Below are 72,089 nucleotides of genomic sequence, written 5' to 3' on the forward strand. Positions count from 1 at the left end.
TTCGTTGGACTGCACTTGTGCACTAACAATGACAATAAAATGACAAAAAAAGTTGATTTGATTTTGATTTGATTTGATTTGAAAATGATATTCCATTGTAACGTGGTATTGCATTGCAAATGACTTTTATGTAGCAAATATATATTCCGTCCTAATAATCTATTGCCTTGCAAATTAGGATTATATTGCAAAGTGATATTCCATTACAATGTGCTATTGCATTGCAAATAATTATTATTTTATAACGGGATTTTCCATTGCAATGTTCTACTGCTTGCCAATGACTTTATTTTCCAAAATGATATTCCATTGCAATGTGCTATTGCATTTCAAATGAAAATTATATTGCTAAGTGATATTCCATTGCAATGTGCTATTGCATTGCAAATGACTATCATTTTGTTAAGTGGTATTCCATTGTAATGTCCTATTGCATTGCAAATGATTGTTATATTGCAAAATGATAGTCCATTGCAATGTACTACTGCATTGAAAATGACTAGTGCATTGCAAAGTGATAAACTATCGCAATGAAATATTGCATTACAAATGACTATGATATTTTTATGTGGTGTTGTGTATGTACCTTTAAGAGAAGAACTGATTTATACTGCAATACCGGCAGTGACCACACCTGTATAAAAAGCCATAGCAGGCTTCTGTACGTCAGTCTTAAGTTTACCCTCTGTTCAGTAAATACCTGTTTCATTGTTCTCCTGCAGTCCGTGTATTATTGATACTCGGACACTACAAGTGGTGTTCCATTGTAATGTCCTATTTCATTGCAAATGATTGTTATATTGCAAAATGATAGTCCATTCTAATGTCCTGTTGCATTGATAATGACAGTTATAGTAAATTGATTATCCATTTCAATGTTCTATTGCATTACAAATGACTACGATATTGTTAAGTGGTGTTCCATTGTAATGTGCTATTTCATTGCTAATGACTGTTATATTGCAAAATGATTTTCCATTGCAATGTTCCATTGCACGGCAAATGACTATTATATTCCATTGCAAAGTGCTGTTGCATCGCAAATGATGATTTTATTGCAAGGCGATATTCCATTGCAATGTTCTATTGCATTGCAAATGACTTCGATATTTTTGAGTGGTATTCCATTGTAATATCCTACTGCATTCCTAATGATTGTTGTATTGTAAAATGAGATTCCATTACAAGGTTCTGTTGCAAGGCAAATTACAATTATATTGCAAAGTGATGTGCCAGTGCAATATGCTATTGCATTGCAAATGTCTATCATATTGCAAAGTGATATTCCATCTCTATGTTCTATTGCATTGCAAATGTCTATTACAATAAAATTGATGTTCCATTGTAATGTCTTGCTGCATTGCAAAGGATTACGTGATTGTTATGTGACGAACATAGAGCAAAGTCAGATTCCATTGCAAAGGCAGACTCCACTCCAAAGCACTATTATATTGCCAAGGGATATTCAATTGCATTGTTCTGTTGCATCGCAAATGACAATTATATTCAAAATGATGTTTCATTGCAATGTTCTGTTGCATTGCAAGCGACTATTATATTGCAAGGTGATATTACATTGCTTTCTGCTATTGCACCTCAAATGAATAATATATTACGAAGGAATATTCCATTGCAAAGTGCAATTTCATTGCAAATGACTATTGTAATGCAAAGCCTGCTTCCATTGCAAAGGAAGTTTCCTCTACAAAGCACTATTATATTGCAAAATGATATTCCATTGCAATGTTCTATTGCATTGCAAATGACTACGATATTGTTACGTGTTATTCCATTGTAATGTCCTATTGCATTGCGAATGACCGTCATATTGCAAAATGATATTCCATTGCAATGTTCTGTACCACTGCAAATGACTTTTATACTGCAAAGTGATATTCCATTGCAATGTGCTATTGAGTTGCAAATAATGATTCTATGGCTGAAATAAAGAATAGATTTGCCTTTCTAATCTCGGCTTTATTAACTTAAAAATCTGGTAGCACATCTTCAACACCCAGTCCCAACTAAAGGCTGGAAAGAACTGAATTTAAGATGGCCACCACAAATCACATGACATCAACTACCAATGAGATTACAGCATATATCCCAAGGCAGGAAACAAACAACCAATCACAATACTTCTTACTAAACATAAAGAATAATCATCACATTCACCCCCATTTTAAAAAATACTCCAACCTAAATAACCTTTACAATTTATAATTAATGATTTACAACTAAAACTATGCACAGACAAAATAAAACTATTCAACATGACAATACTAAGTGAGCAACAACAAATAATAACATTGCACATAAGTATTAAGTATCTCTCAACTAAAACAATATAATATAATATTTCAACAATTTTAAAACATTACTATCAATTTAAAAGTCCATTTTCAATCGGTCGACCGGATATCTTGTTCGTGTCGACCTTCTTAACCTTGGTGAAATTCCTTGCCCTCCCACACCAGGAGACACAGAAGTATCTCCTGCAGGAAGGCTATCCATATCCCGATTTTCAACGGTTTCCGGATTAGAAATCCCATCAGGAGGTAAACTGGGACGGTCATGAACGTCCATCGAGGGCTGACTAATAGAAGTATAATTATCTGCAGTCGGATTGGAAATATTCGTAGTATCTGCAACAGCATCCACATTATCTGAATCATGACTATTGTTAATATCCTCAGAAGAGAGCTGGCCACCACAAGGAGCCAAGTCTTTAATTGAAACGGTACTTTCTTTCCCATCTTGGAATCGAATATGAGCATATTGGGAATTTGCCTCCAACAGCTCCACCTCCTCCACTAAAGGATCATATTTTGACAATCTAAAATGGCGTCGAAGCAGCACAGGTCCCTGCATAGTACGCCATAAAGGTACCGAATATCCTGTAGTAGATCTCCGCGGATAGTTAAAGAGCCTTTCATGGGGGGTCACATTAGTAGCCGTTGAAAGCAATGATCTAATGGAATGCAGGGCGTCAGGCAGTACCATTTCCCACTGTGTATTCTTAAGGTTCCGGGATGTCAAAGCCAACATAACTGCCTTCCAGATCACCCCATTGTATCATTCGCACTGTCCATTACCCTGGGGATTATACGGGGTAGTTCTGCTAGTAGAAATTCCCCGACTCTGGAGGAATTCCTTCAACTGGGAAGACATAAAAAAACTTCCCTGATCCAAATGGATATGCGCAGGCATCCCAAAGATGACAAAAAGTTGAGTCAGACATTTGATAACTGTAGCAGCTGATACATCTGCGCAAGGAAAAGCAAAAGGGAACCTTGAAAACTCATCCACAACAGTAAATATATATCGGTTTTGAGTAGTTGAAGGAAGAGGCCCCTTGAAATCGACGCTCAAACGTTCAAAAGGAGAAGTAGCCTTTATAAGATGAGCTCGTTGAGGCTTAAAGAAATTCGGTTTACACTGAGCACAGATAGAACATGATGAAGTCATCCGCTTGACGTCTTCAACTGAAAAGGGCAAATTCTTACTGCGTACCAAGTGTATCATCCTCGTAACCCCAGGATGGCATAAGGCATTGTGAAGATTAATAAGCGTATCTCCGTGAATCACAGAACAATAAGCCCTCGACAGCGCATCAGCAGCAACATTATCCTTCCCCGGACGATAAACTATATCAAAATGGTAACATGCCAACTCAATCCTCCACCTCATTATTTTATCATTCTTAATCTTTCCAAAATGTTTGACAACAACCATAAAGGACACAGACTTTTGATCAGTTACCAACGTAAAATGTCGCCCCCGATAAATAATGTCTCCATTTACGCAGTGCTTCTACTATTGCATACGCCTCTTTCTCTATTGAAGAATGCCTTTTTTCACTATTGTTCAAGGTACGTGAGAAAAAGGCCACAGGTCTTCAATTTTGGTTCAGAGTGTGGTAAACCACTGTTTGTATTCCACTGTGTACATGCCTGGACATGCCGCGGCTGACTCCTCCCACAAGTCCTAGTATAAAGGTGACTGCTCCCCAGCCCTTTGTATTCTGGACCGGTCGACCACTCGAGGCAGACCTTCATTCTTTTGTTAATAAAAACCTTTAGTTACTCTCTTAACTCTCAGTCTTTTATGAGTAATTGATAGCGCATCAATTTTATTAACAAAATTTTTATAATGGAGAAGATCCTCACACCAGCATGCCTGGACTTAGATCACCGGGAGGCGGACTCATCCACCAAGTTTACTCACTGGCTTAAGTGTTTCGAAAAATTCCTGACCGCCTCCGCAGCAATCAAATCGGACGAGGACAAACTGGATGTCCTGACCTCCAAAGTCAACCACCGAGTGTACTCGGTCATCCAAGACGCGACCTCATACGCGGACGCTAACAAGCTCCTCAAGGACCAGTACACGCGCCCAGTGAACGAAGTGTACGCCAGGCACCTTCTGGCGAGTCGTAAACAACAACCTGGGGAATCGACCGTGGAATACCTTCTGGCACTGTCTGTGCTTGGCCGGGCCTTTGGTTGTAAGGATGTAAAGGCCGCCGTGTACACAGAGCAACTTATCCGGGATGCTTTTGTAGCGGGCCACAGATCCAATTACACCCGACAGCGACTGTTGGAGCAGAGTGACCTCGACCTCAACAAGGCCTCTGAACTCGCACTATCATTGGATGCAGCCTACCGGGGCATGGATGCCTACTTCTCTGCACCGTGGATGCCGCGGGGAATGACAGCCTGGGATACGGTAGGACCGCCTCATAGCGCCGTGCCACCCCAGCCACACCCCAGCAACGGCCTAACTACCGCAGCAGTGTCCCAAAGCCAGACAGCAGTGCCCCAAGGCCAGAAATGCTACTTCTGTGGCCAGGCAAAACACCCCAGAGTGCGCTGCCCGGCGAAAAACGCGATCTGCTCGGGCTGCGGGAAGAAGGGACACTACGCTAGCGTCTGCAGGGCCAAAGCCACCCCGAACCCCAGCAGTGCTGCGTGTGGGCCATGCGGGCCGCCATCTTGGGCCTCCCCGGCCATGTGCGAACCACCGGTACAGCAGCCATTTTGGACGCCTCCAGCCTCATGGGGATCATGGACGCCGCCATCTTGGACGACAGCCGGAATGCAGCAGGCCCCCAACACCGCCTCATCTGATACACCGACCCCTATGCTGGCATCCGTTACACTGGACCAAGCGAGACCGCACCAGCTGGCCAGTTCCACAATGGACATTAAGGTAAATGGTCACGATACAATCTGCCTTTTTGACTCTGGGAGCACGGAGAGCTTCATCCACCCCGACATGGTGCGGCATTGCTCTCTCCCAGTCCTGCCTGTGCACCAGCGGATTTCTATGGCCTCCGAGTCCCAGTCGGCGGACATCGGCGGCTACTGCGTGGTGACACTCGTAGTAGACGGGACTGTGTACGATCATTTTAAACTTCTGGTCCTGCCCGACCTCTGCGCTGCCGTCCTGCTGGGGTTAGATTTTCAGTGCCACCTTAAAAGTGTTACGATGGCGTACGGTGGACCCCTACTCCCACTCACAGTCCGCAGCCAGCAGCTTCCAAATTGCCTGCCGCGCACCAGGTGCAACCTCTCCACACTCAGAGTCACCCCCCCCCACTGTTTTCTAACCTCACCCCCGACTGTAAGCCCATCGCCACAAAGAGCAGGCGATACAGTGCCGGGGACAGGGTTTTCATTAAAACCGACGTGGAGCGGCTCCTGAAGGAAGGGATTATTGAGGGCAGCACCAGCCCCTGGCGAGCCCAGGTCATGATCGTTAAGACCAGCGGGAAGCAGTGCCTGGCCATCGACAACAGCCAGACAATAAATCGCTACACCCTGCTGGACGCCTACCCACTCCCCCGCATAGCTGATATGGTCAACCAGATCGCGCAGCATCGCGTCTTCTCGACCATTGACCTGAAATCAGCGAACCACCAGCTCCATATCCGCCCTGAGGACCGCCAGTATACTGCCTTTGAGGCAAACGGCCGCCTCTATCACTTCCTTAGGGTTCCCTTTGGCGTCACCAACGGGGTCTCCATCTTCCAAAGGGAGATGGACCGGATGGTAGATCAAAATGCGTTGCAGGCCACTTTCCCATATCGGACAATGTGACCATCTGTGGCCGTGACTTGCAGGACCATGACGCAAACCTCGAAAAATTCCTCTGCACCGCCCAAGTCCTGAACCTGACATATAACAAGGAGAAGTGCATATTCCGCACAAACCGCCTCGCCATCCTTGGCTGTGTTGTGGAACACGGAGTCATCGGCCCCGACCGGATGAGTCCCCTTATGGAACTCCCACTGCCCCACTGCCTCAAGGCCCTGAAGAGGTGCCTAGGGTTTTTCTCCTATTAAGCCCAGTGGGTCCCCTACTATGCGGACAAGGCCCATCCGCTGATCAAGTCCACCTCTTTTCCCTTGACGGCAGAGGCCCGCTTAGCCTTCCACCGTACCAAGGAGGACATTGCCAAAGCCACCATGCACGCAGCGGACGAATCCATCCCTTTCCAGGTGGAAAGCGACGCGTCCGACTTTGCCCTGGCCGCTACCCTCAATCAGGAGGGGGACCCGTGGCCTTCATTTCATGAACCGTCCAAGGCCCGGAGACCAGACACTCCGCTGTTGAGAAGGAGGCCCAGGCGATTGTGGAGGCTGTGCGTCATTGGAGGCACTACCTGGCCGGAAAACGATTTACCCTGCTCACTGACCAGCGTTCAGTTGCTTTCATGTTTAACAACAAGCAGAGGGGCAAAATCAAAAATGACAAGATCTTGAGGTGGAGAATCGAACTTTCCACCTACAATTACGAGATCTTGTACCGGCCCGGGAAGCTCAATGAACCCCCGGATGCGCTATCGCGTGGCACCTGCGCCAGCGCGCAGATCGATAGACTGCGGGCCCTTCACAATGACCTCTGCCACCCGGGGGCCACCAGGTTCTTCCACTTCATCAAGGCCCGCAACCTGCCTTACTCTATTGAGGAGGGCAGGACCATGACCAGGAACTGCCAAGTCTGCGCTGAGTGCAAACCGCACTTTTATAGACCAGACAGGGCCCACCTGATAAAAGCCACTCGCCCCTTCGAGCACCTGAGCGTTGATTTTAAAGGGCCTCTCCCCTCCTCCGACCGCAATGTGTACTTCCTCAATATTATTGATGAGTACTCCCGTTTCCCGTTCGCCATCCCCTGCCCGGACATGACCAGTGCCACGGTCATTAAATGTCTGAACGACCTCTTCACCCTGTTCGGTTTCCCCAGCTATATCCATAGCGACCGGGGCTCATCGTTTATGAGCGACGAACTCCGTCAGTACCTGCTAACTAGGGGTATTGCCACAAGCAGGACCACCAGTTCCAACCCCCGGGGGAACGGACAGGTGGAAAGAGAAAATGCGACAGTTTGGAAGGCCGCCCTGCTAGCCTTAAAGTCTAGGGGCCTTCCAACCTCCCGCTGGCAGGATGTGCTCCCCGATGCGCTCCACTCTATTCGGTCACTGCTCTGCACTGCCACTAACGCCACCCCTCATGAGAAAATGTTTGTCTTCCCAAGGAAGTCCACATCGGGGACATCGCTACCGCCATGGCTGACATCCCCAGGGCCGGTCCTACTGAGAAGACACGTGAGGACCCATAAAACGGAACCCCTGGTCGAGAGGGTCGACCTCCTCCACGCCAACCCCCAGTATGCTTACATTGCATACCCGGACGGGCGGGAGGACACAGTCTCCATAAGAGACCTTGCACCCTCGGGGGCCGCAGTAACCCACAACTCACTACCCCCCCCCCCCAACGATCCGATATCCAGCCCCAGCAGACGGCAGGCCTGGGCCCCGCAACCCGCTCGACATCTACGAGGACGACACGCCGGTGCCACAGCCTACGCAGGACTCGACGCCGGAAGCTCCACTACCCGTGCCGTCGCCACGCCGATCACAGCGGCAGACAAGACCTCCAGAGAGACTCCAATACACTAACTTTAATACACTTCACCCCGCCGGACTCAATTTTAAACAAGGGGTGAATGTGGTAAACCACTGTTTGTATTCCACTGTGTACATGCCTGGGCATGCCTCGGCTGACTCCTCCCACAAGTCCTAGTATAAAGGTGACTGCTCCCCAGCCCTTTGTATTCTGGACCGGTCGACCACTCGAGGCAGACCTTCATTCTTTTGTTAATAAAAGCCTTTAGTTACTCTCTTAACTCTCAGTCTTTTATGAGTAATTGATAGCGCATCACAGAGTAGCCCCAATTGCAAAATCAGAAGCGTCTGTCTCAATCACAAAAGGTACCTGCTCATCAATAGAATGCACAACTGCTCCAAGGATATCCTTTTTAAAATTACCAAAACACGTCCTGGCCTCCCATGATAGAGGATATGTCGTAACCCGAATAAGAGGCCGGATCTTCTGTAAAAAATTTGCAATCCAATTGGAATAGTAAGAAAACAGTCCAACAACTCGTTGCAAAGCCTTAGAATTAGTAGGACAAGGTAAATCAATCAATGGTCGCAGACGTTCTGGGTCTGGTTTAATCTTGTTTCCCGAGATAATGTACCCCAGTAGATTTACCTCAGTGGTCGAAAAGGTACACTTCTCTTTATTGAAAGTTAAACCAACTTTTTCCGCAGCTTGAAGGAATCTTTCTAAATTAGAATCATGCTCCACCCTTCATTTGCCACACACTGTGATGTCATCTAAATATGAAAAGGTGTCAGAGAGAGAGTTATCACTTATAAAAGCATCCATTGCCCGTTGAAAACAAGCAACACCATTAGTAACACCAAATGATATTCGGCAAAACTGATACAGCTTTCCACCAGCCTCAAAGGCCGGATATGGTTGATCCTTCTTAACAATAGGAATCTGATGATAAGCACTCTTTAGGTCAATAGTGCTAAAAACCTTATACTGAGATACTTTATTGATAAGCTCATCAATCTTAGGCAAAGGGTACGCATCTAATTGAGTATACCTATTAATAGTTTGGGAATAGTCTATCACCATTCGTTTCTTATGTCTCTCGTTAGTCGTGACAACTACCTATGCCCGCCAAGGCGAACAACTAGGTTCAATGATTCCTTCCAATAAGAGACGTTGAACTTCAGAATTAATAAATTCTCTATCCTGACTGCTATACCTTCTTGACTTGGTAGCAATTGGCTTACAATCCGGCATCAAATTGGAAAAAAGTGATAATGGAGAAATGGATAAAGAGGTTAATCCACAAATAGATAAAGGTGGCTTAGTCCCTCCAAATGAAAGACTGAGACTCTCGTGTAACTGAAGCACATCATGACCAATCAAAATATCTGCACAGAGATTAGGCAAAACAGATAGGCGTACATCAGTATACGTATTACCTAGAAGAATCAATTTCACAAGGCAACAACCAGCTACTTGTGAAGTGAGAGTCGGCTGAGCCATACACACCTGATAGGAAACAGGCGAAATTTTCAAATGCTTCTCCTTTGCAAACTGAAGACTTATAAAACTCTCGGTACTGCCCGTATCTATAAGGGCCTTCACTTCCAACCCATTAACTTGGGCCGTAACTAAAGCTTTGTTTAGGCCATGAGCAAATGCAGCATAAATTGATGCAATAAACGCCCTATCTAAAGGCTGAATAGTCACAGAGGAGGTAATTGAACCTGATGATTTACACACACGTGCATAATGACCTCTCTTGCTGCATTTACTACACACAGCCTCCCGAGCAGGACAATTCAGATGAGGGTGCCAGACGTTCCCACAAAAATAACACTTCTGAATCCTAGAGGCAACAGCCGCTGAAGTAGAAACTGTTTCAGAATCTAGTAAACCACTCCTATTAAGTTCACATAATTCCTTTTCATCCAGAACTGCCGAAACCACAGTCACAGGCTGATTAAAAAGAGCAAAAGAATCCGAACTTCTCTGAGCCACATCCAATGTAGAAGCTTGCTCAAAAGCACTCTTAAGATCCAAAGTCTTATTTTCTAACAACCGCTGACGAATTGATCTAGACAGTAATCCATTAATAAAAGCATCCCGTACCGATTCTTTCTTATATTCTTCAGCCGTCATGGCCTTATAAATAAAGTTAACACTAAGGCACCGAAGTGCTTGTAAATAAGTATCCAAAGATTCTCCCACCTGCTGTCTACGGGCAGATAGAAGGTGACGTGCAAATACCTCATTCTTTGGTTAAACAAAAATTTTTCCAATGTAGAAATAGCCACTTCGTAAGTTTTACAGTCCAAAATATACTTATACACATCCGGAGCAATGTAGTTGATCAGCATATTCAGCTTATTTAGAGACTCTTGATCCAACACGCCCAAAAAATTTTTAAATGTACAATACCAATGTTTCCATTTATCATCCACTCCTGCAGAATTAGGGTCAGCATTGAATCGTTCTGTTTGAAGATATCGCTCCATTCTGACATAAAGTTAATAAATTGAAATAAAGAATAGATTTGCCTATCTAATCTAGGCGTTATTAACTTAAAAATCCGGTAGCACATCTTCAACACCCAGTCCCAACTAAAGGCTGGAATGAACTGAATTTAAGATGGCCACCACAAATCACATGACATCAACTACCAATGAGATAACAGCATATATCCCAAGGCAGGAAACAAACAACCAATCACAACACTTCTTACTAAACATAAAGAATAATCACCACAAAGGCAAAGCGATTTCCATTGCAATGTTCTATTGCATTGCAAATGACTACGATATTTTAAAGGGGTATTCCATTGTAATGTCGTATTGCATTGCTAATGATTGTATATTGCAAAATGATATTCCATTGCAATGTTCTATTGCACTGCAAAAGATTATTATATTAGAAAGTGATATTCCAGTTTAAAGTGCTATTGCACTGCAAATGTCTATTACATTGCAAAGTGATATACCATCTCAATGTACTAATGCATTGCAGAAAAGATACAAAAAGCTAATTGAAAAGTGATACTTATATCTGTAGGATTACAATATAAGAGGGTGAAATGATGCCACAGCGATACAAAGCACTGGTTAGACCACAGATGCGGTACTGTGTTCAATTCTTGGCATCACAGCTTAGGAATGTAGTGTTAGGCTTAAAAAGTGAAGCGTAGATTTACCAGAAGGAGACATAGAGTCCAAGGGACAAATTACAACGGGATATTGCACAAACTCGGGTTTTTTTCCCTGGAATTTAGAAGCTTAAGTGGTGATTTGATTGAAGTATTCACGATATTAAGTGGAAATGCTAGTGTAGATAGCGAGAAGCTATTTCTGATGATTGACCTATCTGGGAGTAGGGGCCATAGCCTCAACATTAGATCCAAGCCTTTCAGGAGAGAAGTTTGCGTTACAGAAATTTGTAACACACTTCCGCAAACAGCAATTAAAGCTGGGCCAATTGTCAATTTTAAACTTGAGATTGAGAGATGTTTGTTAACCAAAGGTATTAAAGGATCTCGAGCAAAGGAATGCAAACGGATATCGATCGACGATTTAATTAAATGGCAGAAATGCTCCAGGCAGTAAAGGGCCTGCTCCTGTTGTTATAGGATCAAAGCACGACTGTAAAGTTCAATATCGCGATATGAAAGCAGCTCCCGAACAGGGACTTGAATACTGGACCCTCAGATTAAAAGTCTGAAGCTCTACCGACTGAGCAATCCGGGCTCTTGCAATCCAAAGCTCAAAAAATACTTTCATTTGCTGCAGTGCATCGTTGCATCTCCGACAAATTCAATTTACTTGTATATAATCCAGCCTGCACAGCACATTTCTGCCACAAATCCAGACTGACTGCCTCAGAACACCATCACTTCAGAAATATTAACCCACCCACAAAAGACATGCTCGTTAGCAGCGGCGTCAGCTGTGACAAGTGCCGTCCCTCAGATATCTGTATTAGATCATCAACTTTTCTCCGTATTTATGATTGACTTGGGTGGAGCAATGCAGCACTGTAGATCGTATTTTGAAGATCGCACTAAGTTAGACGGTCCGCTCGTAGTGCTGTTGGGAAATGGAGGTAACCAAATGGACAGAGACAGACACTGTAAGCCGGCAAAACAAAAGCAAATCGAGTTCACTGTACGCAAGTGTGACACCACCCACTTTGGAACAAAGTAAGATAGTTCTGATTATTTTCTAAATAATGGGAAGCTATTAACTGTTGAGGAGCAATGAGGTTTAAAAGTCCCAGTTCACAAATTATTATTAGCTTGTTGACACGGAGCAAAAGACATTTGATAAAGTCCCGCAGATGGGACATTGGGCTAAATTTGAAACGCATGTAATTGAAGGCAAATTATTGACCTCATTAGGAAATTGGTGGCACGACAGGTGACAAAGTTTACAGATGATGATCAGGTACATTAATTGGCAGAATATGACGAGTGGTGTCTCTGATTGAACACTTTTGGGAACTCAACTAATCACCGATTTCATTAACGACTTATTGATGGGATTGAGAGCCACACATCCAAGTTTGAGGATGACAAAAACGATAGGCGGCATTATAATCAGTTGAGATGGAAGCAAGAAATTTGACCAGATATTCATAGATTAAGTGAACGTGCAATTTTCTGGCAAATTGATTTAAATATTAGCAAGTGTGACGTGATCCACTACCGATCTTTAGAGGATTATTCAGAATACACTCCTTATAATGTTAAGCTGGAAACAGCTGAGATCCAAGTAGACTTGTGTCCCTGTACACATATCATTAAATGGTCATGGACAAGTACAGAAAAGATTCAAAAAGCTAATTGAAAAGTGATACTTATATCTGTCGGATTACAATATAAGAGGGTGAAATGATGCCACAGCTATACAAAGCACTGGTTAGGCCACAGCTGCGGTACTGTGTTCAATTCTTGGCATCCCAGCTTGGGAATGTATTATTAGGCTTAAAAAGTGAAGGAGACATAGAGTCCAAGGGACAAATTACAAACTCGGGTTTTTTTCCTGGAATTTAGAAGCTTCAGTGGTAATTTGATTGAAGTATTCACGATATTAAGAGGAAATGCCAGTGTAGATAGCGAGAAGCTATTTCTGAGGATTGACCCATCTGGGAGAAGGGGCCATAGCCTCAACATTAGATCCAAGCGTTTCAGGAGAGAAATTTGTGTGACAGAAATTTGTAACACACTTCTGCAAACAGCAAATAAAGCTGGGCCAGTTGTCAATTTTGAACTTGAGATTGAGAGATGTTTGTTAACCAAAGGTATTAAGGGATCTGGAGCAAAGGAATGCAAACGGATATCGATCGATGACTTAATTAAATGGCAGAAAGGCTCCAGGCATGAAATGGCCTGCTCCTGTTGTTATTTTCGTTGCTAAATGATCAAAGTGCGAATGTAAAGTTGAGTATCGCGATTTAAAACAGCGCCCGAACAGGGACTTGAACCCTGGACCCTCAGATTAAAAGTCTGATGCTCTACCGACTGAGCTATCCGGGCTCTTGCAATGCAAAGCTCACAAAAGTACTTTCATTGGCTGCAGTGCATCATTGCATCTCCGACAAATTCAATTTACTTGTCCATAATCCAACCTGTACTGCACATTTCTCCCACAAATCCAGATTGACTGCCTCAGACCAGCATCACTTCAGAAATATTAAAACACCCACAAAAGTCACGCTCGTTAGCAGCGGAGTCAGATGTGACAAGTGCCGTCCCCCAGATATCTGTATTACATCATCAACTGTTCACCGTATTTATGACTGACTTGGATGGAGCACTGTACATCATATTTTGAAGATCGCACTAAGTTAGACGGTCCGCTCGTAGTGCAGTTGGGAAATGGAGGTAACCAAATGGACAGAGACAGACACAGTAAGCCGGCCAAAACCAATGCAAATCGAGTTCAATGTACGCAAGTGTGACACCAGCCACTTTGGAACAAAGTAATATATTTCTGAGTATTTTCTCAATAATGGGAAGCTATTAACTGTTGAGGAGCAAAGAGGTTTATGAGTCCCAGTTCAAAAATTATTATTAGCTTGTAGACATGGAGCAAAGACATTTGATAAAGTCCCGCATATGGGACATTGGGCTAAATTTGAAACGCATGTAATTGAAGGCAAATTATTTACCTGGTTAGGAAATTGGTGGCACGGCAGGAGACAAAGTTTGCAGATGATGATCAGGTACATTAATTGGCAGAATATGACGAGTGGTGTCTCTGATTGATCACTTTTGGGAACTCAACTAATGACCGATTTCATTAACGACTTACTTGATGGGATTGAGAGCCACACATCCAAGTTTGAGGATGACAAATAAGATAGGCGGCATTATAATCAGTTGAGATGGAAGCAAGAAATTTGACCAGATATTCATAGATTAAGTGAATGTGCAATTTTCTGGCAAATTGATTTAAATATTAGCAAGTGTGACGTGATTCACTGCCGATCTTTATAGGAGTATTAAGAATACACTCCTTATAATGTTAAGCTGGAAACAGTTGAGAGCCTAATAGACTTGTGTCCCTGTACAAATATTATTAAATGGTCATGGACAGGTACAGAAAAGATTCAAAAAGCTAATTGAAAAGTGATACTTATATCTGTAGGATTACAATATAAGAGGGTGAAATGATGCCACAGCTGTACATAGCACTGGTTAGGCCACAGCTGCGGTACTGTGTTCAATTCTTGGCATCACAGCTTGGGAATGTATTATTAGGCTTAAAAAGTGAAGGAGACATAGAGTCCAAGGGACAAATTACAACGGGATATTGCACAAACTCGGGTTTTTTTCCTGGAATTTAGAAGCTTAAGTGGTGATTTGATTGAAGTATTCACGATATTAAGATGAAATGCCAGTGTAGATAGCGAGAAGCTATTTCTGAGGATTGACCCATCTGGGAGAAGGGGCCATAGCCTCAACATTAGATCCAAGCGTTTCAGGAGAGAAATTTGTGTGACAGAAATTTGTAACACACTTCCGCAAACAGCAAATAAAGCTGGGCCAGTTGTCAATTTTGAACTTGAGATTGAGAGATGTTTGTTAACCAAAGGTATTAAGGGATCTGGAGCAAAGGAATGCAAACGGATATCGATCGATGACTTAATTAAATGGCAGAAAAGCTCCAGGCATGAAATGGCCTGCCCCTGTTGTTATTTTCTTTGCTAAATGATCAAAGTGCGAATGTAAAGTTGAGTATCGCGATTTAAAACAGCGCCCGAACAGGGACTTGAACCCTGGACCCTCAGATTAAAAGTCTGATGCTCTACCGACTGAGCTATCCGTGCTCTTGCAATTCAAAGCTCACAAAAGTACTTTCACTGGCTGCAGTGCATCATTGCATCTCCGACAAATTCAATTTACTTGTCCATAATCCAACCTGTGCAGCACATTTCTCCCACAAATCCAGATTGACTGCCTCAGACCAGCATCACTTCAGAAATATTAACACATCCACAAAAGTCACGCTCGTTAGCAGCGGAGTCAGATGTGACAAGTGCCGTCCCCCAGATATCTGTATTAGATCATCAACTTTTCACCGTATTTATGACTGACTTGGATGGAGCAATGTACATCATATTTTGAAGATCGCACTAAGTTAGACGGTCCGCTCGTAGTGCAGTTGGGAAATGGAGGTAACCAAATGGACAGAGACAGTAAGCCGGCCAATGCAAATCGAGTTCAATGTACGCAAGTGTGACACCAGCCACTTTGGAACAAAGTAATATAGTTCTGAGTATTTTCTCAATAATGGGAAGCTATTAACTGTTGAGGAGCAAAGAGGTTTATGAGTCCCAGTTCAAAAATTATTATTAGCTTGTAGACATGGAGCAAAGACATTTGATAAAGTCCCGCATATGGGTCATTGGGCTAAATTTGAAACGCATGTAATTGAAGGCAAATTATTCACCTGGTTAGGAAATTGGTGGCACGGCAGGAGACAAAGTTTGCAGATGATGATCAGGTACATTAATTGGCAGAATATGACGAGTGGTGTCTCTGATTGATCACTTTTGGGAACTCAACTAATCACCGATTTCTTTAACGACTTACTTGATGGGATTGAGAGCCACACATCCAAGTTTGAGGATGACAAATAAGATAGGCGGCATTATAATCAGTTGAGATGGAAGCAAGAAATTTGACCAGATATTCATAGATTAAGTGAATGTGCAATTTTCTGGCAAATTGATTTAAATATTAGCAAGTGTGACGTGATTCACTGCCGATCTTTATAGGAGTATTTAGAATACACTCCTTATAATGTTAAGCTGGAAACAGTTGAGATCCAAATAGACTTGTGTCCCTGTACAAATATTATTAAATGGTCATGGACAGAAAAGATTCAAAAAGCTAATTAAAAAGTGATACTTATATCTGTAGGATTACAATATAAGAGGGTGAAATGATGCCACAGCTGTACATAGCACTGGTTAGGCCACAGCTGCGGTACTGTGTTCAATTCTTGGCATCACAGCTTGGGAATGTATTATTAGGCTTAAAAAGTGAAGGAGACATAGAGTCCAAGGGACAAATTACAACGGGATATTGCACAAACTCGGGTTTTTTTCCTGGAATTTAGAAGCTTAAGTGGTGATTTGATTGAAGTATTCACGATATTAAGAGGAAATGCCAGTGTAGATAGCGAGAAGCTATTTCTGAGGATTGACCCATCTGGGAGAAGGGGCCATAGCCTCAACATTAGATCCAAGCGTTTCAGGAGAGAAATTTGTGTGACAGAAATTTGTAACACACTTCTGCAAACAGCAAATAAAGCTGGGCCAGTTGTCAATTTTGAACTTGAGATTGAGAGATGTTTGTTAACCAAAGGTATTAAGGGATCTGGAGCAAAGGAATGCAAACGGATATCGATCGATGACTTAATTAAATGGCAGAAAGGCTCCAGGCATGAAATGGCCTGCTCCTGTTGTTATTTTCGTTGCTAAATGATCAAAGTGCGAATGTAAAGTTGAGTATCGCGATTTAAAACAGCGCCCGAACAGGGACTTGAACCCTGGACCCTCAGATTAAAAGTCTGATGCTCTACCGACTGAGCTATCCGGGCTCTTGCAATGCAAAGCTCACAAAAGTACTTTCATTGGCTGCAGTGCATCATTGCATCTCCGACAAATTCAATTTACTTGTCCATAATCCAACCTGTACTGCACATTTCTCCCACAAATCCAGATTGACTGCCTCAGACCAGCATCACTTCAGAAATATTAAAACACCCACAAAAGTCACGCTCGTTAGCAGCGGAGTCAGATGTGACAAGTGCCGTCCCCCAGATATCTGTATTACATCATCAACTGTTCACCGTATTTATGACTGACTTGGATGGAGCACTGTACATCATATTTTGAAGATCGCACTAAGTTAGACGGTCCGCTCGTAGTGCAGTTGGGAAATGGAGGTAACCAAATGGACAGAGACAGACACAGTAAGCCGGCCAAAACCAATGCAAATCGAGTTCAATGTACGCAAGTGTGACACCAGCCACTTTGGAACAAAGTAATATATTTCTGAGTATTTTCTCAATAATGGGAAGCTATTAACTGTTGAGGAGCAAAGAGGTTTATGAGTCCCAGTTCAAAAATTATTATTAGCTTGTAGACATGGAGCAAAGACATTTGATAAAGTCCCGCATATGGGACATTGGGCTAAATTTGAAACGCATGTAATTGAAGGCAAATTATTTACCTGGTTAGGAAATTGGTGGCACGGCAGGAGACAAAGTTTGCAGATGATGATCAGGTACATTAATTGGCAGAATATGACGAGTGGTGTCTCTGATTGATCACTTTTGGGAACTCAACTAATGACCGATTTCATTAACGACTTACTTGATGGGATTGAGAGCCACACATCCAAGTTTGAGGATGACAAATAAGATAGGCGGCATTATAATCAGTTGAGATGGAAGCAAGAAATTTGACCAGATATTCATAGATTAAGTGAATGTGCAATTTTCTGGCAAATTGATTTAAATATTAGCAAGTGTGACGTGATTCACTGCCGATCTTTATAGGAGTATTAAGAATACACTCCTTATAATGTTAAGCTGGAAACAGTTGAGAGCCTAATAGACTTGTGTCCCTGTACAAATATTATTAAATGGTCATGGACAGGTACAGAAAAGATTCAAAAAGCTAATTGAAAAGTGATACTTATATCTGTAGGATTACAATATAAGAGGGTGAAATGATGCCACAGCTGTACATAGCACTGGTTAGGCCACAGCTGCGGTACTGTGTTCAATTCTTGGCATCACAGCTTGGGAATGTATTATTAGGCTTAAAAAGTGAAGGAGACATAGAGTCCAAGGGACAAATTACAACGGGATATTGCACAAACTCGGGTTTTTTTCCTGGAATTTAGAAGCTTAAGTGGTGATTTGATTGAAGTATTCACGATATTAAGATGAAATGCCAGTGTAGATAGCGAGAAGCTATTTCTGAGGATTGACCCATCTGGGAGAAGGGGCCATAGCCTCAACATTAGATCCAAGCGTTTCAGGAGAGAAATTTGTGTGACAGAAATTTGTAACACACTTCCGCAAACAGCAAATAAAGCTGGGCCAGTTGTCAATTTTGAACTTGAGATTGAGAGATGTTTGTTAACCAAAGGTATTAAGGGATCTGGAGCAAAGGAATGCAAACGGATATCGATCGATGACTTAATTAAATGGCAGAAAAGCTCCAGGCATGAAATGGCCTGCCCCTGTTGTTATTTTCTTTGCTAAATGATCAAAGTGCGAATGTAAAGTTGAGTATCGCGATTTAAAACAGCGCCCGAACAGGGACTTGAACCCTGGACCCTCAGATTAAAAGTCTGATGCTCTACCGACTGAGCTATCCGTGCTCTTGCAATTCAAAGCTCACAAAAGTACTTTCACTGGCTTCAGTGCATCATTGCATCTCCGACAAATTCAATTTACTTGTCCATAATCCAACCTGTGCAGCACATTTCTCCCACAAATCCAGATTGACTGCCTCAGACCAGCATCACTTCAGAAATATTAACACACCCACAAAAGTCACGCTCGTTAGCAGCGGAGTCAGATGTGACAAGTGCCGTCCCCCAGATATCTGTATTAGATCATCAACTTTTCACCGTATTTATGACTGACTTGGATGGAGCAATGTACATCATATTTTGAAGATCGCACTAAGTTAGACGGTCCGCTCGTAGTGCAGTTGGGAAATGGAGGTAACCAAATGGACAGAGACAGTAAGCCGGCCAATGCAAATCGAGTTCAATGTACGCAAGTGTGACACCAGCCACTTTGGAACAAAGTAATATAGTTCTGAGTATTTTCTCAATAATGGGAAGCTATTAACTGTTGAGGAGCAAAGAGGTTTATGAGTCCCAGTTCAAAAATTATTATTAGCTTGTAGACATGGAGCAAAGACATTTGATAAAGTCCCGCATATGGGTCATTGGGCTAAATTTGAAACGCATGTAATTGAAGGCAAATTATTCACCTGGTTAGGAAATTGGTGGCACGGCAGGAGACAAAGTTTGCAGATGATGATCAGGTACATTAATTGGCAGAATATGACGAGTGGTGTCTCTGATTGATCACTTTTGGGAACTCAACTAATCACCGATTTCTTTAACGACTTACTTGATGGGATTGAGAGCCACACATCCAAGTTTGAGGATGACAAATAAGATAGGCGGCATTATAATCAGTTGAGATGGAAGCAAGAAATTTGACCAGATATTCATAGATTAAGTGAATGTGCAATTTTCTGGCAAATTGATTTAAATATTAGCAAGTGTGACGTGATTCACTGCCGATCTTTATAGGAGTATTTAGAATACACTCCTTATAATGTTAAGCTGGAAACAGTTGAGATCCAAATAGACTTGTGTCCCTGTACAAATATTATTAAATGGTCATGGACAGAAAAGATTCAAAAAGCTAATTGAAAAGTGATACTTATATCTGTAGGATTACAATATAAGAGGGTGAAATGATGCCACAGCTGTACATAGCACTGGTTAGGCCACAGCTGCGGTACTGTGTTCAATTCTTGGCATCACAGCTTGGGAATGTATTATTAGGCTTAAAAAGTGAAGGAGACATAGAGTCCAAGGGACAAATTACAACGGGATATTGCACAAACTCGGGTTTTTTTCCTGGAATTTAGAAGCTTAAGTGGTGATTTGATTGAAGTATTCACGATATTAAGATGAAATGCCAGTGTAGATAGCGAGAAGCTATTTCTGAGGATTGACCCATCTGGGAGAAGGGGCCATAGCCTCAACATTAGATCCAAGCGTTTCAGGAGAGAAATTTGTGTGACAGAAATTTGTAACACACTTCCGCAAACAGCAAATAAAGCTGGGCCAGTTGTCAATTTTGAACTTGAGATTGAGAGATGTTTGTTAACCAAAGGTATTAAGGGATCTGGAGCAAAGGAATGCAAACGGATATCGATCGATGACTTAATTAAATGGCAGAAAAGCTCCAGGCATGAAATGGCCTGCCCCTGTTGTTATTTTCTTTGCTAAATGATCAAAGTGCGAATGTAAAGTTGAGTATCGCGATTTAAAACAGCGCCCGAACAGGGACTTGAACCCTGGACCCTCAGATTAAAAGTCTGATGCTCTACCGACTGAGCTATCCGTGCTCTTGCAATTCAAAGCTCACAAAAGTACTTTCACTGGCTTCAGTGCATCATTGCATCTCCGACAAATTCAATTTACTTGTCCATAATCCAACCTGTGCAGCACATTTCTCCCACAAATCCAGATTGACTGCCTCAGACCAGCATCACTTCAGAAATATTAACACACCCACAAAAGTCACGCTCGTTAGCAGCGGAGTCAGATGTGACAAGTGCCGTCCCCCAGATATCTGTATTAGATCATCAACTTTTCACCGTATTTATGACTGACTTGGATGGAGCAATGTACATCATATTTTGAAGATCGCACTAAGTTAGACGGTCCGCTCGTAGTGCAGTTGGGAAATGGAGGTAACCAAATGGACAGAGACAGTAAGCCGGCCAATGCAAATCGAGTTCAATGTACGCAAGTGTGACACCAGCCACTTTGGAACAAAGTAATATAGTTCTGAGTATTTTCTCAATAATGGGAAGCTATTAACTGTTGAGGAGCAAAGAGGTTTATGAGTCCCAGTTCAAAAATTATTATTAGCTTGTAGACATGGAGCAAAGACATTTGATAAAGTCCCGCATATGGGTCATTGGGCTAAATTTGAAACGCATGTAATTGAAGGCAAATTATTCACCTGGTTAGGAAATTGGTGGCACGGCAGGAGACAAAGTTTGCAGATGATGATCAGGTACATTAATTGGCAGAATATGACGAGTGGTGTCTCTGATTGATCACTTTTGGGAACTCAACTAATCACCGATTTCTTTAACGACTTACTTGATGGGATTGAGAGCCACACATCCAAGTTTGAGGATGACAAATAAGATAGGCGGCATTATAATCAGTTGAGATGGAAGCAAGAAATTTGACCAGATATTCATAGATTAAGTGAATGTGCAATTTTCTGGCAAATTGATTTAAATATTAGCAAGTGTGACGTGATTCACTGCCGATCTTTATAGGAGTATTTAGAATACACTCCTTATAATGTTAAGCTGGAAACAGTTGAGATCCAAATAGACTTGTGTCCCTGTACAAATATTATTAAATGGTCATGGACAGAAAAGATTCAAAAAGCTAATTGAAAAGTGATACTTATATCTGTAGGATTACAATATAAGAGGGTGAAATGATGCCACAGCTGTACATAGCACTGGTTAGGCCACAGCTGCGGTACTGTGTTCAATTCTTGGCATCACAGCTTGGGAATGTATTATTAGGCTTAAAAAGTGAAGGAGACATAGAGTCCAAGGGACAAATTACAACGGGATATTGCACAAACTCGGGTTTTTTTCCTGGAATTTAGAAGCTTAAGTGGTGATTTGATTGAAGTATTCACGATATTAAGAGGAAATGCCAGTGTAGATAGCGAGAAGCTATTTCTGAGGATTGACCCATCTGGGAGAAGGGGCCATAGCCTCAACATTAGATCCAAGCGTTTCAGGAGAGAAATTTGTGTGACAGAAATTTGTAACACACTTCCGCAAACAGCAAATAAAGCTGGGCCAGTTGTCAATTTTGAACTTGAGATTGAGAGATGTTTGTTAACCAAAGGTATTAAGGGATCTGGAGCCAAGGAATGCAAACGGATATCGATCGATGACTTAATTAAATGGCAGAAAGGCTCCAGGCATGAAATGGCCTGCTCCTGTTGTTATTTTCTTTGCTAAATGATCTAAGTGCGAATGTAAAGTTGTGTATCGCGATTTAAAACAGCGCCCGAACAGGGACTTGAACCCTGGACCCTCAGATTAAAAGTCTGATGCTCTACCGACTGAGCTATCCGGGCTGCTGCAATTCAAAGCTCACAAAAGTACTTTCATTGGCTGCAGTGGATCATTGCATCTCCGACAAATTCAATTTACTTGTCCATAATCCAACCTGTACAGCACATTTCTCCCACAAATCCAGATTGACTGCCTCAGACCAGCATCACTTCAGAAATATTAACACACCCACAAAAGACACGCTCGTTAGCAGCGGAGTCAGATGTGACAAGTGCCGTCCCCCAGATATCTATATTAGATCATCAACTGTTCACCGTATTTATGACTGACTTGGATGGAGCACTGTACATCATATTATGAAGATCGCACTAAGTTAGACGGTCCGCTCGTAGTGCAGTTGGGAAATGGAGGTAACCAAATGGACAGAGACAGTAAGCCGGCCAAAACAAATGCAAATCGAGTTCAATGTACGCAAGTGTGACACCAGCCACTTTGGAACAAAGTAATATAGTTCTGAGTATTTTCTCAATAATGGGAAGCTATTAACTGTTGAGGAGCAAAGAGGTTTATGAGTCCCAGTTCAAAAATTATTATTAGCTTGTAGACATGGAGCAAAGACATTTGATAAAGTCCCGCATATGGGACATTGGGCTAAATTTGAAACGCATGTAATTGAAGGCAAATTATTTACCTGGTTAGGAAATTGGTGGCACGGCAGGAGACAAAGTTTGCAGATGATGATCAGGTACATTAATTGGCAGAATATGACGAGTGGTGTCTCTGATTGATCACTTTTGGGAACTCAACTAATCACCGATTTCTTTAACGACTTACTTGATGGGATTGAGAGCCACACATCCAAGTTTGAGGATGACAAATAAGATAGGCGGCATTATAATCAGTTGAGATGGAAGCAAGAAATTTGACCAGATATTCATAGATTAAGTGAATGTGCAATTTTCTGGCAAATTGATTTAAATATTAGCAAGTGTGACGTGATTCACTGCCGATCTTTATAGGAGTATTTAGAATACACTCCTTATAATGTTAAGCTGGAAACAGTTGAGATCCAAATAGACTTGTGTCCCTGTACAAATGTTATTAAATGTTCATGGACAGGTACAGAAAAGATTCAAAAAGCTAATTGAAAAGTGATACTTATATCTGTAGGATTACAATATAAGAGGGTGAAATGATGCCACAGCTGTACATAGCACTGGTTAGGCCACAGCTGCGGTACTGTGTTCAATTCTTGGCATCACAGCTTGGGAATGTATTATTAGGCTTAAAAAGTGAAGGAGACATAGAGTCCAAGGGACAAATTACAACGGGATATTGCACAAACTCGGGTTTTTTTCCTGGAATTTAGAAGCTTAAGTGGTGATTTGATTGAAGTATTCACGATATTAAGAGGAAATGCCAGTGTAGATAGCGAGAAGCTATTTCTGAGGATTGACCCATCTGGGAGAAGGGGCCATAGCCTCAACATTAGATCCAAGCGTTTCAGGAGAGAAATTTGTGTGACAGAAATTTGTAACACACTTCCGCAAACAGCAAATAAAGCTGGGCCAGTTGTCAATTTTGAACTTGAGATTGAGAGATGTTTGTTAACCAAAGGTATTAAGGGATCTGGAGCCAAGGAATGCAAACGGATATCGATCGATGACTTAATTAAATGGCAGAAAGACTCCAGAGGCATGAAATGGCCTGCTCCTGTTGTTATTTCCTTTGCTAAATGATCAAAGTGCGAATGTAAAGTTGAGTATCGCGATTTAAAACAGCGCCCGAACAGAGACTTGAACCCTGGCCCCTCAGATTAAAAGTCTGATGCTCTACCGACTGAGCTATCCGGGCTTTTGCAATTCAAAGCTCACAAAAGTACTTTCATTGGCTGCAGTGGATCATTGCATCTCCGACAAATTCAATTTACTTGTCCATAATCCAACCTGTACAGCACATTTCTCCCACAAATCCAGATTGACTGCCTCAGACCAGCATCACTTCAGAAATATTAACACACCCACAAAAGACACGTACGTTAGCAGCGGAGTCAGATGTGACAAGTGCCGTCCCCCAGATATCTATATTAGATCATCAACTGTTCACCGTATTTATGACTGACTTGGATGGAGCACTGTACATCATATTTTGAAGATCGCACTAAGTTAGACGGTCCGCTCGTAGTGCAGTTGGGAAATGGAGGTAACCAAATGGACAGAGACAGTAAGCCGGCCAAAACAAATGCAAATCGAGTTCAATGTACGCAAGTGTGACACCAGCCACTTTGGAACAAAGTAATATAGTTCTGAGTATTTTCTCAATAATGGGAAGCTATTAACTGTTGAGGAGCAAAGAGGTTTATGAGTCCCAGTTCAAAAATTATTATTAGCTTGTAGACATGGAGCAAAGACATTTGATAAAATCCCGCATATGGGACATTGGGCTAAATTTGAAACGCATGTAATTGAAGGCAAATTATTTACCTGGTTAGGAAATTGGTGGCACGGCAGGAGACAAAGTTTGCAGATGATGATCAGGTACATTAATTGGCAGAATATGACGAGTGGTGTCTCTGATTGATCACTTTTGGGAACTCAACTAATCACCGATTTCTTTAACGACTTACTTGATGGGATTGAGAGCCACACATCCAAGTTTGAGGATGACAAATAAGATAGGCGGCATTATAATCAGTTGAGATGGAAGCAAGAAATTTGACCAGATATTCATAGATTAAGTGAATGTGCAATTTTCTGGCAAATTGATTTAAATATTAGCAAGTGTGCCGTGATTCACTGCCGATCTTTATAGGAGTATTTAGAATACACTCCTTATAATGTTAAGCTGGAAACAGTTGAGATCCAAATAGACTTGTGTCCCTGTACAAATGTTATTAAATGTTCATGGACAGGTACAGAAAAGATTCAAAAAGCTAATTGAAAAGTGATACTTATATCTGTAGGATTACAATATAAGAGGGTGAAATGATGCCACAGCTGTACATAGCACTGGTTAGGCCACAGCTGCGGTACTGTGTTCAATTCTTGGCATCACAGCTTGGGAATGTATTATTAGGCTTAAAAAGTGAAGGAGACATAGAGTCCAAGGGACAAATTACAACGGGATATTGCACAAACTCGGGTTTTTTTCCTGGAATTTAGAAGCTTAAGTGGTGATTTGATTGAAGTATTCACGATATTAAGAGGAAATGCCAGTGTAGATAGCGAGAAGCTATTTCTGAGGATTGACCCATCTGGGAGAAGGGGCCATAGCCTCAACATTAGATCCAAGCGTTTCAGGAGAGAAATTTGTGTGACAGAAATTTGTAACACACTTCCGCAAACAGCAAATAAAGCTGGGCCAGTTGTCAATTTTGAACTTGAGATTGAGAGATGTTTGTTAACCAAAGGTATTAAGGGATCTGGAGCAAAGGAATGCAAACGGATATCGATCGATGACTTAATTAAATGGCAGAAAGACTCCAGAGGCATGAAATGGCCTGCTCCTGTTGTTATTTTCTTTGCTAAATGATCAAAGTGCGAATGTAAAGTTGAGTATCGCGATTTAAAACAGCGCCCGAACAGAGACTTGAACCCTGGTCCCTCAGATTAAAAGTCTGATGCTCTACCGACTGAGCTATCCGGGCTTTTGCAATTCAAAGCTCACAAAAGTACTTTCATTGGCTGCAGTGGATCATTGCATCTCCGACAAATTCAATTTACTTGTCCATAATCCAACCTGTACAGCACATTTCTCCCACAAATCCAGATTGACTGCCTCAGACCAGCATCACTTCAGAAATATTAACACACCCACAAAAGTCACGTACGTTAGCAGCGGAGTCAGATGTGACAAGTGCCGTCCCCCAGATATCTGTATTAGATAATCAACTGTTCACCGTATTTATGACTGACTTGGATGGAGCACTGTACATCATATTTTGAAGATCGCACTAAGTTAGACGGTCCGCTCGTAGTGCAGTTGGGAAATGGAGGTAACCAAATGGACAGAGACAGTAAGCCGGCCAAAACAAATGCAAATCGAGTTCAATGTACGCAAGTGTGACACCAGCCACTTTGGAACAAAGTAATATAGTTCTGAGTATTTTCTCAATAATGGGAAGCTATTAACTGTTGAGGAGCAAAGAGGTTTATGAGTCCCAGTTCAAAAATTATTATTAGCTTGTAGACATGGAGCAAAGACATTTGATAAAGTCCCGCATATGGGACATTGGGCTAAATTTGAAACGCATGTAATTGAAGGCAAATTATTTACCTGTTTAGGAAATTGGTGGCACGGCAGGAGACAAAGTTTGCAGATGATGATCAGGTACATTAATTGGCAGAATATGACGAGTGGTGTCTCTGATTGATCACTTTTGGGAACTCAACTAATCACCGATTTCTTTAACGACTTACTTGATGGGATTGAGAGCCACACATTCAAGTTTGAGGATGACAAATAAGATAGGCGGCATTATAATCAGTTGAGATGGAAGCAAGAAATTTGACCAGATATTCATAGATTAAGTGAATGTGCAATTTTCTGGCAAATTGATTTAAATATTAGCAAGTGTGACGTGATTCACTGCCGATCTTTATAGGAGTATTTAGAATACACTCCTTATAATGTTAAGCTGGAAACAGTTGAGATCCAAATAGACTTGTGTCCCTGTACAAATGTTATTAAATGGTCATGGACAGGTACAGAAAAGATTCAAAAAGCTAATTGAAAAGTGATACTTATATCTGTAGGATTACAATATAAGAGGGTGAAATGATGCCACAGCTGTACATAGCACTGGTTAGGCCACAGCTGCGGTACTGTGTTCAATTCTTGGCATCACAGCTTGGGAGTGTATTATTAGGCTTAAAAAGTGAAGGAGACATAGAGTCCAAGGGACAAATTACAACGGGATATTGCACAAACTCGGGTTTTTTTCCTGGAATTTAGAAGCTTAAGTGGTGATTTGATTGAAGTATTCACGATATTAAGAGGAAATGCCGGTGTAGATAGCGAGAAGCTATTTCTGAGGATTGACCCATCTGGGAGAAGGGGCCATAGCCTCAACATTAGATCCAAGCGTTTCAGGAGAGAAATTTGTGTGACAGAAATTTGTAACACACTTCCGCAAACAGCAAATAAAGCTGGGCCAGTTGTCAATTTTGAACTTGAGATTGAGAGATGTTTGTTAACCAAAGGTATTAAGGGATCTGGAGCAAAGGAATGCAAACGGATATCGATCGATGACTTAATTAAATGGCAGAAAGGCTCCAGGCATGAAATGGCCTGCTCCTGTTGTTATTTTCTTTGCTAAATGATCAAAGTGCGAAAGTAAAGTTGAGTATCGCGATTTAAAACAGCGCCCGAACAGGGACTTGAACCCTGCACCCTCAAATTAAAAGTCTGATGCTCTACCGACTGAGCTATCCGGGCTCTTGCAATTCAAAGCTCACAAAAGTACTTTCATTGGCTGCAGTGGATCATTGCATCTCCGACAAATTCAATTTACTTGTCCATAATCCAACCTGTGCAGCACATTTCTCCCACAAATCCAGATTGACTGCCTCAGACCAGCATCACTTCAGAAATATTAACACACCCACAAAAGACACGCTCGTTAGCAGCGGAGTCAGATGTGACAAGTGCCGTCCCCCAGATATCTATATTAGATCATCAACTGTTCACCGTATTTATGACTGACTTGGATGGAGCAATGGAGCACTGTACATCATATTATGAAGATCGCACTAAGTTAGACGGTCCGCTCGTAGTGCAGTTGGGAAATGTAGGTAACCAAATGGACAGAGACAGACACAGTAAGCCGGCCAAAACAAATGCAAATCGAGTTCAATGTACGCAAGTGTGACACCAGCCACTTTGGAACAAAGTAATATAGTTCTGAGTATTTTCTCAATAATGGGAAGCTATTAACTGTTGAGGAGCAAAGAGGTTTATGAGTCCCAGTTCAAAAATTATTATTAGCTTGTAGACATGGAGCAAAGACATTTGATAAAGTCCCGCATATGGGACATTGGGCTAAATTTGAAACGCATGTAATTGAAGGCAAATTATTTGCCTGGTTAGGAAATTGGTGGCACGGCAGGAGACAAAGTTTGCAGATGATGATCAGGTACACTAATTGGCAGAATATGACGAGTGGTGTCTCTGATTGATCACTTTTGGGAACTCAACTAATCACCGATTTCTTTAACGACTTACTTGATGGGATTGAGAGCCACACATCCAAGTTTGAGGATGACAAATAAGATAGGCGGCATTATAATCAGTTGAGATGGAAGCAAGAAATTTGACCAGATATTCATAGATTAAGTGAATGTGCAATTTTCTGGCAAGTGTGACGTGATTCACTGCCGATCTTTATAGGAGTATTTAGAATACACTCCTTATAATGTTAAGCTGGAAACAGTTGAGATCCAAATAGACTTGTGTCCCTGTACAAATATTACTAAATCGTCATAGACAGGTACAGAAAAGATTCAAAAAGCTAATTGAAAAGTGATACTTATATCTGTAGGATTACAATATAAGAGGGTGAAATGATGCCACAGCTGTACGTAGCACTGGTTAGGCCACAGCTGCGGTACTGTGTTCAATTCTTGGCATCACAGCTTGGGAATGTATTATTAGGCTTAAAAAGTGAAGGAGACATGGAGTCCAAGGGACAAATTACAACGGGATATTGCACAAACTCGGGTTTTTTTCCTGGAATTTAGAAGCTTAAGTGGTGATTTGATTGAAGTATTCACGATATTAAGAGGAAATGCCAGTGTAGATAGCGAGAAGCTATTTCTGAGGATTGACCCATCTGGGAGAAGGGGCCATAGCCTCAACATTAGATCCAAGCGTTTCAGGAGAGAAATTTGTAACACACTTCTGCAAACAGCAAATAAAGCTGGGCCAGTTGTCAATTTTGAACTTGAGATTGAGAGATATTTGTTAACCAAAGGTATTAAGGGATCTGGAGCAAAGGAATGCAAACGGATATCGATCGATGACTTAATTAAATGGCAGAAAGGCTCCAGGCATGAAATGGACTGCTCCTGTTGTTATTTTCTTTGCTAAATGATCAAAGTGCGAATGTAAAGTTGAGTATCGCGATTTAAAACAGCGCCCGAACAGGGACTTGAACCCTGGACTCTCAGATTAAAAGTCTGATGCTCTACCGACTGAGCTATCCGGGCTCTTGCAATTCAAAGCTCACAAAAGTACTTTCATTGGCTGCAGTGCATCATTGCATCTCCGACAAATTCAATTTACTTGTCCATAATCCAACCTGTACTGCACATTTCTCCCACAAATCCAGATTGACTGCCTCAGACCAGCATCACTTCAGAAATATTAACACACCCACAAAAGTCACGTACGTTAGCAGCGGAGTCAGATGTGACAAGTGCCGTCCCCCAGATATCTGTATTAGATCATCAACTGTTCACCGTATTTATGACTGACTTGGATGGAGCAATGGAGCACTATACATCATATTTTGAAGATCGCACTAAGTTAGACGGTCCGCTCGTAGTGCAGTTGGGAAATGTAGGTAACCAAATGGACAGAGACAGACATAGTAAGCCGGCCAAAACAAATGCAAATCGAGTTCAATGTACGCAAGTGTGACACCAGCCACTTTGGAACAAAGTAACATAGTTCTGAGTATTTTCGCAATAATGGGAAGCTATTAACTGTTGAGGAGCAAAGAGGTTTATGAGTCCCAGTTCAAAAAATATTATTAGCTTGTAGACATGGAGCAAAGACATTTGATAAAGTCCCGCATATGGGACATTGGGCTAAATTTGAAACGCATGTCATTGAAGGCAAATTATTAACCTGGTTTGGAAATTGGTGGCACGGCAGGAGACAAAGTTTGCAGATGATGATCAGGTACATTAATTGGCAGATTATGACAAGTGGTGTCTCTGATTGATCACTTTTGGGAACTCAACTAATCACCGATTTCTTTAACGACTTACTTGATGGGATTGAGAGCCACACATCCAAGTTTGAGGATGACAAATAAGATAGGCGGCATTATAATCAGTTGAGATGGAAGCAAGAAATTTGACCAGATATTCATAGATTAAGTGAATGTGCAATTTTCTGGCAAATTGATTTAAATATTAGCAAGTGTGACGTGATTCACTGCCGATCTTTATAGGAGTATTTAGAAAACACTCCTTATAATGTTAAGCTGGAAACAGTTGAGATCCAAATAGACTTGTGTCCCTGTACATATATCATTAAATGGTCATGGACAGGTACAGAAATGAATCCAAAAGCTAATTGAAAAGTGATACTTATATCTGTCGGATTACAATATAAGAGGGTGAAATGATGCCACAGCTATACAAAGCACTGGTTAGGCCACAGCTGCGGTACTGTGTTCAATTCTCGGCATCACAGCTTGGGAATGTATTATTAGGCTTAAAAAGTGAAGGAGACATAGAGTCCAAGGGACAAATTACAACGGGATATTGCAAAAACTCGGTTTTTTTTCCTGGAATTTAGAAGCTTAAGTGGTGATTTGATTGAAGTATTCACGATATTAAGAGGAAATGCTAGTGTAGATAGCGAGAAGCTATTTCTGATGATTGACCCATCTGGGAGAAGGGGCCATAACCTCAACATTAGATCCAAGCGTTTCAGGAGAGAAGTTTGTGTGACAGAAATTTGTAACACACTTTCGCAAACAGTAATTAAAGCTGGGCCAATTGTCAATTTTGAACTTGAGATTGAGAGATGTTTGTTAACCAAAGGTATTAAGGGATCTGGAGCAAAGGAATGCAAACGGATATCGATCGATGATTTAATTAAATGGCAGAAAGGCTCCAGGCATGAAATGGCCTGCTCCTGTTGTTATTTTCTTTGTTAAATGATCAAAGTGCGAATGTAAAGTTGAGTATCGCGATTTAAAAGCAGCGACCCGAACAGGGACGTGAACCCTGGACTCTCAGATTAAAAGTCTGATGCGCTACTGACTGAGCTATCCGGGCTCTTGCAATGCCAAGCTCACAAAAGTACTTTCATTGGCTGCAGTGCATCATTGCATCTCCGACAAATTCCATTTACTTGTCCATAATACAACCTGTGCAGCACATTTCTCCCACAAATCCGGATTGACTGCCTCAGAGCACCATCACTTCAGAAATATTAACCCACCCACAAAAGACACGCTCGTTAGCACCGGAGTCAGATGTGACAAGTGCCGTCCCCCAGATATCTGTATTAGATCATCAACTTTTCACCGTATTTATGACTGACTTGGATGGAGCAATGGAGCACTGTACATCATATTTTGAAGATCGCACTAAGTTAGACGGTCCGCTTCTAGTGCAGTTGGGAAATGGAGGTAACCAAACGGACAGAGACAGACACAGTAAGGCGGCAAAACAAAGGCAAATCGAGTTCAATGTACGCAAGTGTGACACCAGCCACTTTGGAACAAAATAAGATTGTTCTGAGTATTTTCTAAATAATGGGAAGCCATTAACTGTTGAGGAGCAAAGAGGTTTATGAGTCCCAGTTCACAAATTATTATTAGCTTGTCGATATGGAGCAAAGACATTTGATAAAGTCCCGCATATGGGACATTGGGCTAAATTTGAAACGCATGTAATTGATGGCAAATTATTAACCTCGTTAGGAAATTGGTGGCACGGCAGGAGACAAAGTTTGCAGATGATGATCAGGGACATTAATTGGCAGAATATGACGAGTGGTATCTCTGATTGATCACTTTTGGGAACTCAACTAATCAACGATTTCATTAACGACTTACTTGATGGGATTGAGAGCCACACATCTAAGTTTGAGGATGACAAAAAAGATAGGCGGTATTATAATCAGTTGTGATAGAAGCAAGAAATTCAACCAGATATTCATAGATTAAGTGAATGTGCAATTTTCTGGCAAATTGACTTAAATATTAGCAAGTGTGACGTGATCCACTACCGATCTTTATAGGAGTATTTAGAATACACTCCTTATAATGTTAAGCTGGAAACAGTTGATATCCAAATAGACTTGTGTCCCTGTACATATATCATTAAATGGTCATGGACAGGTACAGAAAAGATTCAAAAAGCTAATTGAAAAGTGATACTTATATCTGTCGGATTACAATATAAGAGGGTGAAATGATGCCACAGCTATACAAAGCACTGGTTAGGCCACAGCTGCGGTACTGTGTTCAATTCTTGGCATCACAGCTTGGGAATGTATTATTAGGCTTAAAAAGTGAAGGAGACATAGAGTCCAAGGGACAAATTACAACGGGATATTGCACAAACTCGGTTTTTTTTCCTGGAATTTAGAAGCTTAAGTGGTGATTGGATTTAAGTATTCACGATATTAAGAGGAAATGCCAGTGTAGATAGCGAAAAGCTATTGCTGATGATTGACCCATCTGGGAGAAGGGGCCATCGCCTCAACATTAGATCCAAGCGTTTCAGGAGAGAAGTTTGTGTGACAGAAATTTGTAACACACTTCCGCAAACAGCAATTAAAGCTGGGCCGATTGTCAATTTTAATCTTGAGATTGAGAGATGTTTGTTAACCAAAGGTATTAAGGGATTTGGAGCAAAGGAATGCAAACGGATATCGATCGATGATTTAATTAAATGGCAGAAAGGCTCCAGGCATGAAATGGCCTGCTCCTGTTGTTATTTTCTTTGTTTAATGATCAAAGTACGAATGTAAAGTTGAGTATCGCGATTTAACAGCATCGCCCAAACAGGGACTTGAATCCTCAGATTAAAATTCTGATGCTTTACCGACTGAGCTATCTGGGCTCTTGCAATGCCAAGCTCACAATAGTACTTTCATTGGCTGCAGTGCATCATTGCATCTCCGACAAATTCAATTTACTTGTCCATAATCCAGCCTGCACAGCACATTTTTCCCACAAATTCATGATTGACTGCCTCAGACCACCATCACGTCAGAAATATTAACCCACCCACAAAAGACTTGCTCGTTAGCAGCGGAGTCAGATGTGACAAGTGCCGTCCCCCAGATATCTGTCTTAGATCATTAACTATTCACCGTATTTATGACTGACTTGGATGGAGCAATGGAGCACTGTAGATTATATTTTGAAGATCGCACTAAGTTAGACGGTCCGCTCGTAGTGCAGTTGGGAAATGGAGGTAATCAAATGGACAGAGACAGACACAGTAAGCCGGCAAAACAAAGGCAAATCGAGTTCAATGTACGCAAGTTTGACACCAGCCACTTTGGAACAAAGTGAGATAGTTCTGAGTATTCTCTAAATAATGGGAAGCTATTAACTGTTGAGGAGCAAAGAGGTTTATGAGTCCCAGTTCACAAATTATTATTAGCTTGTAGACATGGAGCAAAAGACATTTGATAAAGTCCATTGCAATGTGCTATTGCATTGCATTTTAATTATATGGAAAAGTGATATTCCATTGCAATGTGCTATTGAATTGCAAATGATTATCATATTGCAAGTTGATATTCCATTGCAATGTGCTATTGCATTGCTTATTACTATTATATTGCAAAGTGATATTTCACTGCAATATTCTATTGCATTGCAATGACTATTATATAGCAAAGTGATATTCCATTGCAATGCTCCATTGTATTGCAATGACTATTCTATTGCAAAGTTATATTTCATTGCAATGTTTGTTTGCATTGCAAATGACGATTGTTTGGCAAAGTGCTTTTCCATTGCAATGCTCTATTGCATTGCAAATGGTGATTATATTGCAGGGATAATCTATTACAATGTTCTGTTGCATTACAAATGACAACTTTGTTGCAAAGTGATATTCCATTGCAACGCCGTATTGCATTGCAAATTAACATAATATTGCAAGTTAAAATTCCATTGCAATCTTCTATTGCACTTCAAATGACAATTATATTGGAAAGTGATACTCCATTGCAATGTGCTACGGCATTGCAGATTACTGATATTTTGCAACATGATAATCCTTTGCAATGTTCTGCATTGCAAATGACGATCATGTTGCAAAGTGATATTATATTGCAATGTGATTTTGTTCTGCAAATGATTAATTTATTTCAAGTTAAAAGACCATTGCAATGTCATATTGGATTGCAAATAACCATTATATTGCAAAGTGATATTCCATTCCAATGCTCTATTGCATTGCAAATGACGATTATATTGAAGTGCTATTCCATTGCAATGTTCTGTTACATTGCCAATGAGCATTAAGTTGCAAAGTGATATTCCATTGGAATGTCTTATTCCATTGCAATGTTCTGTTGCATTGCAAATTACTATTCCATTGCAAATTAATATTCCAATGCAATGCTCTATTGCATTGAAAATGACTATTATCTTACAAACTGATATTATATAGCAAAATTCCATTGCATTGCTATGACTATTATGTTGCAAAGTGATATTCCATTGCAATATTCTATTGTGTTGCAAGTGACGATGATATTTCAGTGATAATCTATTACAAATTTCTATTGCTTTGCAAATGACTACAATGTGGCAAAGGGATATTCCACTGCAACGCCCTATTGCATTGCAAATGAATGTAATATTTCAAGTTATATTTCCATTGCAATGTTCTGTTGCATTTCAAATGACAATTATATTGTAAAGTGATACTCCATTGCAATGTGCTGTTCATTGAAAATTACTATTATTTTGCAATGCGCTAATCAATTGCAATGTTCTAAAGCATTGCAAATGACTACCATATTGCAAAGCGATATTATGTTGCCATTTGGTATTGTTTTGCAAATTACTATTATATTGCAAAGTGATATTCCATTGCAATGTGCTATTGCATTGCAAAATATGTTTAAATTGCAACGTTATATTCCATTGCAATGTTCTATTTCATTGCAAATGACTATTCTATTTCAATCTGATATTCCAGTGCAATTTTCCATTGCTTTGCAATGACTATTCTATTGCAAAGTAATATTCCATTGCAATTTTCCATTGCATTGCAATGGCCATGATATTGTTAAGTGCTACTTCATTCCAAACTTCTATTGCATTGCAATGAAGTGTGTTTTGCAAAGTGATACTCCAGTGCAATGTTCCATTGCATTGCAAATGTCAATTATATTGCAAAGTGATATTCCTTTGCAATGTGCCATTGCATTGTAAATTAACGTTACATTGCACATTTATATTCCAATGCAATGTTCTACTGTATTGCAAATGACGATTATATTGCAATGTGATGTTCCATTGCAATGTACTGTTGCAGTGCAAATGACAATTATATTGCAGTGATAATCAATTACAATATTCTGTTGCATTGCAAATGAATACTATGTTGCAAAAGGATATTCAACTGCAAAGTCCTATTGCATTGCAAATGAATATAATATTGCAAGTTGTATTTCCATTGCAATTTTCGGTTGCATTTCAAATGACAATTATATTTTAAAGTGATACTCCATTGCAATGTGCTGTTGCATGGCAAATTATTATTATTTTGCAATGCGCTAATCAATTGCAATGTTCTACTGCATTGCAAATGAAAATCATATTGCAAAGCGATATTATATTTCCATGTGATATTCTTTTGCAAATGCCAATTATATTGCAAGTTACTCGTCCATTGCAATGTCATATTGCACTGCAAATCTTTATTATATTGCAAACTGATATTCCAGTGCAATGTTCCATTGTATTGCAATGACTATTATATTGCAAAGTAATATTCCATTGCAATGTTCCATTGTATTTCAATGACTATTATATTGCAAAGTGATACTTCATTCCAAACATCTATTGCATTGCAAATGAAGAGTATATTGCAAAATGTTACTCAAGTTCAATGTTCTATTGCATTGCAAATGTCAATTATATTGCAAAGTGCTATTCCATTGCAATGTGCCATTGCATTTTAAATTAATGTTACATTGGAAATTGATATTCCACTGCAATGTTCTATTGCATTGCAAATGACGATTATATTGCAGTTATGTTCCATTGCAATGTGCAATTGCATTGCAAATGACTGCTACAATGCAAAGTGAGGTTCAATTGTATAGTCCTATTGCATTGCAAATCTCGAACAGAAGTCAAAGGGCTATTAAATTGTAATTTTCTATTACATTGCAAATGACTATTATATTGCAAACTGACATTCCATTGCAATGACTATTTTATTGCAATGTGTTATTCCATTGCAATGTTCTATTGAAGTGCAAATGACAATTATATTGCAGTGATAATCAATTCCAATATTCTGTGGCATTGCAAATGAATACTATGTTGCAAAAGGAAGTTCCACTGCAATGTCATATTGCATTGAAAATGAATATTATATTGCAAGTTATATTTCCATTGCAATGTTTGGTTGCATTTCAAATGACAATTATATTTTAAAGTGATACTCCATTGCAATGAGCTGTTGTATTGCAAATTACTATTATTTTGCAACACGCTAATCAATTGCAATGTTCTGCTGCATTGCAAATGACAATCATATTGCAAGGCAATGTTATATTGCCATGTGATATTGTTTTGCAAATGACTATTATATTGCAAGTTACTAGTCCATTGCAATGCCATATTGCATTGCAAATCACTATTATATTGCAACGTGATATTCTTTTGCATCGTGCTATTGTATTGCAAATGATGATTATATGGTGAAGTTATATTCAATTGCAATGTTATACTGTATTGCAAATGACTATTATATTTCAAACTGATATTCCAATACAATGTTCCAATGCATTGCAATGAGTATTATATTGCAAAGTAAGATTCCATTGCAATGTTCCATTGAATTGCAATGACTATTATATTGCAAAGTGATACTGCATTCCAAACTTCTATTGCATTATAAATGAAGAATATATTGCAAAGTCATACTCCAGTGCAATGTTTTATTGCATTGCAAATGTCAATTATATTGCAAAGTGATATTCCATTGCAATGTGCCATTGCATTGTAAATTAATGTTATATTGGAAATTGATATTCCACTGCAATGTTCTACTGCATTGCAAATGACGATTATATTGCAGTGATATTCCATTGCAATGTGCAATTGCATTGCAAATGACTGCTACAATGCAAAGTGAGGTTGAAATGCAAGGTCCTATTGCATTGCAAATGATGCTCAGAAGTCAAAGGGATATTAAATTGTAATTTTGTATTACATTGCAAATGACTATAATATTTCAAACTGATATTCCAGTGCAATGTTCCATTGCACTGCAATGACTATTATATTGCAAAGTAATATTCCTTTGCAATGTTCCATTGCATTGTGATGACTATTATATTGCAAAGTGATACTTCATTTCTTACCTCTATTGCATTGCAAATGAAGAGTATATTGCAAAGTGATACTCCAGTGTAATGTGCTATTGCATTGCAAATGTCAATTATATTGCAAAGTTATATCCCATTGCAATGTGGCATTGCATTGTAAATTACTGTAATATTGCAAATTGATATTCCACTGCAATGTTCTACTGCACTGCAAATGACGATTATATTGCAGTGATATTCCATTGCAATGTGCAATTGCATTGCAAATGACTGCTACAATGCAAAGTGAGGTTCAATTGCAAAGACCTATTGCATTGCAAATGATGATCAGAAGTCAAACCGAAATTAAATTGTGATTTTCTATTACATTGCAAAGGACTATTATATTGCAAACTGAAATGCCATTGCAATGTTCCATTGCATTGCAATGTCTAATATATTGCAAAGTTATATTCCATTGCTATGTTTGATTGCATTACAAATGAGGATTATATTGCAAAGTGATATTCCATTGCAATGTTCTATTGCAGTGTAAAAGGACAAATATATTACAACGTTATATTTCCATTGCAATCTTCTGTTGCATTTCAAATGACAATTATATTGTAAAGTGATACTCCATTGCAAGGTGCTATTGCATTGCAAATTACTATTATTTTGCAATGCACTAATCAATTGCAATGTTCTACTAAATTGCAAATGACGATCATATTATAAAAGCGATATTATACTGCCATGTGATATTGTTTTGCAAATGACTATTATATTGCAAGTTACTAGTCCATTGCAATGTCATGTTGCTTTGCAAATGACTATTATATTGCAAAGTGATATTCCATTTCAATGTGCTATTGCAGTGCAAATGACGATTATATTGCAAAATGATATTCCATTGCAATATTCTACTGCATTGCAAACGATGGTCAGAAGTCAGAGCGACATTGATTTGTAATTTTCTATTACATTGCAAAGCACTATTATATTGCAAACTGATATTCCATTGCAATGATCATTGCATTGCAATCACTATTCCATTTCAAAGTTATATTACATTGCTATATTTGATTGCATTGCAAATGACAATTATATTGCAAAGTGATATTCTTTTTCAATGTTAATTGCAGTTCAAAGGACAATTATATTGCAGTGATAATCAATTGCAATGTTCTGTTGCATTGAAAATGTCTACTATGTTGCAAAGTGATATTCCATTGCAATATCCTATTGCATTGCAAATTAATATAATATTGCAAGCTAAAATTACATTGCAATGTCCTATTGCATTTCAAATGGCAATTATATTGTAAAGTGATACTAATTTGCAATGTGCTATTGCATTGCAAATTACTATTATTTTGCAAATTGATATTCCATTGCAATGTACTATTGCCTTGCAAATGAATTATATTGCAGAGTGATATTCCATTGAAATGTGCTATTGCATGGCAAATTACTATTATACTGCAAAGTGATATTCCACTGCAATGTTATATTGCATTGCAAATGGCGATTATGTTTCAGGGATATTCAATTACAACGTGCAATTGCATTGCAAATAACTGCTACAATGCAAAGTGAGGTGCAATTGCAATGTCCTATTGCATTGCAAACAACGATCAGAAGGCAAAACGATAAACAAAGAAACATAGAAACATAGAAGATAGGAGCAGGAGTAGGCCATTCGGCCCCTCGAGCCTACTCTGCCATTCAATGCGATCATGGCTGATCATCCAAATTACTATTATACTGCAAAGTGATATTCCACTGCAATGTTATATTGCATTGCAAATGGCGATTATGTTTCCCTGTGATTAATAAAGACTCACTACGCACTTGGTTGTACATAAAGCAAGGCTTTAATCGACTTGTAACAAAACATGGAGGTCTAGTTAGTAGCCACTAGCTTCCTGTTTCTAGACTGTCTCTGGCCAAGCTGGGCCCACGCCCTAGTATTTATACTCCTCGGGCGGCGCCCTCAGCTGGCCGTTCAGTAGTACTTCCCTGTGGAAATTTCAATTTATGAAATTCTTCCTCCCTAAAAGGTTTGGAAGTCCACTCTTCCTTTAACAGACTAGGCAGACCAAAAATAGCCGTAGTCATTTAGCTTTCTGCTTGTGACCGGAGGGCACATCTCCCCGGACCGTGTCCTGGGCCCTGGGTCGCTTGGCCCGTACCGCTAAGTCGGTCGAGTCCACGTTGTCTTGATCGTCCTGTGGAGGCCTGGGAATATCATGAATCTGGGTGCGGGCCCTCACAGGCACGGAGCTGGCCTCATCCTGGGTCGTAGCCGGAGATTGTCCGGCGTCCTCATTTCGTGTGGCCATCCTACGGGGAGCGTTCGGCTCCCTGAGTTGATCCGGTAGCACTGCCGGCAGATCCCTCGATGTCCCAGGTAGGGCATCATCTTCATAGGGGTGCGGAGTGTTGACATTATCGTCATGGGATCCTACATCATTCGGGCCTGTGTGACCAGTTGGGCATGGAGCCAGAACTCTGAGCGAGGCAATGGACTCCCGGCCATCAGGGTACTGCACGTGTGCATATGTTGGGTTCACCTCCGTTAACTCCACCTCGTCAACGAGAGGTTCATTCATGGCCGACCGGACAAACCTCTGGAGTAGCACGGGGCTGGAGCCACCAACCATGATGGTAGAGATGTCCCATGTGTAGAGCGATGCCAGAACTTGAAGAATCGCTCATGAGGTGTGAAATTAGTGGAGTTGGAGAGGAGAGACCTGATAGAGTGTAACACGTCAGCGGCACAGTTTCCCACTGCTGGTCTGGTAGGTTGCGTGACCTCAGCGCCAGACAGACACCATTCAAGATAATGGCATTGTAGCTTTCAACCTGTCCATTGTCGATTGGGTGAGATGGTGTCGTCTTACTCAAGATGATTCCCCGTTGGGAGAGATACCTTTTAAGTTCACTCGACATAAAGGAGGGACCCCAATCCATTTGGATAAAATTGGCCATCCAGCAAAGGGAAAAGACCTGATCGAGGCGTTTAATTACCGTAGAGGTAAGCATATTAGGACAGGGAAGGCAGAGGGAAAGTGTGAATGCTCGTCTACCATTGTAAGTAGGCAGGTGTTCTGCGTCGACGAAGGCAATGGCCCTTTAAAGTCTATGCTGAGCCTCTGCATAGACTGCATTGCATGTATGAGCAAGTCATCTGATGGGCAGAAGAATTGTGGTTTCAATTCTGCACAAATCCTACAGGAGGAGCAAGTTTTCTTTATGTCTTCCGTTGAAAATGATAGATTTTTGGAGCGCACAAAGTGCAAGATAAGGGTGATGCCAGGATGGCATTAGTCCATATGCAGATCCACCAGAGTCGACGTTGATATTGAAGAGCAAAATGCCCGTGTGAAGGTATCAGGGGCAAAATTTTATTTGCCGGGTCGGTAAAGGATAATATATTCAAAGGCGGCCAGCTCCATCCTGCAGAGTTGAATTTTATTATTTTAAATTTTTGTGCACTTCTGGTTATCCAAAATGAAGGCCACGGAACGCTGGCCAGTTACGAGCGTGAAATGACGCCGAGCAAAAAAATGACTCCAGTGGCATACAGCCTCGATGATGGCTGTAGCCTCCTTCTCGACGGGGGGGTAATGGAGTTCGCTACCCTGTATGGTTCTGGAAAGGAATGCCATGGGCCGACCACCTTGATTCAAGGTAGCCGAGATCGCCACCTCCGATGCATTGCATTCGACCACAAAAGGAAGGTTTTCGTCAATGGAGTGAGGCATGGCTTTCTCCAGCTGTCGTTTGAGGAGGTTGAAGGCAGAAATAGACGTTGCTTCTAGTGGAAAAGACTTCGCATGAAGCAGGGGCTCTATCTTATCGGAGAAGTGAGCTATCCACTTTGCATAATAAGCAAACATGCCAAGTGCCTGACGAAGAGAACCGAGATTCGTAGGGGGAGGGAGCTCCTGAAGTGGATGAAGTCGCTCTGGGTCCGGTTTAATAACACTGTTGCCCACCCAGTAGCCGAGAATGTTCACTGATGGCACCGATTTCACTGATTTGGATTCGATTAATGTTAAGTGGTGACGACAGAGAATGTCAAAAAATCTCTGAAGATTGGCGTCATGCTCCTTTTCATCATGGCCGGCAATAGTGATATTGTCTAAATATGGAAAGGTATATGTCAAGTTCACTTGCCGGACTAGGCCATCCATGGCCCGTTGGAAGATGGCCAACGCATTGGTGACCCCAGATGGAAGGCAACAAAACTGATAAAGCCGACCAGTGCCCTCAAATGCCATATACTTTTTGTCAGAGTCTTTCAGTGGTACCTGATGGTGCACGCTCTTTAAATCGAAGGTTGAAAATACCTTGTATTTGGCAAGGTTGTTGACCATGACATCTATGCGTTGTATCGGGTTGGCATCCAAACCGATATATTGATTACTACTCTGTGAATAATCAATACACAGACGTGTCTTATGTTGTTTTCAAGGGTTTTTCACAATGATGACTTGAGCCCGCCAGGGGGTTGAACATGGCTCGATAATACCGTCAGCTAAAAGGCGAGAGATATCTGCCTCGATAAATGCTCGGTCGTCTTGGGAAAATTGCCGCGATTTGGTGGCTATGGGTTTACAGCGGGGGGAGAGATTGGCAAACAGGGAGGGCTCACCGAGTAAGGCCGCCGAGAGCGCACAAAACGGCACTTTAGAAATGGTAAGCTCCGACTTCGACCCTCCAAACTCAAAAGTGATTCTTTTGTGCTGCTTCTGGAACACCTGTCCCAGAAGCCCATCGCTACATAAGTTTTTGAGTACTCCGAGCCAGGTGGAGGTAGACGTGTGACCATAGAGGATGAGGTTGACAAGACAGAAGCCAGAAGAATTGGTGGTCAGAGTCGTCAGAGCCATTGCAATCTCCCTGTCCGAGAGATAAATGCAAAGTTTTAACCTACTTACAGCCCGCTTACTAATGAAGCTGTCAGAGCTGCAGGAGTCGATTAGCACGCTTAGAGTCTGCCCATTTACTGAAACCTTCGTAGCTGCATGGGACAAACTTTGGGGAAGAACAGCTGTGATTGGAGGAGGGGTAATTTTTCCTTCGGCAGCTGTAGCCTTAGCAGTGGTTCTTGGGGGAGGAGCATCTCCATAGATAGCAGCTGTGAAGCTAACAGGAGCTCTCGACCGGTGTACTTTAGAGGATCGGCCTTTCTTGTTAGCAGAGGCCCGTGATTGGCATATCTTGGAAAAGTGTCCTTTCTTGCTGCAATGATTGCAGGTCGCATTACGAGCCGGGCAAAATTTTCTGTAATGGAATACACCCCCACAAAAGAAACACTTTCTTCCTCATTGCCAGGATGCTGCTAGGGCGGGGTCATCATCAGCAAAGGCCTCTAGGGTAGGGTCGTCGTCCGTTAGAGTAGAGTCATCATCAGCTGGGGCATCAACACGAGACCTATCGAAAGAATTATTGAGGGTGATAGTCGCCACCCGTCCATGTGGTGGGATATAAGTGCCTGCATTCTTCTTGTCCAAGTCCAGGGAACACGCCTGGTCATAAACAGCCTGTAAATTGAGGGTTTTATTTTCCAGCAGGCGCTGATGTATAAAAGGGGACACAATCCCGTTGATAAAGGAATCGCTGATTAGTTCCTGTTGATACTGTTCAGCTGTACCGCATTAAGGTTACAATCTTTGCTGAGCCTGCGAAGTTTCTGGAGGAATTCTTCGAATGCTTCCCCAGGCTGCTGCCGATTTGTGGCCAATAGGTGTCCAGCAAAGATTTCATTCAGGGACTTGAAAAACACCTGCTGTAAAATTTCGATAGCAGTGTCGTAGTCTATACAGTCCTCAATATAATCATACACATGAGGGGATACGTAGTTAATAAGCATTCATAACTTATTAGAGGCACCTGCCCCACATTCTTCAAGAAAGTTGCTAAAGGTACGAAATGAATGCTTCCATACCTTCGCTGCCGCAGGTGCATTCGCATCCAAGTCAAGACGAGTGGGTCTAAGGAGTTTTTCCATGATGGATCAGTTTCTTGCCCAGGTCCCTTTCTGCAGTTCGACTTGCAGCTGGCTGTGCCGAATCACCCAAGGCTTGGAGACGATAACAAGTCGATTAAATTGACGTAATAAAGACTCACTATGCACTTGGTTGTAAATAATGCAAGGCTTTAATCGACTTGTAACAAAACATGGAGGTCTAGTTAGTAGCCACTAGCTTCCTGTTTCCAGAATGTCTCTGGCCACGTTGGGCCAACGCCTGAATATTTATACTCCTCGGGCGGCGCCCTCAGCTGGCCGTTCAGTAGTACTTCCTGAGTTACTTCTTGTAGAAGTTGCGATTTATGACACATCATTTACACGACTGCAATTTTTCAGAAAGAGCATGACTCAAGTCAGCTATATGGTTCGATTCAAAAGTCATAAGTAATTCTTCAAAAACGCAATTTAGCAATCTTTCTTGTTGCACAATTGGCCCTGATTTTTCTATCAGAGGCTTCCTAAGTTTGGATGCTCCCAATCTGGAAAAAATATTACGCCCTTACCTGTGGGTTCCGGAGCTCCAGAAACTTCCACTCCTGTGCTTCACCTGGTGCACGTGCGCAGAGGACCTGGTATCCCTGAAATGCAGGCAGTTTGCAAGCGTCCCCGGGATCAATGGAACCAATCGAAGGAGGGAATCACCCTTCACAGTTTTGACCGGCCTCTCAGCTTAGACCTTTCAAAATTTTGAATGGTGATCAATCAAAAAAAACTAAAATGTTAAAAAAATTAATTCACGTACTTAATTAGTTAAAATTACATTAAATTAAATATATTAAAACTTTGAAAAAAATAATTACTTTTTTAAGGGGCTAAAAATAAACTTAGCTTTTCTGAAAGCATTTTTAAAATATAAATGAGCGAATAACCTTTTTAAAAAGAAAAATGAAACTCTTATGCTGGTAAAAGAAGCCCTCACACCTACCTTTACCAGGCATAAGATTTTTAAATGTTATCAGTGGGCAGAGATTCTGCAGAAAGTGGAATTCTCCACCTGCAGAGGCCATTCTCCAGGGCAGGCGTGCGATCTCTAAAGAGGATTATTGACAGATCGGCAGTATCGGTTTTCAGCGCGTGCGGAAAATACGGGCTAAAATATTTCCACTTTACACTGAAAAATGTAGCAGCGCCGTGTTCAGTCACTAATTATCTGCAGTTACTGCACGGAGCAGAGAGGGCGATCAGAGCATTACCATTATTGAACACATCTGTGCAATATGACCAATATTAAAAAAATAACTTCCGTAGACGTTAAATAACGACATTTAAAATACAACTGGAGGGTCTTCTGTTATATTCGTACAATTTACAATCATAGATTCCGCATCAGATAGAACAACAACAACTTCCTGTCAATTGGTTACAGCTTCATGTAAGAGCAGGAAGTTCCCGCACCGTTCACAGGAGGAGAAGGTTTGATTGACAGCTGCAGACTGCGTGCATACATAAGCACGTGGAGTTCTTTGACAGTTTATGGAGGGGAAGGTACTCCCTTCACCTATTTCTGCAAACAGGCTACAGCTGTCAATCACAATTTCTCCTCCAGGGATTTGTCAGCGGATTTCTGCTCTTACATCGAATTGCAAAGAATTGACAGGAACATCTTGCTCTATTTGATTGATAACCTATGACAGCTCTTCGCACCCACTGGATTGGCAGCTGCTGAATGTATGCAGAGATAAGTGCAGAGATGTTGAGGATGTTCGGTGGAGGCGTGTGCAGCTGTTGATATTAGATGAATTGCGGAGGAGCTGAGCTTGTTAAATGGGACTGGTTGTAACTGAGGCTATCAGGTGGGTTGGGGAGGAGCTGAGAATATTAGGAAGATGGAGGAGTTGATGCAGTTAGGTGGGGTGGTGGGTAGCTGAGGATATTAGGTGGGGTGTGGAGGAGCTGAGGATATTAGGTGGGGTGGGGAGGAACTGAGGTTAATAGGTGGGTTGTGGAGGATCTGAGGATATGAGCAGGTGAGCAATGAGCTGAGGATATTAGGTTGTGGCGCAGAGTAGCTGAGGATATTAGATAGGTTGTGGATGAGCTGAGGATATAGGTGGGGTGGGGAGGGGCAGAAATCATAGTTGCTGTGGGGAGGAGATGAGGATATTAGATGAGGTGGGGAGGGGCTGAGGATATTAGTTGATGTGGGTAGGTTTGAATATATTAGGTGGGGTGGGGAGGAGCTGAAGATGTTGCTGGGGTGTGGAGGAGCAGAGGATAGAGGTGGGGTCGGGGGGAGTAGAGATATTAGTTGGTGTGGGGAGGAGCTGAGTATATTAGGTGGGGTGGGAGGAGCTGAGATAATTAGGTGGGCTGTGGAGGAGCTGAGCATATTAGGTGGGATGGGGAAGAGCTGATGATAATAAGCGGGTAGGAAGAAGAGCTTACCTGGCAGGGTTAGGTAGGTGCTGAGGATGTTAGTTTGGCGTGGGGAGCAGCTGAGGCTTTTAGGTGGGGTGGGGAAGAGCTAAGGTATCAGTTGTGGTGAGGAGGAGATTTGGATATTCTTGGGGTGGGGAGGAGATGACGATATTAAGGAGGAGCTGCGCCGGGTAAGTAGCTGGGTGGAGTTGAGAATATATGGTGGGGTGGGGTGGAGCTGAGGATATTATGTGGGGTGTGTGGAGCTGCTGATATTAGGCGGTGTTGGGAATAACTGAGGATAATGAGGAACTTATGTCGACCACCAGAAATCTCCAAGCAGTTTACAGCCAATGAAGTCCTTCTGGGGTGAAGCAACAGTTGTCATGTAGGATACGCGGTAGCCTACTCCCACAAACAGCAATGTGCTAATGACCAGATAATCTGTTTCTGTTATGTTGTTTGAGGGATAAATATTGACCTGGTCACCGGGGAGAACTGCCGTGCTCTCCTTCGAAATAGTGCCACAGGATCTTTTCCCACTACCTGATAGAGCAGACAGGAATAACAACAGAAAATGCTGGAAAAACTCAGCAGGCCAGGCAACATCCGTGGAGAGAAATAGCGTCAAGGTTTCAGGTCGAAACACTTTGTCAGGACGGGAGCAGATGGGATCTCGGTTTAAAGTCTCATCCAAAAGACGGCACCTCCTGCAGTGCAGCACTCCCTCAGCACTGCACTGGAGTGTCTGCTGAGCTTTATGTGCTTAAGTCCCTGGAAGTGGGATTGGAAGCTGCAACTTTCTGATTCAGAGGCGAATGTGCTACTCACTGAGCCAGAGCTGAAACCTAAAGGTATAAATAGTTAATGAAAGACACAAAGAGGCTCTGATGCAAACAGGACAGCAGTTCTCTTTGTTGAAATAAATACAAATTTCATCCACTTTTTCGAAAAGCAATCGTACAAAGTGACAAACAAGGAGTTTACTCTGCAATAAATCTTCAGATTTTCTGATGAAATTATCAAAACCTCACACAGTTGTAGATATCTGCCTTTATTTATTATTATTGCTTTTATTCAACACAACTGATGCTTCGCTTCAAATATTGAAGAAATTTTTCACTAAATGACATCTCACAAAAGAGATAAGAAAACTTGCAGACTGTGCTGTTAAGTGGCAAATGAACCTTAACATAGATGAATGCGAGTTGATAGAAAAATGGGAACTTCATGAGTGTAATGTGGTTCATGGTGTGTGGGTGGATTTTCAAAAGGTGTTTGCAGAAGTAGCACAGAATAGAACTGTTCATAAAATTGTCACCCGTGGGATTAAAGGGGCAGACAGTGGTGTACGCCAGGGGTCGCTATTAGTTCAAATGCTCTGTTTGATGCATATTAATAAGCTAGGGTTGGGTAAGCATGACACCATTTTATAGTTTGCAGATGAAGCGAAACTCGGAATTGTAGTACACAATGAGGACAATAGTAACAGACTTAGCTTTATGTAGAATGACTGGTCAAAATAAGACCACAAGAAATAGGAGCAGGATTAGGCCATTCGGCCCTTCGTGCCTGCTCCACCATTCAATAAATCATGGCTAATCTTCGGTTAAAAACACATTCATGTAACACCAACTAACTGACCCTCATTCCTGCATAAACAGTTATCTGCTTACTCAGTTTACTGGTATATTTTGCATTAACGGAATAAAATTTCAGTACCGCCTAAAACGGACCCTAAATCCACAGCAAATTTGGCTGGGCCTTGACCACAAAATGTGGTTTTATAGTTAATTCAGAGGAGGGCTGCGACAAAATACAGGAAGACGTTAATAAACCTGCAGAGTGGGCGTGTAATTGGCAAACTAACTTCAAAATAGAGAAGTATGAGGTAGTGCATTTTAATAGGAAGATTATGGATGTCACATACTCCTTGGGAAATAAGTGTCTCAATGGGATTGAGGAACAGAGGGATGTGACGGTAGAGATACATTAATCACTAACAGTCGCGATGCAGGTTGATAAGGCCATAAAAGACAAATAGAACACATGGATTCATTTCCAGAGGGATAGATTTGTAAAGCAGATAATTTATTATAACTTATATAAAACATGGGTTAGACCGTACTTGGAGCACTGCTAAAATTACTGGTCTCCAGCATATAAAATGGGCAAATTGGCACTTGAGTAGGTGCAAAAAGAATTTACTAGAATGATACCAGAACTGAGAGGTTATATCTACCAGGACAGATTGCACAGGCTGAGGCTCTTTTCTACTGAAAGGAGAAGACTGAGGCGTGACCTGATAGGGGTCTTTAGAGTTGTGAAAGGCTTTGATGGGATAGACGTTGAGAAGATAATTCCACTTGCGGGAGAGAACAGAACTCCAGGCTACAGATATATGATTGCCACCAATAAACCCAATAAAAAATTGAGGAGGAAATGAGTTCCCTATTTACTTGTCAGAATGCGGACTCGCTACCACAAGCCGTAGTTGATGCGAAGAGCTTGGATGTATTGAAGGGGAGGTGAGTTAAGCATTCGAGGGTGAAATGACTAGAAGGGTATTTTGACTGTGTTGAAAGAAGGAGAGTGGGAGGAGGTTGGTCTGGAGCTGGAACACCGACATGGACATTTGGGGCCGAATGGCCTGTCCTTGTGCTGTAACTGATTCGTAATTTGTGTTACATTTGTATAGGACCCTGGTCAGCTCACACTTAGAGAACTCTGCATAGTTGTGGTTCCCATACTTTAAAAAGGACATGGATGTACCGGAGAAAGTGCATTATTTTCCTCTAAAAAAAGAGCTTGCATTTATATAGCGCCTTTAACATAGTTTAATGTACGAAGGTGCTTCACAGGAGCGTCATCAATTAATATTGACACCGAGCCACATGGGAAATATTAGGACAGATTACTTAACACTTGGTCGAATAGGTAATGTTTGAGGAACATATTAATGGAGGGGAGAGAGTTAAGGAGGGAAAGCTTTAGCGAGGGGATACCAATACTCAGGGCCCAGGCAGCTGAAAGCACCTCCGGTAATGGCGGCGTGGTTAAAATCATGCATGTGCAAGGTGCCAGATTTGGAGGATTCAGAGATCTCGGTGGGTGTGGGGCGGTGCTGCGTACGTAGAGCTGGTGGTGATTACAGAGCTAGGGAGGCCATGCAGAGGTTTGCAATCAAGGATGATAATTGTAAGATTAAAGTGTTGACGAACAGGGAGCCAATGTAGGTCAGCGAGCTCAGGGGTGGTGGGTTACCGGTCTTTGGTGCGAGTTGACGCCTTGATTCTGTCAAAAGCAAACCAGACGAGTATGTGAGAGAAAAGGTAACAGAAAGATAAGCTGAAAGGCAGGGATGAGGAAGATGCAGTGGGAGGAGACAAGTGTGGAGCATAGATATCATAGAATAGTTGAGACGAATGGCCTGTTTATATGCTGTATATTCTATGAAATGTAATCCTCCTAATTTCTGCACTAAATAGCTGAATTGACTCTTTACAGAAGAGCTTAGGTGACATTCAGCAAACTACTGGTCCTGTCCCGAAAGAAAATAACGGAACTGTCAGTCAGAAATAGTGCCATGACCTATTTTCAGATCACCAGCGAATCCTGGTGTATTTCAGATGCTGGGAGTCTGGCGCTAAATATTACATTCCTATACTGGAAACACTGGGGCCCGCCTCTGGCCTGAGCTCAGTTGTTGTGATTCGTAATTAATTGAATAATTGAGGTAACCGGATACTTCACCACACTCTTCACCTGCTCTCTGAACTTGGACTGGGTCACCCCATAAATAAACGTGTTTGTGCAGCAACTTCAACTCCGCAGCATATATCCAACTTCTTCAAATGTATACAAAGAATCATTATAATAATAGGGATTTGTTCCTCCAATACAATAATATAAGAAATCTATAACAAATACCAACCACAGAAGTATGAAGCTGCCGGATATGGTGAAGAATAAAACCATAGACTTCCTTCTGCTCTCCATCTCTGGGTCTCTGCCATTCTCTCCCTTGCTCTCACCCCTCAGCCCCTTACCGACCCGACTGGCCATTAAAATGTGTCTGACTGTCAGAGCGTTGAGCCACAGAATTAAAGCGAATGGGAGCAGTGGGGTTAAAACCGTATCAAACCAGTCAAATCCCACCCATTTGGGCTCAGTAAAATAGCTTGGCTTTACATAACAGAACTACGGCACATTGTCGGTTATCTGTCTATGTTCATATATAAAGTAGAAGGGAACGCTTTTTAAACAGAGCAGAATGCAGCTTGTTGCTACAACCACAGCTGCAGTTTTCTCGGTGCAATATTTTGTTTTCAGCTTCTGGCTACAAATGGCCACAAATCGATCAAAAGTGAAAGTGATGGTGACACAGGTAGAATAGCCTGCGGCTGCACGACTCAGGATACTTTGAACACTACACACAGGGGTGATGTCCAGGAAAGATGCTGGGAAATAATAGTAACTGATCTGCCACAGTATGACCTCAGTGATAATGACCATTAGATCCGCGACTGCCATGGCAACCAGGTAGCGAGTGGTTCAGGTGGAAAGCCCGCACTTTCCCCGGGACAGGATCACAATCGCCACAAAATTAACTGTAAGAAAAAGGAGAAAAGTCTGGACATTACTAATCAAACATTCTCCTCGACAAAGCCAAGAAAGTAAGGGCTGTATTTCAGCACCAAAAACGGCAGGATTGGAGTCTGTTCGGACAGTAAAATATAAAAATTCTTCATCCCGACTCCAGCTCGCCACTTCCGGGTTAAACCGATGCGGAGCAGGGGGCGGGCAATGGAGTGCTCCCAGATGGTGGGCTAGCAATTTAATAATCCATTGCGGCTGGCAGCCTTTGATTTAACCTGTTGTACGGGTTTAATTGTGGCGGGTTGGGTTTCCCAAACCTCGCGCGAAACCTGGTAGCTGAAGGGAGGCGAGGACAGTTTCGAGGAGACAGTAACTGTCTTCACAGCACTGCTTGTGGGCCAGGAGGAGCTGGAGTGCTTCCCCCCACCCCCCAACGGGGAACTACAGACCAGTTAGCCTGACATCAGTAGTAGGGAAAATGCGAGAATCTATTGTTTAGGACGTGGTAACAGGACACTTTGAATATAATAATATTGGGCCAGAACTTCGGGTCACCACGGGTGAGTATGCGTTGGGTACTCACGCGCAGGCCCAACGAAAGTGCCAGTTTCGTGCATGCACTGCACATGCGCGGGAAACCAGAAATTCTGTTGAATTAAACGAAGCGCCTCACAGGCCGATCGAGTGCAGTTTCCTCTGGGAGGGTTAATTTCCAGGAGCTACGCTTTTAAAAAGCAGTCGCAAGAGCTGCTTTTAACAAGGTAAGTGGTGAATTAAGTAAAATTAAAACATTTTTTCCACAGTTTTATTATTTTTAAATATTTCAGAGAAAGGTAAATTTATTTTTCGTCGCGTTAGAAACTGTAATTAACATTTTCAAAAATTTACATTATTGTTTAAAACAGTTATTGTATGTAAATTATAGATATTTAAAAAATGTGATGTTTTTTAAAAATTTATTTGAAGTTTTAGTTATGATTAGCGATTGACCTGTATTCATAAATTGACAGGTCTTCCTGTCAAATCTATGAATAGAGATTCCCTGCTACGTTTGGCTCACGTGATCCCAGGGGACGCTTCGAACTAACTGCGCCCCTGGGATACGCAAGCACTGCGTGCCGGCAGTTTGAGGAGGCCCAGCATCAGAATCCCAAGCGGGCCCACAGCGCAACGGCCGGCGCACTAGGTAAGTGCAGGTCGGGGGCTTGCACACGAGGGAAGCCTCCGATCCGAATATCTGGGCCGATTTGGCAGACAACATGGATTTATGAAACGGAAATCCTGTTTGACGAATCTGTTAGAGATTTTTGAGTTTGCAGCTGATAGAATAGATAAGGGGGAACGAGTTGATGTGGTGTATTTGGGTTTTGAGATAGCTTTCGATTGAGTGACGTACAAGAGGTCATCAAACAAACCCAGTGCTTATTGGATTGGGAGCAATATACTATCAGGAATTGAGGATTTATTATAGGAAAGAAAACACAGATTAGGGAAAAACGGGTCATTATTGGGTTGGCAGGCTGTAACTAGTGGGCTAGCGGAAGGACCAATATTCAGTTTCAGCTATTCTCAATCTACAGCAATGATTTGCATGAGGGGAAACGTTTTATACATAAAAGTTTGCTGATGATAGAAATCTGAGTGGGAATATAAGTTTTGAGGGGGGTGCAAGGAAGCTTCAAGGGGATATAGACAGGTTACGTGAGTGGGAAAGAACATGGCAAATTGTGGAGAATTATGAAGTTATCCACTTTGGTAGGAAAAGTAGCAAAGCAGATTATTTTTAAATGGTGAAAGATTGGGAAATGTTGGAGTTCAGTCGGACGTGGGTGTCCTTGTACACGAATCAGTGAAAGTTCACATGCACGTACAGTAAGCAATTAGGAAAGCAAATGGTATGCTGGCCTTTATTGTATGATGATTTGAGTATAAGTGTAAAGACGTTTTTCTGCAATTATATAGGACCCCGTGAGACCACACCTGGAGTATTGTGCACAGTTTTGATCTATTTATCTAAGGAAAGATATACTTGCCATTGAGAGAGTGCAACAATTGTTTACCAGACTGATTCCTGGATTGGAGGGATTGTCTTAATGGGGAGAGATTGAGTAGACCAGGCATATATACTCGTGAGTTTAGAAGAATGAGAGGTGATCTCATTGAAACATGCACAATTCTTGCAGTGCTTGACAGGGTAGATGCAGGGAGAATGATTTCCCTGGCTGGGAAGTCTAGATCCAGGGGTCACATACTCAGAATATGGGGTCGGCCATTTAGGACTGTGGTGAGGAGAAATTTCTTCACTCAGAGCGTGGATAATTTTTGGAATTCTCTAAACCAGTGTGCTAGGGAGGATCAGTCTTTGAGTATATTCAAGAGAGAGATCGATAGGTTTTTTAATATTAACGGAATCACAGGATATGGGGATAGCGCAGGAAAATGGAGATAAGGTAGAAGATCAGCAATTAACTTCTTGAATGGCAGAGCAGGCTAGAGGGGCCAAATGGACTACTCCTCCTCCTATTTTTATGTTCGTATGTTCTTATGTGGAGAGAGAAACAGTTAAATTTTCAGGTCGATCACCTTTCTGCAGAAGTGGAAGATATTACAGATGAACACTTTTATAGGATTGATAGAGCTGGAGAAATCTGGGGTAGTGGAGGAAACAAGAATGCGGAGGTCTGTGATCGGCTGGATGGCAAGTGTGATTCAATAGCAAAAGTGTGATGATGATGCTGAATGGGACAATTAAAAAATACTGGTCCAGAGGCGGTGTAAATGTTTATAGCAGAATAGCGCAGGGAGGGAATTATGGTAAATCTCGCAAAGCAGAGAAGGATCCTATGGCCCGGGATTGTGATGGAGAAAAGAGGGTAAAGTGCGGGTTGGCCACAGGGGTTTGGAGCAGCCCCAGGCTGTGCACCGATAGGGGATCCCCACCGAGAGCACCAGCTCCCACCTCCTCCACTCCCATTGGCTCCAGATTAACCATCCCCCATTACCAGCTCATGCTGTCTGAGAAAACGGGAGAGGTGGTTATGACCTGAAGTTTGTAACCTTCCTGTTCAGTCCGGCAGACAATAAAGAGCCTAATCGAAAAATACAGAGCTGTTTCTCATTGAAATCTATTGGATCAGTGCAGGAGGCCGAGGATAGAGTGACGATAGCGGGATTTAGACGTATAATTGAAGCAGCAAGCGACTGGAAGCTCCGGGTCACACTTGCAGACTGAACCAAGATTTTCAGCAAAGCTTTCACCCAATCTGCGTTTATCCTCCCCAATGAAAAGGGTACTGCATCCTGAGAAGTGAATACAGTACACTGAACTGGAAGAAGTACAAGTAAATCGCTAATTGTGAGGAAGGAATGTTTGGCACCCTGGACGGTGAAAAGGAAGGACGTGAAAGGGTAAGTGCTGCAACTTCTCTGTTTGCATAGATTGGTGTCAGGGGAAAGGCAGCGGATGTTGGGGGTGATGGAAGAGTGGACCAGGCAGACGCAAGGGGATGGGGTATGGGAGGGGCGGAGAAGGAGTGAAAAATATGTTTGCCAACAGCCTTAGCTAGATTTGGTGGAAATTGCAGAGCATGATCTGTTGAAGGTGGAGGCAGTTGGAGTGGAAGGTGAGGACCAGGGGAACCCTATTTTGGTTCCAGCAGGGAGAGTACGGGGTGATGACATTAATGCTGGAAGTTGGATTGACATGGTCTTGGGCCATGTCTACCACAGTGGACGGGAATCCATGGCTGTGGAAGAATGAAGAGATTTCGGAAACTCAGAAGATCCAGCAGAGATGGAGAAACTGGCAGAATGGAACAGCGTTATTCCTGGAAGCAGGCTCGGAGGAGGTATAATGAAGATACCTGTGGGAGTCGGTGGGTTTATAGTAGATATTAGTGGACAGCCTATCCTCTGAAATGGAGATAGAGGCGCAGAGCAAGTTTAGGTAAGTTTCAAAGATGGAAATTTTGAAGATGATGGAGGATCGGAAATTAAATGCAATTTTAATGAATCTTTGCAGTTCAGTTAACAGACAGAAAATAGTCCCAGTCATCAATATATTGCAAAATGTATTGGAGATGGCACCAGTCATCAATATAATGGAGAGTTTTCTCGAACAATATGCCATGTAACCAACCAGGGAACAGGCTATTTTAACTTTTCTATTGTGTAATGAGACAGGGTATATTAGCAATCGCATACTAAAGGAGCCTCTGGGGCAGAGTGATCATAATATAATGGGTGAGAAATTCGGGTTGGAAGCTTCCCGCAGGCACAAGCCCCCGATTTGCAATTACATAGTGCACCTGCCGTTGTGCTGTGGGCCTACGTAGGATTCCGATCCTGGGCCTCCTCCAGCTGCCGGAATGCAGTGCTTGCGTATCCAAGTGGCGAAGCTAATTTGCAGCATCACCTGGGACCACGTGGGCCATGGGGAGCCAATCGGAGCAGGGAATCAATATTCATAGATTTGACAGGAAGACCTTTCAAATCTATGAATAGAGAACGGTCCTAAGTAAAACGTCAAATATTTTTTTAAATCACATTTTGTAAATCACAATTAACATAAATTTCAAACAAAAATTTAAATTTTTGCAAGAATTAATTAAATTTTATAACGGGGCTAAAAATAAACTTACTTTCTTTAAACTATTTTGAAATGAGTAACATGTGGAAAAAATGTTTTACTTTTACTTAATTAACCTCTTACCTTGTTAAAAGCAGGCCTTGCAACTGCTTTTTACTTGCACAACTGCGGGGGACTTATACCAACGGAGAAACCTGTAAAAAAATCAGAAGTTCCAGGCGTACACGCTGCCTCTCCGGTGCACGCGTTTGACCAGTGAATCCCTTCCTTCAAGGGAATGGAAGTTCCAGGTTCCAGCGCAAGCGCAGTGCATGCACAGCACTGGTACTTCCGTTGGCCCTTTGCGTGAGTTCACAGTGCATACTCACCCTTGGGGACCCGAGTTTCTGGCCCGATAGAATTTTACATTAATTTTGAGAATAACTTGCCTAAGTCCGAAACTAGTGTCCTAAACTTAAAGAAAGTCAATTACATAGGTATGAGGGGCACGTTGGCTAAGGTAGTTAGGAAAAAAAGATTAAAAGGTATGGCGCTGGAGAAGCAGTGGCTAGCATTTAAAGACATATAACATAATTCTCAGCAAAAATACATTGCATTGAGAAGCAAAAACTCCACGGGAAAAATCATCCAACCGTGGCTAACTAAAGAAGTTAAGGATGGCATTCGATTTAAAGAAGATGCTTATAATGTTGCAAAGAATACTGAGCATGAGGATTGGGAACGTTTAAGAAACTAGCAAAGGTTGACCAAAAAATTGATGAAAGGCGAAAAAATAGAATATGATAGAAAAAAGGCAAGAAATATAAAAACAGATTGTAAGAGTTTCTAAAAGTATGGAAAAAGGAAAAGAGTAGCAAAAGTAAACGTTGGTCCCTTAGAAGCTGAGACTGGAGAAATTATTATGGGGAATAAGGAAATGGCACAAAGGTTAAGCAACTATTTTGTATCAGTCTTCACAGTTGAAGACACATAAAGCATACCAAAAGTGGTGGGGAACCCAGGGTCTAATGAGTGTGAGGAACTTCATGTAATTAATATAAGTAGAGAAAAAGTACTAGAGGAACTAAGGTGATTAAAAGCCAAAAAATCCCCTGGACCTGACGTCCTACATTCTAGGGTTCTAAAAGAGGTGGCTGAAGAGATAGTGTATGCATTGGTTTTGATCTTCCAAAAGTTCCTAGATTCTGGAATGGTCCCAGTGGATTGGAAGTTCGCAAATGGAACACCGCTTTTCCAGAAAGCAGGGAGACAAAAGACATTGAACTTCAGGCCAGTTAGCCTGGCATCAGTCGTCGGGAAATTACTGGAATCCATTGTTAAGGAAGTGGTATGAAGTTACTTAGAAAATCATAGCAGAATTAGGCAGAATCATATGGCTTTATGAAAGGGCAATCGTGTTTGACAAATTTATTACAGTTATTTGAGGATGTAACTAACAGGATAGATAATGGAGAACCAGTGGGTGTATTATATTTGGCTTTCCAAAAGGCATTCGCTAACGTGCCACATACAAGGTTATTACAAAAGATTCGAGCTCATGGGGTTGGGGGTAATATAGTAGCATGGATAGATGATTTATAAACGGAAAGCAAACAGAGAGTAGGGATAAAAGGATCGTTTTCAGGTTGGCAGGCTGTAAATAGTGTTGTGTCGCAAGGATCAGTGTTGGGGCCTCAGACATTTACAGTCCATATTAATGACCTAAATGAAGGGACCGAGTGTAATGTATCCAAGTTTGCTGATGATACAAAGCTAGTTAGGACAGTTAGCTGTGAGGAGAACACAGAGAGTCTGAAAAGGGGTTTAGGTAGAATAAGTGATTGTGCAGTAAGGTGGTAGATGTAGTATAGGGAAATGTGAGGCTATTCAATTTTTGGAAGAATAGCAAAGCAGAATATTTTTTTTAATTGTGAGAAACTTTCAAATGTTGGCGTTTCAAGAGATTTGGGTGCCCTCGTGCAAGAAACACAGAAAGCTAGAATGCAAGTACAACATGCAATAAGGATGTCAAATGGCATGTTGGCCTTTATTGCAAGGCGGTTTGCGTACAAGAGTAAGGAAGTCTTACTACAACTGTACAGGGCCTTGGTGCGACCACACCTGGAGTACTGTGAACAGTATTGATCTCCTTATCTAAGGAAGGATATACCTGCCTTGGAGGCGGTGCAACGAATGTTCACAATATTGATTCCTGGGATGAAAGGGCTGTCCTATGAGTTGATATTGTGTAGAAAGGGCCTATACTCTCTGGAGTTTGGAAGAATGAGAGCTGATCTCACTGAGACATACAAGACTCTGAAGGGGATTGACAGGGTGGATGCTGAGAGGTACTTTCATCTGGCTGGAGTGTCCAGAACTAGGCGGCATAGTCTCCGGATAAGGAGTAGGCCATTTAAGACTGAGATGAGGAAAAATTCTTCCCTCAAAGATTTGTGAATCTTGGAATGGTCTGCACCAGATGGCAGGGAATGCTGAGTCTTTCATTAAATTCAAGGCTGAGGTTGATAGATTTTTGGACTCTAGGGGAATCAAGGCATATGGAGAGCAGGCGGGAAAGTAGAGTTGAGGTCGATGATCAGCCATGATATTATTGAATAGCGGAGCTGGCTCGAGGGTCGTTTGGCCGACTGCTGCTATTAATTCTTATGTTGTTATATTCTTACTGTAAAATGGTGAAGGAGGGGACCAGATTAGGTTTTGAAATGGCCCCCATCATCAGTGTACTGCAAAACCTTGCAGGAGGGGTCCAGATTATATTTGGAAATTGTGCTCGTCATTAATGTACAGTAAAATGTTGAAACAGTGCACCGGATTATTCTTGGAACATGAAGTTTCCAAGTACACCACAAATATCCAGCCTAGCTGAGAAAAATCCACGCTCCCATAGCGACACTATTTGAGAGTGGGGATATGCCAGTGTTCCCAGCCGAGGTCTATGCACCTGTGCTTTGAAGCAGGGGCACTGCACTAGGGTCAGGTCAAGAATCTCTAAGGGACATCATTCCCAGCCCAGAGTTGGAGAAGCTGCGTGGATCTCCAGCGGGAATGGCGAGTGAATGGATCCAAACCAATAAATTGCAAATGGGGCCCTAGAAATGTACAAGCCGGAGACGGTGGAGGGAAACTGGCCAGACAATGACCTCCTGGTGTCTATCAGGCGAGATACCATCCATTTTGAATTTGAGGGGAGCTCGGGTTTACCAGAGGTTGCACCGGAGAGAGGCAGAGTGACATGTATAGAAATATAAATGGACATCTGGAGCGCAGATCCGACCTCAGAAGGAAAGAAGTCACGCTTGATGTGGGACAGTAGGGGTAGAAGAAAGATATGGATGAATGTTCAGTGCCTGAAGAAGGGAGAGATGTCTGTGTGGTGTGGAATTAAACCCTGTCAAATACTAATTGACTAAATTCATCAAACAACTTCAAGACATTTAAGGAATAAAGGGGGAAGTAATTGATAAAGTAATCAAACAGCGAATAAAACCATTGGTTCAGAAGGATTGCATTAGCATATACCAAAACAGATAAGAAGAAAGAACAGATACATTAGTATATCATTGTAAAATGGCATTAGAAAACTGGCAGAGAGTAAATATTGTACGTGTACTTATAACAGAAGACTGAATAAATATCCAAGGTCCATTAGAGCAGTTAAGCTAAAGCCGCTCGCAGGAAACATAATTGCATTTTTACTCAGAGATGTAATAGGAAAACTTCTAGAAACAAAGAAATATAATAAAGAATTGTCAACAAGTATTCCAAACGGCAAGGTCATGCTTGACCAATCTTGCTGAATTCTCTGAATAAGTATCAGAAAGTGTAGAGAAACACTTAGATTTATATAGTGCCATTCACTACCAGCGGTCATCTCAAAGCGCTTTACAGACAATGAAGTATCGTCACTTTTGTAATGTGTGAAAAGTGGCAGCTAATTTGTGCTCATCAAGTACCCACCAACATCAATCTGATAATGACCAGATGACCTGTTTGTATTATTTTTGAGGGATAAATATTGGTCAGGGCATCAGGGATAGCTCCCCTACTCTTTTTCGAAATAGTGGCATGGGATCTTTTAAATCTACCTGAGAAGGAAGAAGGGACGTCAGCACTGCACTGGAGTGGAGTGTATTCCTAGCTTTATGTGCTCCCGTCCCTGGAGTGTGACTTGAACCCATAACCTTCATGACTCATGGCGAGTGTGCTACCTACAGTGCCACAGCTGACACTGTGGTAAATGTAATAGATGTAATATAGCTTGGTTTTCTAAATCCCTTCGATAAGGTATCACATGGCAGACACATGACTAATCTCAGAGCAACTGGAGTTAGTGGACAAGCAGCATAATAGAAGGCATGTTGGCTGCTAAAACGGAAAATAGGGAGTAGGGAATAAAGGCATTTTCGCAGATTGGTGGAATACCTGAAAATACCTGAAGATATTAGTAAACTTGCAGAATGGGCGTTTACATGTTTACATGGAAAATTAATTTCAACGAAGCTAAGTGTCAAGTGCTGGATTGTTAGGAGGAAACAGGTTCTCAAATACTCCTTGGATAGTAAGAGTATGAATGGGCTAGAGTAGCAACGGGTTTCAGGGGTACAGATGATTAAATCATTTAAGGTAGCAATGCAGGTTAACAAGGCCAGGAAGTGTCAAAAAAGCATCGGGGTTCATTTCTAGAGGAATAGCATCATAAAGCTAAGAGGTTATATAAAACTTATAAGGAACCTTCTTTATACAACAATTAGTGTACTGTGTACAGTTCTGATTGCCATGTTAAAAAAACAAATTCTAGGCACTGCAAAAAGGGCACATTTATGTTACAATGATGATAATACGACTGAGAGATCATAACTAACAGTACAGAATGAACAGACTACGTCTCCTTGTTGTAGATAATCGAAGGCTGAAGTGTAACTTAATACAGGGCTTTGAAATGATGAATCAGTTCGATAGGATAGGCGTAGAGCAGATATTTTCAATTGTAAGGGAGTCCAAATCTGGAGATTATAAATATAATGTAGTCACTGATTAATCCAATAATGAATTTAGGAGAGGTTTCTTTACTCAGAGTGTGGGTAGTATGTGGAATTCGCTACACTATGGAGCAGTTGAGTTCAAAAATATAATGCAATTAAGTGGAGGGCAGTCAAATTCATGAGTGAGAAAGGAATAGAAGTATATGCTGATATGGTTAGAAGGGCTGGGATGGACAGAGGCTCATGTGGAGGATAAACATCAAACAACCAATTGGGACGGATGGCCTGCTTTTGTGCTTTAAATTCTATGTAGTTCTTTGTAACATAAGTACAAATTAATCACTGTAATCAGTTCTTTCCTGCAGCAGGTGGCGTATTCAGAAGAATGGTCTTCTTCAGGGAAGCGTGCTTGCACCGCTGCTGTACAACATCTACATGAATGACCAACCTGTAGACGGTGTCACACGCCGTTTTATATATGCTGATGACTTATGTGTCATTGCCCAAAGCACTGGTTTTTACACCGTGGAGAAAACGCTTTCTGAGGCCTTGGAGGGACTAAAATCCTACTATGAAGAAAGCCACCTTCGCGCAAACCCATCAAAGGCGCACGTTTGTGCATTCCACCTCAGAAACCGTGAAACCAGCTGAAAGTAACCTGGTGTGGAGCAACACTGACGCATTGCGAGCACCCTATCTACTTAGGAGTCACCCTTGACCGATGAACCACATCGAGAAGACAAAGGCAAAAGTGAGCGTACGAAACAACATCCTGAATAAGCTCACCAACACAAGATGGGGAACAAGCCCGAAAACATTGCGAACCATTGCACTTGCTCTTTGCTATTCCACTGCCGAATACACCTGCCCTGCCTGGGAAAAGTCTACTCATGCCAAGAAGATGGATGCCGTTCTGAATGCAAGCTGCCGATTTATCACAGGTTGCTTAAAACCAACAAACACCAACAGCCTATATATCCTGGTGGGTATCACTCCCCCTGATATAAGAAGAATGGTAGCCAGCAAGAAAGAGCGACTCCGTCAAACATCAGATGAGAGACACCCTCTGCATTGTCGTATACCTACACCCAGCCACCTAAATCAAGAAAGAGCTTCATGAACAGTGTTGTTCCATTACAAACAAACTCATCTGAAGCCCGCATCACCTTGTGGAAAGACCGGCTCGCCGTCTTGAACAAGCCCCAACGATGGAAATTTTACTTGATGAAAGCCTTCCCCCAAGAGCTAATTGAAACTGGGCAACCTGGAAGTGCCTTAACAGACTTTGAGGTGTCGGTTGCTCAAAGGTATCACAAAGCAAATGGTGATATTCAACCAACCCGGCAACTTGTGAATGTGGAACTGAGGCACAGACTATGCAACATCTCCTGCAATGCCCATCGTTAGAGGAACCCTGCACTGTTGCAGATCTTGCCGAATTCAACAACAAGGCGCAAAAATGTGTCCAGTTCTGGCTGGGCTATGAATAGACTGTCCGTGGACACGATTAGAAGAAGAAGTTATTTCCGAACATTGCAGATCACAGAAACCCCACAGTGCAGATAGAGGCCATTTCGGCCCATCGAGCCTGCACCGACACATACCCCACCCGATCCCCATAACCCCTACACCAACACATATCCCACACTATCCCTGTAACCCCACGTATTTAACCCCCTAACACTAAGGGTCAATTTATCATAGCCAATCAACCTAACCCGCACATCTTTGGACTGTGGGAGGAAACCGGAGCAGCCGGAGAAAACCCACGCAAACACAGGGAGAATGTGCAAACTCCACACAGACAGTCACCCGAGGCTGAAGTATTTATTTATTGAAGCAGTGCACTATTTCTTTCATTATTAAACAATTACTAATGTTAGTATTACTACCCTAGGACTGCTCTCTGTATTATAAAACCCCGATATATATGTTCTTCAGTTATTTCCCACCTCGCAATAACACATCCCACTGAGCTAAGGAGAGAGATCGGTGCAGGTTACCTGTGTAGTGATTATATCATAGATAAGAGCCCGATCGTCAAACGTTAATCAGTTGCAGAAGTGGCCTATTCAATAACCACAGCCCAATATTCATCCTGTATAATGACAAGATAATAAAAGCCAGCACTCATGACCCACAGATTCACAGGACCGTGTTGGGGGAAGGGGTCTTATCAGCACCCAGACTATTAAAGTGTTTACAGTACCTGTAGTTAGAGTTAGAATAATTCATTATACAGAGGATTTGAATAACGTAACAGTGCTGAACTGCTGCTGACATGTCAGTGAATAGATATCATCTGTGTCGGTTGATGCAGTTAAATAGGAAACATAGCAATATGAATGCATTTTCCTCTATATGAATATTACCAAATATCTTCAATGAACAGCAAAAACAGCATTCGTAAATCGGCAGCTCCATGGAGTGGAGATATCAGTCACCTAAAACCATGAATTCAAAGTAGAACTGGATTGTTTAAATCCGGTTAGTGACCCACACTCAGTACAACTCTACGTTGACAAACACTCAGAGTGATACATGGCCACTGGTGTCAGGTGTTCCTCTCTGGTTAGTGACCCACACTCAGTACTGTTCTACAGTGAAAGATACTCCCAGTAAAACATGGCCACTGTGGTCAGGTGTTCCACTCCAGTTAGTGACCACCCTCAGAAAATTCTACAGTGACAGCCTCTTTCACTAATAGCTTCCCCTCAGTGAGTTGCTTGCACTCAGGATTGAGTCAATACTACATGATCTTCAACTAAAGGGAATAGCTTGATATTTCAGCTAGCCTGTGAACTAAAAACAGTGGTGTATTTTCAGTTGATGCAATGGAATAAAACCGCAGAGGTAATTCAGGACATTTGACTTAACGAAATGATATCACTGGTCGGGTGTCTATGTAACTGTCACCACTAGACCAGCATGTAACATTAATAGTCACAGAGCAAAACCAGAGACCAGCTCACACAAAGATGCACACAACTTCAATGCTTACAGTCACGGACCAGTAACACCAATGACGGCAAGAACCATGTAATATATTTTCTCGATACTGTCAATTGGTAACTGAATTTCTGTGTGAAGCGATGGGCCCTTCGTGCTGCAGGCAATCTCTCTGAATTATACTCGGAGGCGGTACATTCCCATTGCCTTTAATTTATACCCTGCGGGACATTGAGGTTGCAACATCGTCCAAAATAGATATTATTTAAATTCGAACAAACAGATAACGACAGCCGAGATAGTCCCTGTTGTGAAAGTATACATTTAGTGCTGAGATTGAAATTAAAAGTCCCAAATTTGGGAGTTGCTGATCACATTAATTAACTAATGAAAATTGCCAGCTGTAGTCTCCCTGCAATGGGGTTGTTGTTTCAAGCACCTTCAGGTCCATCTCTAGACCTCATATTGTTTCGGTGACGTCCTTCTCTCTACTGTGGCCATTCAGTAATTGAATTCCCAATGTAAAAGTGCCCTCTCAGGGCTGCCCTGCTGCACTCTGGGATGTGACGTCTCTCGTTAACTGTAACCATTCAGTTAAGCAATTAAAGTGGGGAATTTGTGTCGCTGGATCCACAAACTTATACAGACCCTCAATCTAATAAACCTCCTAATATAATAAAGGTGCGACATGGAATAAAAATAACTAAAATAAAGCAGCACTTGCAACCAATCAGCACCTCACACTAACACAACCCTTCAAACTAATACAGCCCTTCAAACCAACAGAGCATATTTAAAAATACAGAACAAAAACCAATACAGCATCATAAACCAGTACAGAAACTCTAACCAATTCAGCCCCAAGCTAATACAGGCACTCAACCTAAAACAGACCCTCAGCTTACTAAAGCACCTCAAAATCATACAGCACCTCAAATGCAGCACCTGAAGCATAGCAGCGGAATCTCATAGAGCACCTTAAACTATCCCAGCACCTCAAACAATTTCACCACCTGAAACTAATGCATTACCGTAAACTAATGTACTACATCAAAGCAATACAGCTCGATACCATCCAGGAAGAATCAGCCTGCTTGATCGGCACCACATCCACCACCTTAAACCTTCACTCCCTCCAGTACCAGCAGAGTGTGTACCATCTACAAGTAGCAGCCCGACAAGACTTCTTCGACCAGCACCTCCCAAAGCTGTGACTTCTACCACCTAGAAGGACAAGATCAACCCCAAATCCCCTTCAAGGCACACACAATCCAGACTTGGAAACTTATCGGCCGTTCCTTCATCGTCGTTCAGTTAAAATCATGGAACTCCCTCTGGAAAAGCACCGTGGGAGCACATTCACCACACCGACTGTAGCGGTTCAAGAAATCTGCTCAACAACACATTCTCAAGGTCCATTAGGAATGGGCAATAAATGCGGCTTTTGATAGCAAAGCCCACGTCCCGTTAATGAATATGTTAAATTAAACTGACCAGGTGACAGCAAACAAAATGAACATCCAGAAGCTGGGAAACTGACCACAACCTCTCTGAACATCCAGAAACTGACTAGCTGACCACAACCACCTAGCACGGACCACATCCTGGCAAACAGAATTTCAACAAAACCTGACCAAGCACACAAAAACTGGCCAACTGACCACAAACTCTCCAGACACCCAGAAACTCAACAAGTGACCAATACCTGAACCAGTCTGCAGACACACACCAATTTGCCAGAGCATGAATAAGCAGGCAGACCCTGACCAAGTGACCACTACCTGACCGAAAATCCTGTAACTGACCACTGTCTGATCGAGCAACCAGAAACTGACCATCTGATCACCACCTGATCGAACGTCGAGAAACTGACCCATTGTCCACAACCTAACCGACCGTCGAGAAACTGACCCACCTGACCACCATCTGACCGAAACTCGAGGAACTGACCAATTGACCACAACCTGAATGAACGTCGAGAAACTGACCAATTGACCACAACCTGACCAAACATCGAGAAGCTGACCAATTGACCACAACCTGACAAAACGTCCAGAAACTGGCCAATATACCTCAACCTGACCGAACGTCGAGAAATTGACCAACTGACCTCAACCTGATCGAACGTCGAGAAACTGACCAACTGACCACAACCTGACTGAACATCTAGAAACTGACCAATTGACCACAACCTGACCGAACGTCGAGAAACTGACCAATTGAACACAACCTGACCAAACGTCGAGAAACTGACCAACTGACCACAATCTGACCGAACATCGAGAAACTGACCAATTGACCACAACCTGAGCGAACAGCCAGAAACTGACCACTACCTGACGAATGAAGGAAAAGGTCAACTTTGCCCTTTACATTTCGACATTTAAAGTTGAAACTGCAAAAGCACCAATGGGGTGAAGCTTCGACGCGCTTTGAACAGGCTTCTTTTTTTCAAAACAATGTTGGCTTTCCAAGAAACTGTCTTGGAAAAACAGAGCTGAGATATTGAGAAAACTTTGTGAAAGACACGAAATATAGAATCTGGGTTCACGTGGTTTTGAGTGGCTCAGCCAGCCGTCCATCATTAAAGAACCCAGCGGAGTGCTCAAAATGGGATTTCTCTTGACTTTAATTCAGACCTCAACTGAACAAAATCATATAAACTTTGGAGATTGTCGCAGATTATTTACTGCAGTGGATGGAGCCTGAAGAACCTTTGCCTAGAGGAAGGACGTACAGGAACAAAAAGGAGAATATTGAGGGCCTGTGGGAGAGCTGATCACTCTTCTGCCTTAATGCTGAGATCCTTGGTTTATTGGCCGTTTTCATTCCTTAATGTTGCCTTGATGCTTGAGTAAACTGTTTTATCGCTGTTTGCTATGTTTAACTCCTTAACATTTACTTCATTAATTTACAGAGTAGAGTGACTTTCTCTGGCTGGCTGCTGTCCAGGTTCACGAGTTACTGTAACATCTATATCCCTACAGATAAATTGGCGCCCGAACAGGGACCTGACATATAAAAAAAAGGGAAGGTTACCCGGGTGGGTGGATCCCACTGAATACAGTGTTCACGTCCCAGCAGAAACAAGGTTTCCTGGGCAGAGGCGTGGAGGGTCTCCCAGGTGGAATCTGGAAGTAGCAGTCCAAAAATACACAGCGGTGAATTTACCATGGAGAATGGAATGGTTCCAGGCAGAGGACCTTCTTCATTCAAATCCCTTTGAAGCGTGTGCTGATGAGTGTTAGAAGAATGGCCAAAGATAGTAATGAGAAGGGGGAGAACGATTTGGAAACAGAGCTTAACATCAGTCCCATCACAGCAGGTAAAGGCTGCTGTTTGTGGTTTCAGTGTCATAGGGCTAGATTTTCAGTTGCTAGCGCCAGCAGTTAGCGCCTTAAGAGAAGTGATTTTCGGGCGCTATGCGTGTAGCGCCCGTGCGCAGCGCTGTTTGCGCCCCGCCCCAAATTAAGTTGCCCGTTAGCGCCGGCGCAAAGTTTAGCGCCCGGCCGGATGCGCGCGCAGAAAATGACGTCACATCCTCGTGCAACGCCCTTTGGCCGCCCCGATTCCAAACTTCAGTCGGACCGCCCCATTGTGCGGCTGGTGGCCGGAGCATTTGGAAAAGGAACGCAACACAACCAGCGCGGGCCCCGGGGGGCGCAAATTAAAGGGGACGTGCTCTCCAGTATAAAGGCCAGCCTTTTTTCAGAAAACACTCTTGTGCAACGCATTTCTGGCGACACAACAAGGAGGATAGCTAACTGGTTTCAAGCAGCAAGAGCTCAGGTAATTTTGGACTCAGGCCAGAGCGCTGCAAGTGGCCTTTTGGAAATTTGAGTGTTTGCCAGGATTTGATGGGGGTTGCATGGGGTGCCAACGTGGAGCTGCAGCTCCATGTCCGTAGGGCTCGCAGACGCATTGTGAGAGGGGCAGCCCTGGCTAGAGGCAGAGGGGGCTACAGGCGTCGGCCACGTAGGCCTTACCCAGTCAGGCTATACCGCCAGCAGTGCTCCTACCTAAACATGAGTGCCGCGCGATGTGTTAAAAGGCACCGATTCCAAAAGGCAGTGATTGCAGAGATCTGCCACCTGCTTCGCCGAGATCTGCGGCCAAAGCTCAGGTGCAGGACGTCTCTGTCGGTGGAAGTGAAGGTGACGGTGGCATTGAACTTCTATGCCACTGGCTCCTTCCAATACACTGCTGGGGACATAGCAAACATCTCCCAGTACGGCGCGCATCGCTGCATCTGCCAGGTGACCGAAGCACTGTTCAGAAGGAGAAGCCAATTCATCTCCTTCCCCATGGCCCTGGAGAGCCAGCATCTGCGCGCATTGGGATTTTCCAGACTCGGGGAATTCCCCTTGGTGCAGGGCGCCATTGACTGTACGCATGTGGCTTTGCGGGCCCCTCTGGAGCATGGCGAGCAGTATCACAACAGGAAGGGCTACCATTCTCTGAATGTGCAGCTGGTGTGTGACCACAAGCAGCGCATCATGGCAGTCAATGCCAGCTTCCCAGGCAGCAGCCACGATGCCTTTATCCTGCGGCAGAGTACTGTGCATGACATGTTCCAGGCACAGCCTCCCCCAAGAGGATGGCTACTCGGGGACAAAGGCTATCCTTTGTGCACCTGGCTCATGACCCCGCTCCGCGCGCCCCGGACCGCTGCTGAAGAGGCCTACAACGAGAGCCATCAAACCACCCGCAACATCATCGAGCAAACTATTGGGGTCCTCAAGCAGCGGTTCTGCTGCCTTGATCGCTCCGGAGGAGCTCTCCAGCATTCGCCGGACCGGGTCTCCCAATTTGTGGTGGTTTGCTGCATGCTACACAACCTGGCTATCCGCAGGACTCAGGCACTGCCACCTGACGTTGGACCAGCACCTCAGGAGGAGGAGCAGGAGGAGCATGAGGAGGAGGAGGAGGAGGAGCAGGAGTACGTTCCCAGGAGGGAGCGACCAGGGCCAAGGGCCGCACGGCGCCACCTTATTACACGGTACTTCTAAGCCCCCTGTCAGGGAATGGCCACGGGCCATGAGGGAAGATGAATGCAGCCGCTCCACAAGCCCTCAGCCGGCGAAGCCAGCAAACACTAAGAAGAACAACCATGGAGACTGCATGAATAAAGATAATTATTTATTACACAAAAATGAAAAGCCCTTCCCACATGAATCCCCAAAAACAATAAACGGGCCCCACAAAAAGCCCAACAAACGACTCACTCCCACAAACTGGGGAGGAGTCACTCCACATTTCTTCAAACCGGGCCTCAACGTCGGCCTAACGCAAAAAATAAGCCCTCCAACAACACCGCCATATAAAAGGAAAGCTGGCCACACCCTCTAATGAGTGGCCTGCGAGGGCGAGACCTTGCCCAGCCTTTTGCCTCCCCTGCACGGCCTGCTGCTCCTTCGCAAGCTATGCCCAGTGGCTGCTGCGAGGCTGGGGGAAGGCGCCTGAGGCTCAGATGCCCTTCCGCCAGATGCCGCTGGGGTCGGCCTACACGGTGTTTGGGCCTCGAGGGGCCGTCTGCTGAGTGGCGCACCTGAGCCTGGCCACCATCAGCTGCAGCCGTTTGCCCTTGACGCCCCAGTGGGGGAATGGCGGCGACGGATGGCGCAATGTGGGCCAGCTGGCATCTGGGATGCGCTGGCTGGTGCTGTGGCGCGGTGGCACTCAGCCGGGCATGCACTGCAGGATATGCAACAATCAGCCGAGGGGCGGCTTGCTGGGATGGTCCAGCATGGCGGCTGCCCTGGCGATGCCTGCCTGAGACAGCATGTGTGGCAGTAGTGAGTGTCCCTGTTGTCCTGTTTTGCGCCCGCATCACATCCGCCAGGGTCTTGACGGCATCAGAAAGCATGCGGCCACTCACGGCAGTTGCTGCCCCGAACTCGCGCACACTGGTCGCCAGTGACTCGATGGCCTCAGGCATGCGCCCCACCACGCTCATGAGCTCCGTGTGGCGCCAGTCCGAATCCTCGGCCATCTTATCCAGCTTCTGCACCTCCTCCGAGGTGAAGGTGTCCGGACTGGAGTCGCGACTCTCCCGCTGGGGAGGAGGGGGCTGAACTAGGGGACCCTTTCCACGTTGGTGGTGGCGAGTGTGCCGATCAGCAGCACTCCCCTCTGATCCTTGCCCCCTTTGGGGGGAAGGCCGTGGGCCACGCGCACGGCTCCTGGGTGGCTGGACGCCACTGGTCCCAGAAGCTGCATTGCCCTGCGACAGTTCCTCCAGGCACTCGTCCAGTGAGGAGGTGTCAAGCATTTCCTCCTCTCCTGCGGGACGTGACTGTTCCCCCGATGGTCCGGCTTGCTCCTCCTCCTCCTCCTGCTCGGAGGTGCTGTCACTGGCAGCTTCAGGGTCCTGGTCATCACCAGCTGAAAGCCGGAATGCACAAGAGTAGCATCAGAGTGAGGAGACGGCATCAGCGAGGGAGTTCGGACTGGTGGCATTCAGCGCATTGGTGGGACAGTGGCAAAGGAGGTAGCTCGGATGGGCCAGTGCGATGTGAGAGGGCCAAAAGGCGAGGTCCTTACCATTGCTGGGCAGTGGAGGGTCGGCTACTCCGCACGCTGTGGGGACGAGCACACGGGCTCCCATGAGCACACACATGCGCTCCTCCAGCCGAGTGAGCTTCTGCAGCTTGGCGCGGCCACCCCTGGCACGGGCCTGGCGATTAAAGGCTACTTTAGCCTGCAAGAGAAAGGACGGGCTGTAAGTGCGCAGTGTAGCCCTGATGTAGTATGCACTGCCTCCCATGGTGGAATAGCTTGGCCAGAGTGAAGCCCTGATGTAGTGTGCACAGCCTCCCATGGTGGAATAGCTTGGACAGAGTGAAGCCCTGATGTAGTGTGCACAGCCTTCCATGGTGGAATAGCTTGGCCAGAGTGAAGCCCTGATGTAGTGTGCACTGCCTCCCATGGTGGAATAGCTTGGCCAGAGTGTAGAGTGCCGACTGGCCAATTGATGCTCATGACTGTCCCAATGCTGCTGGCTGAGGGCTGGCCAATAGGACTTTCAGCTCCCTTTGCCCATCATGTCAGGTGTACATGCAAGAATGAGGAGGAGACTGGAAAGGGTACTCACCCTGACAAACCTGGTCAGGTCGTTGTATTTTTTACGACATTGTTTGTGGGTCCTGGGGGCATCGCCGGTGAACCTCACCCTCTGGGCGATCTGCTTCCAGGCTTTGATGTTGTCGTGGTGGGTTGGATTCCTCCCACTCTCTGGGAACAAGATCTTGCGCCTCACCTCCAGAGCTGTGACCATTATGTCCAGATCACCCTCTGAGAAGCGCAGGGCACGCTGACGGGCCTTCTCTGGCGTTGCCATGACACCCTGGGGCTGAGCAGCAGTGTTGAGGCCTCTTTGCAAGGCTGCAGTGTGCAGGGCGTGGCAGCAGACCAATTCGTCCCTTCCCCCTTTAAGAGCTGCTCGGCGCCATGGGGTCTGCTGTCAGTGCAAAAATGACCGCACCCGCGCTGCGCCCTGCCTGGGCGCTATCCCTCTGGACCGCCGGCTTAGCGCCTAAAGATAGTTGTGGAACACCGCTTTTAGCGCTCCACCAACCCCTTAGGGCGAAGCCACTGAATTTCCGGCAACGGGGCGCTACTTTGGGGCGGGCGCTAACTTCGGGCGGGCGCTAGGGTTAGCGCCCCAAAACTGCCTATACTGAAAATCTAGCCCATAGAGTCATTGGCCTAGAAATTCAGTATAGCCACTTTTGGGGCGGTAAAGTCGGGCGGCCGCTAAAGTTTGCGCCCGCTGGAAAGTGGAGGGCAGTTCGCCGAAATTCAGTAGCTTTGGCCAAGGAGTTTGCTCGAGCGCTAAAACTGGTGATGCACGGCTATCTTTAGGCGCTAAGCCGGCGGTGCAGACTGATACCGCCGATGCCGGGCGCAGCGCAGGTGCGGTCATGTTTTGATTGACAGCAGACACCCTGGCGCCGGCCAGCTCTTAAAGGGGGAAGGGTCGATTTGGTCTGCTGCCACGCCTTGTGTACTGCAGCCCTCCAGCTAGGCCTAAACACTGCTGCTGGAGAGAAATAGCGCCAGGAACGATGCAGAGGGCCCGTGAGCGAGCGCAGCGCTTCTCTGGCCATGATTTAAAGGTGCTGGTTAGGGCTTTGGAGAAGAGAAGCCATATCTTGTTCCCGGACAGTGGCAAGAAGCCTCCCAACAGGGTGTACAGGAGAGCCTGGAGGGATATCGCCCAGAGGGTCACAGCCACCTGCGATGTCCCCCGGACTGTTGTCCAATGCCGGAAAAAGTTTAACGACCTCACTCGGATTGTCAGGGTGAGTACCCTTTCCAGTGTCCTCCTCATCCTTGCATGTGCACCTCAAATTATGGGCAAAGGGACCTCAAAGGCCTAATGGCCAGCCCTCATCCAGCAGCTATGGCACTGGCATGAACATCAATTGCACATTCTGCACTTTACACACTGGCAAGCTATTCGACCATGGGAGGCAGTGCACACACCAACAGGGCACCACACTGTACTTAGAGGCCGTCCTTTCTCTTGCAGGCCAAGCTGGCCCAGAATCTGAAGAGCCGGACTGTCACCGGGGGAGGCTGTCCCCAGTTCCAGCAGCTCAGTGACCTTGAGGACCGCGTGGGTCGACTCATGGGTGCCCGGGTGATTGGCCCCGTTGCAATTGGAGATGCCGTCCCTGTGCTGGGCCCCAATGGTAAGGACATGACCTTTTGAACCTCTCTCGTTCCCCTTGCGCTTCAGATCTACATCCTTTGCCACTGTCCGACCAATGCGCAGAATGCCACCACTCATGCCTCCCTCGCTGACGCCCTCTCCTCACTCGAAAGCTACTCTTGTGCCTTCCTGCTTTCAGCTGGTGAGGAGGAGGTCCCTGAAGCTGCGAGTGTCAGTCCCTCGGAAGAGAAGGACGAGGAGGAGCAAGAGGAAGGCGGCCCATCAGGGGAACCCTCATCCGCGCCAGGGGATGGCAATGGAGGGGACACGTCTTCCCTGGAGGAGAGCCAGGGGGA

The 72,089-nt window shown here is 43.2% G+C and overlaps 10 non-coding genes across 10 annotated transcripts; all 10 read right to left on the reverse strand.

The window, feature by feature from the left end:
• Positions 1–13,366: 13,366 nt before the first annotated feature.
• Positions 13,367–13,439, reverse strand: trnak-uuu (transfer RNA lysine (anticodon UUU)). Its single transcript has one exon. It is a non-coding gene; the product is annotated as a tRNA-Lys (tRNA).
• Positions 13,440–15,162: 1,723 nt separating this feature from the next.
• trnak-uuu (transfer RNA lysine (anticodon UUU)) lies at positions 15,163–15,235 on the reverse strand. Its single transcript has one exon. It is a non-coding gene; the product is annotated as a tRNA-Lys (tRNA).
• A 1,705-nt stretch (positions 15,236–16,940) lies between these two features.
• Positions 16,941–17,013, reverse strand: trnak-uuu (transfer RNA lysine (anticodon UUU)). Its single transcript has one exon. It is a non-coding gene; the product is annotated as a tRNA-Lys (tRNA).
• Positions 17,014–18,736: 1,723 nt separating this feature from the next.
• On the reverse strand, positions 18,737–18,809 carry trnak-uuu (transfer RNA lysine (anticodon UUU)). The gene has a single exon. It is a non-coding gene; the product is annotated as a tRNA-Lys (tRNA).
• A 1,705-nt stretch (positions 18,810–20,514) lies between these two features.
• On the reverse strand, positions 20,515–20,587 carry trnak-uuu (transfer RNA lysine (anticodon UUU)). The gene has a single exon. It is a non-coding gene; the product is annotated as a tRNA-Lys (tRNA).
• Positions 20,588–22,292: 1,705 nt separating this feature from the next.
• Positions 22,293–22,365, reverse strand: trnak-uuu (transfer RNA lysine (anticodon UUU)). Its single transcript has one exon. It is a non-coding gene; the product is annotated as a tRNA-Lys (tRNA).
• Positions 22,366–24,084: 1,719 nt separating this feature from the next.
• Positions 24,085–24,157, reverse strand: trnak-uuu (transfer RNA lysine (anticodon UUU)). Its single transcript has one exon. It is a non-coding gene; the product is annotated as a tRNA-Lys (tRNA).
• Positions 24,158–25,876: 1,719 nt separating this feature from the next.
• On the reverse strand, positions 25,877–25,949 carry trnak-uuu (transfer RNA lysine (anticodon UUU)). The gene has a single exon. It is a non-coding gene; the product is annotated as a tRNA-Lys (tRNA).
• A 1,717-nt stretch (positions 25,950–27,666) lies between these two features.
• On the reverse strand, positions 27,667–27,739 carry trnak-uuu (transfer RNA lysine (anticodon UUU)). Its single transcript has one exon. It is a non-coding gene; the product is annotated as a tRNA-Lys (tRNA).
• A 1,696-nt stretch (positions 27,740–29,435) lies between these two features.
• Positions 29,436–29,508, reverse strand: trnak-uuu (transfer RNA lysine (anticodon UUU)). Its single transcript has one exon. It is a non-coding gene; the product is annotated as a tRNA-Lys (tRNA).
• Positions 29,509–72,089: the final 42,581 nt, after the last annotated feature.

The sequence above is a fragment of the Somniosus microcephalus genome, unplaced genomic scaffold (assembly GCF_052327205.1).
Source record: "Somniosus microcephalus isolate GS21.2 unplaced genomic scaffold, FLI_Smic_1.0 unresolved_chr5, whole genome shotgun sequence".
Classification (NCBI taxonomy): Eukaryota; Metazoa; Chordata; class Chondrichthyes; order Squaliformes; family Somniosidae; genus Somniosus; species Somniosus microcephalus.